The 72089-nt window shown below is 41.6% G+C and overlaps 1 long non-coding RNA gene and 1 pseudogene across 1 annotated transcript; both read left to right on the top strand.

The window, feature by feature from the left end:
* Positions 1 to 15140: 15140 nt before the first annotated feature.
* On the top strand, positions 15141 to 15813 carry LOC129034639 (H/ACA ribonucleoprotein complex subunit 1-like; annotated as a pseudogene).
* Positions 15814 to 38138: 22325 nt separating this feature from the next.
* Positions 38139 to 69109, top strand: LOC129035568 (uncharacterized). Its single transcript, XR_008502232.1, has 3 exons — positions 38139 to 38218; positions 66447 to 66535; positions 68197 to 69109. It is a non-coding gene; the product is annotated as an uncharacterized LOC129035568 (long non-coding RNA).
* Positions 69110 to 72089: the final 2980 nt, after the last annotated feature.

Below are 72089 nucleotides of genomic sequence, written 5' to 3'. Positions count from 1 at the left end.
ATTCCTCAGGGATCTAGAACTAGAAATACCATTTGACCCAGCAATCCCATTACTGGGTATATACCCAAAGGATTATAAATCATGCTGCTATAAAGACAGATGCACATGTATGCTTATTGCGGCACTATTCACAATAGCAAAGACTTGGAACCAACCCAAATGTCCAACAATGATAGACTGGATTAAGAAAATGTGGCACATATACACCATGGAATACTATGCAGCCATAAAAAAGGATGAGTTCATGTCCTTTGTAGAGACATGGATGAAGCTGGAAACCATCATTCTCAGCAAACTATCGCAAAGACAAAAAACCAAACACTGCATGTTCTCACTCATAGGTGGGAATTGAACAATGAGAACCCATGGACACAGGAAGGGGAACATCACACACTGGGGCCTGTTGTGGGGTGTGGGGAGCAGGGAGGGATAGCATTAGGAGATATACCTAATGTTAAATGATGAGTTAATGGGTGTAGCACACCAACATGGCACATGTATACATATGTAACTAACCTGCACGTTGTGCACATGTACCCTAAAATTAAAGTATAATTTAAAAAAAATAAACAAAATAAAAAAAAGATTGCTTTCTTTGCCTTTTGCTTTTGGAAGTTTGATTATGATGTGTCCTGGTAGGGACTGCTTTGGATTTATTTAACTTGGGGTTCACTCAGATTTTCTTGAATCTGAAGACTTATGTCTTTCACCAGATTTGGGATGCTTTCAGCTGTTATTTCTCCAAAAGCTTTTTTCAGCTTCTCATGATGTCTTTTCTCCTTGTATGACTCCAGTGAAATGAATGCTAGAACTTTTGTTATTTCAAGGGTTCCTGAGACTCTATTTTTTTCAGCCCATGTCTCTCTGTTCAGATTGAGTAATTTCTATTTACCGTTCTTATCTTCATCATCTCCATTCTTCCATTGAGCTAATTCAACAAGTTTTTTTTTTTTTTACTTGGGTGGTTGTATTTTACTTGAATTTAACAGAAAAAAATGACTAAAGTAAAAGTGAAGTCAATGCTAATCTTTTTTTTTGAGACAGAGTCTCGCTGTGTCACCCAGATCAGAATGTAGTGGTGCAATCCCAGCTCACTGCAGTTTCTGCCTCTGGGTTCAAGCGATTCTCGTGCCTCAGCCTCCTGAGTAGCTGAGATTAGAGGTGTGAGCCATCACGCCCCGCTAATTTTTGTGTTTTTAGTAGAGACAGGGTTTTGCCATGTTGCCCAGGCTGGTCTGGAACTTCTGGGCTCAAGCAATCCACCTGCCTTGGCCTCCCAAAGTGCTGGGATGACAGGTGTGAGCCACCACGCCCAGCCTAAATATAATTTGCCTATAAAATTTTTGAAAGGGTTTTTTATAGTACAGACCTAACATTTTAATTAATTTTTATTCTTATATTTTTCATTTTGATAGGATAACATTTTTTTCAGATCTGAAATGTCCTTGGAGGTCCTTATGGCTTTGTGGCCCTAGACACTGCCTGTAGTGTACTGCCCAGTGGCTCCAGACCTCTTTTCTTTGGTGGGAGTGGGTCTGGCACCTGGATGGGCCTTGCCAACATTTTCTTTCTCTTTTTGTTGACCATCATCTTCTTCTGAAGTTTACAGCCTGAGCTGTTTCTGTGTCTGGCTACTCCAGGTGACTTGTGCTTTTTCTGTTGTCTTTAGGTGTTAAGAGAGGTAGAGCTTGTTATTTGATTTCATTTTGTCATCTTTAACCCAAAATCTTACAATTTTTATAAAAGTAAAAGCCATCATTGTTGGTCCTTTGTCAGTGACAGCTATCTAAACAAAGACATTAGCAGCTTTTTAGATATTTAAGGAAGTGTCTGTCATTCTTTGGTTGTCATTTCTTCAGGAAACATGTTTTCCTAAATTACTCCAAATTAAATTAAATTAATCCTACAGTTGGTCTAATTTAATTTCAGTTACTTTTTTTTTTTCTGAGACAGGGTCTCATTCTGTCACCCAGGCTGAAGTGTAGGGGTGCAATCATAGCTTACTGCAGCCTCAAACTCCTGGGCTCAAGAGATGCTCCCACCTCAGCCTCCCAAGTAGCTGGGACTACAGGTGTGCGCCACCATGCCTGGCTAATTTAAAATTTTTTTTGGAGAAGTGGGGCCTCACTATGTTGCCCAAGCTGGTCTCAAATACTTGAGCTCAAGTGATCCTCTTACCTTGGCCTCCCAAAGTGCTGGGATTATGAGCCACCACGCCTGGCCCAATTAGTTGCTTTTTAAATAGCTCAAAAGGTTTTTCATCCTTTTAACCAAAGTTGCGCAAATCTGAAGCATTATTCCTTTTGGTCATTGAGTAGATGAATGGATGAATATATTTCAATTTGCTTATTACTAAAATATGTTAGTAATAACACATTTTATTCAGATCACTGCATGTTGGCTCCTTCTCATTTTCCATTTTCATGGTAAACACACCTAAAGCTCAGCTCACTGTATTTACTTTCTTTTCATGATACTGGTTGCTAAGTTTTTTTTCTGTTTGCTTCACCATATTTTGAACAATTTTCTATTAAATTAGGCTACTTTAAAAGTTTGCCTTTTCAATTGTCTTATTTAGACAAACTATAAAGTTATTTGTTCTGCCTGATATTTTTGATGTTTGATGATGTTAATAATGTATTATTTTCAAAGCCAATTTGTGGTTTCTACACTGATATTGGAAAAAGAATAAAGTGATGAAGTTAACAGGTGCTTTTAAAAACGTGAATGACAGGAAAATTTTTTTTGTTTTGTTTTGTCTTTGAAGTCTGTCACAGGCTAGATTTGAAGGTTTATGAAGGATGGGGTAAAGTTATCTGGGGAAAGTTGCATCCTGTGACCTCAGGCTGACTTCAAGTAAGAGAGAGTGAATTTGATAAAGGCATTGTCTTTCTTGGAGTATTTGCATCTTGGCAGAGGAAATTGGAGAGGCAGCATAGAAGAATTGTTTAAGATGCTGGATCTCTGTCACCTCTATTTACATTTTGTTGAGCCATTGTCATTGGGGGAACATATGAAAAAGAAAAGATCATTATAATGCTACAATAATGCACATCGCATAGAATTGCAGTGATTTGTTGGTTGTTCATTCCAGGCCAAGAACTGTGAGTTTCTCCAGCCAAAGGTCTTGTATTTATTGATCTTTCTGTCCCACAGCCCTGAAACAGTGGTTGGCCCATGGACAGTTTAATAAATGTTTGCTGAATAATATGTAGCATATCTAAAACCTTTTCCATGGCCTTGTATCTGGAGATTAAAATTTTCCGGCACTTGTACATAAAAGATGTTTATGCATAACTGTAGGGAAGACATTGTAATTTCTGAAGAGGAGGGACCAAACCTACAAGGTTATTGTAGCATTGATTATAACAAATGGTAGCAATGGTAGCAATCTATTTTCAGATCTGTAGATGCCTATTTACCTGATGCACTGGCACCAATGCCCCTATTTTGGTGTACCATCTTCCCTTCACCATTGTGGGACAACACAGATAATAAAATCAGCTCCAAAAGCTTACACATGGTGGATCCCTTCACACCAGTTCACAGTACAAAGCAACCCCTTGCTTGTAGAAAACATTATGATTATCATTATTATTTTGAGATGGAATTTTGCTCTTGTAGCCCAGGCTGGAGTGCAATGGCGTGATCTTGGCTCACTGCAACCTCCGCCTCCCGAGTTCAAATGATTCTCCTGCCTCAGCCTCTTGAGTAGCTGGGATTACAGGTGCGCACCACCATGCCCGGCTAACTTTTCGTATTTTTAGAAGAGACAGGATTTCACCATGTTGGCTAGGCTGGTCTCGAACTCCTGACCTCAGGTGAGCCACTCGCCTCAGCCTCCCAGAGTGCTGGGATTACAGGCATGAGCCACCATACCCGGCCTAGCAAACATTATTAAATAGCAAACAGTAGCAGTATACTTGGGGGTTTTAGGATTGATTATTTTCACATCTCTAGAAAAGCTCAATGCATTACCCTAGGCTATAGTCCCAGGGGAGAGTCTCATCTGTTAATGAGGGGCTGGTCTACGGTTTCTTCCAGCTCTTAGATTCATGGTTTCCCAGATTGATCCGCTCTCTGCCACCCACCCATCCTCGGTTTTGTTTGTTTGTTTGTTTTTTACAGAGACAAGGTCTCACTATGTTGCCCAGGCTGATCTTGAACTTCTGGCCTCAAGCGATCCTCCTGCCTCGGCCTCCCAAAGTGCTGGAGTTACAAATGTGAGCCACTGTGCTCAGCCCGTCCTTGGCTGTTAAAGTGTGGAGGTAAATAGTAGATGCCAAGTTTCCTCCAGGTCAGAAGTGGCAGATGCCCCAGGGCAGAATCATGACCCTAACTAGGTCTCCCACTGCATGAAGACCTTATTTTCTGAAGCTTAAACCTGGACAGAGGTCTGCCCAGTAGCACTGTGTTCATGAATATCAGGTCAAAAATTTAAAACTGGGACTATCCAGAAGAACCTTGTAGCTGCAGGTGCAGTCTGCAGTCCAACGGTCAGCTATGAAAACAGGCTACTTGTGCTTTCTCTTTTTCATGGAGTCTTTGATGGAAAAATTGATGACACTTTCTTGCTTCTGGTGTGCTTCCCTTCCTTGTTCATTTTCCATAAGGAGCTTCCTCCATCCCACCTCCCAACAGGCCACAGTCAATTGAGGACATTTTAACTGTGAAAATGAGGCTCCATAAAAGGAATTTAGAGGCCAGGCGCAGTGGCTTACGCCTATAATCCCAGCACTTTGGGAGGCCAAGGCGGGCAGATCACCTGAGGTCAGGAATTAGAGACCAGCCTGACCAACATGGTGAAACCCCATCTCTACTAAAAATACAAAATTAGCTGGGTGTGGTGGTGGGCACTGGTAATCCCAGCCACTTGGGAGGCTGAGGCAGGAGAATCACTTGAACCCGGGAGGTGGAGGTTGCAGTGAGCTGAGATGGCGCCACTGCACTCCAGCCTAGACAACAAGAGCAAAACTCCATCTCAAAAAAAAAAGGAATTGAGAAATTAAAATAGAGGAGAGAACAAAGGGGCCAGTCCCTTAAAAAATCCCCCAAACCTCTTTAACAGGAGTTTAGGTTATCATATAAATATGTGGAGGATACTTTTTGCCTTCGTTGATGAAGGACTCCAGCGAGATTGTGCTGATGATATTGTTATACTTGGAATGGACTGGTCCTTCCATTTCCTGGATTTGTTCCTTTATTCTTTTGAGTGCAGGCATAACTCATGTTATTACACTTTGCAGATATCGTGCTTTCCACAAATTGAAGGTTTGGCAACCGTGCATGGAGCGTCTATCTGTGCCACGTTTCTATCATCACGTGCTCACTTTGTGACTCTGTCACATTTTGGCAATTCTTACAATACTTCAAACTTTTCCATTACTATTATCTCTGTTTTGATTATCTGTGATAGGTCATCTTTGATGTAACTGTTGTAACTATTTTGGGGTGCCATGAACCAGGCCCCTATATGGTGGCAAAGTTAATTGATAAACATTGTGTGTGTTCCGACTGCTCCCCTGCCCAGCCACTTCTCCATCTGTCTCTCTCCTTGGCCCTCCCTATTTCTTGAGACTCAACAATATTAAAATCATGTCAATGAATAGTCCTACAATGGCCTTTTAGTGTTCAAATTAAAGGAAGAGATGCATGTGTTTCATTTTCAGTCAAAAGCAAGAGATGATTAGGCTTAATGAGGAAGGCCATGTTGAAAACTGAGACAGGCTGAAAGCTATACTTCTTGTGCCAAAGTTAGCCAAGTTGTAAATGCAGAGAAAAAGTTCTCGAAGGAAATCAAAGTGTTACTCCAGTGAAAATACATGATAAGAAAACAAAGCCCTAATTACTATGGATAGTGCCTAGGGGAGTACTCCATGTCCTCTGGACGCATGATAGATGTTATCTGATGAATTGGAAAGGAGCAAACCAGAAGTGGCTTTATTTTCCCCCATGGACTCCTTTGGACTAATTTTTAAGCCTTGGTTGGAAATCACTGAGTAGGTTCATAATGTGCAGGACAGAAATAAGTTTACAGCGGTTGACCTTCATTTAGTTTTGGAAGTTTACCTTTGCCTTAGTTTTGGAAGTAACTTCTAGTTTGTAGTTCTCATTTGTGATGAACACATTACAGACTAGATTAAAAAATTGCCTTCAAGATTGTTCTTACTTTTAAGACTTGCCCCTACTTCTGTATACTGAAAATTGACCCTGGAGAGAATATTGTAAGATCAAGAGTTAGCTGGAAAATGATCAGATTAATAAATGTATGTTGGTAGTTGAATTTAGCAAAGAAATAGAGATAATCATGATTATACCTTTATTTTTACAGGAAGAGATGATGTAACTAGAGTATGTGTCTACAGGAGTAATAATGGTTTCCAAAGAGTATTTATTTATTTACTTTTTTTTTTTTTTTTTTGAGATAGAGTTTTGCTCTGTTGCCCAGGCTGGAGTGCAGTGGTGTGATCTCAGCTCATTGCAATCTCTGCCTCCCGGGTTCAAGCAATTCTCCTGCCTCAGCCTCCTGAGTAGCTGGGATTTCAGGCATGTGCCACCATGCCCAAGCTAATTCTTATAGTTTTTTGTTTGTTTGTTTGTTTGTTTGTTTTAGATGGAGTCTAGCTCTGTCGCCCAGGCTGGAGTGCAGTGGTGCAATCTCGGCTCACTGCAAGCTCCGCCTCCAGGGTTCACGCCATTCACCTGCCTCAGCCTCACGAGTAGCTGGGACTACAGGCACCCGCCACCACGCCCGGCTAATTGTTTTGTATTTTTTAGTAGAGACAAGGTTTCACCATATTGGCCAGGCTGATCTCGAACTCCTGACCTTGTGATCTGCCCGCCTTGGCCTCTCAAAGTGCTGGGATTACAGGTGTGAGGCACTGCACCTGGCCTATAGAGTTTTTTGTCTTGTTTTGTTTTGTTTTTGAGACAGAGTTTCACTCTTGCTGCCCAGGCCGGAGTGCAATGGCGGGATCTCGGCTCACCACAACCTCCATCTCCTGGGTTCAAGTGATGCTCCTGCCTCAGCCTCCCAAGTAGCTGGGATTACAGGCATGCACGACCATGCCTGGCTAATTTTGCATTTTTAGTAGAGATGAGATTTTTTCATGTTGGTCAGGCTGGTCTCAAATTCCTGACCTCAGGTGATCCTCCTGCCTCAGCCTCCCAAAGTGCTGGGATTACAGATGTGAGCCACCGTGCCCAGCTGGGATTTTTTTTTTTTTTTAATGTGCAGAAGATCAAAGCTACTTGGAAGGAGTGCCTATAATTTGCCAGTAAGCCACAAATTAAGATTGCATCTTATATACCAGCAGAGTAGCTTTAGCTTAGGGGGAGGGTGGGAAGGTTGGGGGGCTTTGAAGATTTAGGGGGACCTTGATAGAGAACTTTATAAGCTTCTTTCTCTTTAATAAAGACTTGTCTTACATCTTGCTGTCATGAAAGGCAGCTGTTTCTAGAATTTCAACCATTTAAGTACACCCACAAAACAAGAATATGGAGATCTTCTTTTCCCTCCAATCTTCTTTTCCCCTCGACTTTAATTTGCCCAATTACACCTCAGTGTTGTAACAGTGCTGTGATACCTGGCACAGTGCTTTAATCTCATGATACCCTCTGTACTGACCTGAAGGAGACATAAGAGTCCTTTCTCTTTTTGAGTTTGAATCATAGCCTTGATGTGGTCTCTCGTTTTATGTCCTTGTTCCTAATGTAAAAGTGCTTAACTGCTTCTTGCTTGTATTGGGTAGCACTGGGATAAGATTTTAACTGGGTATTCTTGAATTACTTTTACAATAAAACAAGTCTATAATATTAAAAAAAAAAAAAAAGAAAGAAAACAAAGCCTTATTGCTGGTATGGAGAAAGTTTAAGTGGTCTGGATAGAAGACCAAGCCAACCACAACATTCCCTTAAGCCAAAGCCTAATCCATAGCAAGGCCCTAATTCTCTTCAATTTTATGAAGGCCGAGAGAGATAAGGAAGCTACAGAAGAAAAGTCTAAAGTTAGCACAGGCTGGTTCATGAGGTTTAAGGAAGGAAGCCATCTCTATGATATAATAGCGCAAGATGAAGCTGCAAATTCTGATGTAGAAGCTTCAGCAAGTTATCCAGAAGATCTGGCTAAGATCATTGATGAAAGTGGCTATGCTGAACAGTGGATTGTCAGTGTAGGTGAAACGGCCTTCTATTGGAAGAAGATGCCATCTAGGACTTTGGATAGAGAGGATAAGTCCATGCCTGGCTTCAAAGCTTCAAAGGAGCCAGCCACAGTGGCTCATGCCTGTAATCCCAGCACTCTGGAAGGCTGAGAGGCTGAGGTGGGAGAATTGCTTGAGCTTAGGAGTTTGAGACCAGCCTGGGCAACGTGGTGAAACCCTGTCTCTACCAAAAAAAAAAAAAAGAAAGAAAGAAAAAAATTAGCCAGGTATGGTGGTGTGTGCCTCTAGTCTCAGCTACTCAGGAGGCTGAGGTGGGAGGATTGCTTGAGCCCAGGAGGTCAAGACTGCAGTGGGCCAAGATCATGCCACTGCAATCCAGCCTGGGCAACAGAGTAAGACCCTATCTTAAAAAAAAAAAAAAAATTCAAAGGACAGGCTGACACTCTTGTTAGAAGCCAATGCTCATTTGCCATTCCATAAATCCTAGGGCACCTTTTAAGAATTATGCTAAATCTACTCTGCCTGTGCTCTATAAATGGAACAACAACACTTGGATGACATCACAGCTGTTTACCACATGGATTACCGAGTATTTTAATCTTACTGTTGAGACCTACTGCTCAGAAAAAAAGATTCCTTTCAAATACTTTAGCTTATTGACATTGTACCTGGTCACTGAAGAGCTCTAATGGAGATGGACAGGGAAATGAATGCTGTTTTCATGCCTGCTAACACAACATCTATTCTGTAGCCCATGGATTGAGGTGTCATTTTGACTTTCAAGTCTTACTATTTGAGAAATATATTTTATAAGGCTGTTGCTCCCATAGATCATGATTCTTTTGATGGATCTGGGCAAAGTAAATTAGAAAACTTCTAGAAAGGATTCACTATTGTAGATGCCATTAAGAACATTCATGGTTCACGAGGGGAGGTAAAAATTGCAGCATTAATAAGAGTTTGGAAGAAGTTGATTCCAGCCCTCACAAATGACTTTGAGGGGTTCAAGACCTTAGCAGAGGAAGTAACCACAGTTGTGGTGGAGATAGCAAGAGAACTAGAATTACCAGTGGAGCCTGAAGATGTGAGGGAATTGCTGCAATCTTTTTTTTCTTTTTTTGAGACAGAGTTTCATTCTTGTTGCCCAGGTTGGAGTGCAATGGTGTGATCTCGGCACACCACAACCTCTGCCTCCTGGGTTCAAGTGATTCTCCTGTCTCAGCCTCCTAAGTAGCTGGGATTACAGGCATGCACCACCACGCCTGGCTAATTTTGTATTTTTAGTAGAGACAGGGTTTCTCCATGTTGATCAGGCTGGTCTCAAACTCCCGACCTCAGATGATCCGCCTGCCTCGGCCTCCCAAAGTGCTGGGATTATAGGCGTGAGCCACAGCGCCTGGCCAAATTGCTGCACTCTTAATGGATGAGGACTTGCTTATTGTGAATGAGCAAAGATAAAGTGGTTTCTTGAGATGGACTCTACTCCTGGTGAAGATGCTGTGAACATTGTTGAAAGAACAACAAAGGACTTAGAATATTCCATAAACTTAGTTGATAGAGCAGTGGCAGGGTTTGAGAGGATTGATTCCAATTTTGATATAAATTCTACTGTGGGTAAGATGCTATCAAACAGCATAGCATGCTACAGTGAAATCTTTCGTGAAAGGAAGAGTCAATCAATACGGCAAACTTCATTGTCATCTTATTTTAATAAATTGCCACATTCACTCCAGCCTTCAGCAACCATCACCCCGATCAGTCAGTAGCCATCAACACTGAGGCAAGACCGTCCACCAGCAAAACGATTATGACTTGCTGAAGGCCCAGATGATGGTTAGCATTTTTTTGGCAATCAAGTATTTTCAAAGTGAGGTATGTACATTATATTTTAGACTATTGCACTCTTAATTGACTACAATGGTGTAAACATAACTTTTTTTTTTTTTTTTTTGAGACGGAGTCTCACTCTTGTCACCCAGGTTGGAGTGCGGTGGCGTGATCTTGGCTCACTGCAACCTCTGCCTCCCAGGTTCAAACAATTCTGCCTCAGCCTTCGGAGTAGCTGGGACTACAGGTGCACACCACCATTTTTGTATTTTTAGTAGAGATGGAGTTTCACCATGGTGGCCAGGCTGGTCTCGAACTTCTGACCTCAAGTGATCCACCTGCCTCGGCCTCCCAAAGTGCTGGGATTACAGGCGTGAGCCACTGCGCCCAGCAACGTAACTTTTATATGAACCAGAAAGCAAAAAATGTCATGTGACTTGCTCTATTGTGATGACCTAGAATCAAACCTGTAATATCTCCAAGGTATGCCTTTACCCCTAAAAGCAGAGCTGGAGTACGGACTTGGGTGTGGGTGGTTTATTTGGGAAGTGATCCCAAGAAGCAAGAGTGAGAAGTGGGGGAGAGTGAGGCAGGCGAGAAGGAAAAGCCAAAATAATGGCATGCTATTGAGGCTGCTGCCATGGACTGTTTTCTGCAGGATCTTCTGAGAGGCTCAGGAAAGTTATCCGGAACTGTCCACCTGAAACGGGAGCCTCGAGCATTTGCCCACTTATCCACACTGGTTGAGGTCTTCCCCTGAGGCTGTTAACCTGCAAGTAAGTGTTCCTGGGCTGTATTTGTGCTCAGGCAAAATCCTACAATAATGGATTTGCCCTGGGGCAGAAAGTGTAGCTTGAGTTTGCTCGCAGCACAAGGGAAGCCTGTGCTTCCAAGGAGCTCCCCACAGTGGCTGAGACTGAATGAAAGGTGCACTGAGAAGACATGAGGCAGGCGCCACTGCACTAAGCAAACGGAGCCATCGATCTCAGCAAGAGGACCCCTGCCCTGAATCCTGCGCTTGAGAAGGTGCCTCTCTGGCCCTCCACGGACTGTACCCTGGTCCTCCCAGAGCTCTCACACTCATTTCTAGGCCACACTCCGGGCGCTCAGGTCCCTGGCCAAATGTGCCTGAGCCTGCACCGCCTCTTCCCTGGGTCCATTTCAAAGGGTAAACTGTGCTTGTCCAAATGGTGCCCAAGGCTCTGCTGTCTGAAGGGGTGAGACTTGTGCATGGAGCTTGCATGGGGCCTAGGGAGTCCACACAGGGGTACGCCAGGCTTCTCAAGTGAGGACAGGGCTATTACTACAATGAAAGGGAAAAGTGTGGCCTGGGGCTGAGGATCAGCTCTCCCTCTGCTACCACATTCCTGTGCAGAGCACCAAGGAGTCTGAGAATTCTACACTCGACTTTGACCTTGTGGGTTATTATGGAGGTATATTTATCAAACTAGGAGAATAGAACATATTTAGCTCTTTGTTGGCTTGATTTATAACTCGTAATTATTAGACATAATGCAAATGTGGGCTGGAATTCATGTTCTGATTTTTGTGGACTTGAGCTAAGGAAAAGGGACCCAGGGAAATGGGCTTTATATGCTTGCATGGCTGCATAGAATCCCCGACTTCATTAGCTTCTGTGACGACTCAAGGTTGTTACTAAAATCAACTTTGTATTATCTCTAAAAACCAAGGGATATTATTTAGGTCAGCAATGAGAAGGCATTAAACTCAAAATATCTATGAGCCAAAGGATATGAATGACAAAAAGCGGGAGGATTATTACCTCAAGGGGTGGAGGGTTGGACCTCAGGAAATAACCTGTGAGATCCTTCCTGCTGGCTCAGTGCTGGCTGAACGTGGGGCCGGAGAGTGCCAGGAACAACGCATATCTGGGACAGGAGGGAATTCGGGGAGGAAGGCAAAGAGAAACAGGCCCTTTTTTGTTTTTATTGATACATGACAATTGTGCATATTTGTAGGGTACACGTGATATTTTGATACATGCATAAAATGTGTAGTGGTCAAACCAGGATAATTTGCATATCCATTACCTCAAACATTTATCATTTATTTGTGTTGGGAACATTCCAAATCTTTCTTCTAGCCATTTTGAAATATATAAGAAGTTATTGTTAACGATCGTCACCCTACTGTGCTGTTGAACACCAAAACTTCTTCTGTTCCTTCCATCTAACTGTATTTTTGTGCCCATTAACCAACTTCTGGGAAGGGTAACGGGGTAGGGGAATGAAAAGGGCCCTTTTTAAGGCAAAGATAATCTTACCAGAAGGGAAAAAATTTTAGAAGGAAAAAAAAAGGTAGACCATGGGCTTAGAGCGGGGACTACAGAAATTGAATGGCAAAGAGAAAAAAACAACTTAGCAATGTGAAACTACATCTCGATGTCATTCCTTTCACAGGTCCAATGTCTGATATTCTTTTGAGAAGCTGGATATGAAGTAGGACTCTTTGAGTCACATATTTTTATGATTATGATTATTATTATTGAATGGTAGCTGACAATTATTGAGGACAATTATTGAGCTTTGACAAGCCTCTCTTCAAAGGCCTTTACATATGTTTTCTCCACTTCTCATTGTTAGATATTCTTATTACTCCCGTTTTGTAGGTGAGGAATGCACAGGCAGCAAGCCTATGTGGAGGCAGAGAGCAGCTAAGTAACCTGACCACGGCCCAACAGCAAACAAATGATGGGGCCACATGCAAATCCAGGCAGAACCCTTCTATTATATGAAGCTCAATGTTTTCTTGTTTTCATCTTGTCCTGCATACACCTATTTGCAAATGGGTTTTGAAGCTACTTTAAAACTTTTTGTGGCCAGGCGCTGTGGCTGACGCCTGTAATCCCAGCATTTTAGGAGGCCGAGGTGGGCGGACCGCCTGAGCTCAGGAGTTTGAGACCATCCTGGCCAACATGGTGAAACCCTGTCTCTACTAAAAACACAGAAAATTAGCCAGGCGTGGTGGCGTGCACCTGTAATCGCAGCTACTCAGGAGGCTGAGGCAGGAGAATTGCTTGAACCTGGGAGAGGAAGGTTGCGGTGAGCCAAGATTGCGTCACTGCACTCCAGCCTGGATGACAGAGTGAGACCCTGTCTCAAAATAAATAAATAAATAAACAAAGAAACTTTTTGTTTACTTTTAAGATTTCAGAGCTTAGGTGTTGAATAAGGGGTGAGAGAATTCAGCAAGCATTCGGTGAGGACCCACAGCACTGGGGGACACCTAAGGACAACACAAGGAACAGGCAGGAGTTTATGTATATCTAAGTCACTGGGCAGATTATAACATAAGGCGGAAAGTGGCAAGTGTTTTAAGAGAAGAGGTACAAAGTGCTGTGGGCACTCTAAAATGGGGAAGACTATATCCTGGGGTTGTGGAAGGATCAGAGGAGTTTCAGGGAAAAAGTTGCATTGCACTATGGGTCTTGAAAGATGGATATGGTTTTAAATGTTGGAGACTGGATTTTGAGCTCCTGACCACGTCTGTAGATTGTATTCATACGTATTTTTATGTCTACTGATTTATTCTTAGCGCATTTTTTTTTTTTTTTTTTGAGATGGAGTCTCGTTCTGTTGCCTAGGCTGGAGTGCAGTGGTGCGATCTTGGTTCACTGCAACCTCCACCTCCTGGGTTCAAGCAATTCTCCTGCCTCAGCCCCCGAGTAGCTGGGATTACAGGCACCTGCCACCATGCCTGGCTAATTTTTTGTATTTTTAATACAGATGGGGTTTCACCGTGTTAGCCAGGATGGTCTCGATCTCCTGACCTCGTGATCCACCTGCCTTGGCCTCCTAAAGTGCTTGGATTACAGGCCTGAGCTACTGTGTCCGGCCCATGCATTTTTTAAGTTAAAGTATTTATTGAGCATCTACTGTATATCATGTGCTGAGATAGGCACCGGGGTGCAGGGAACATATGGCACAGTCTCTGCCCTCAATAACTTTCACTCTCATACATATGTATTAGAAAATCAATACATATGTGGATATAAGATAGTATGATAGACATTGTAACGAATAATTATATGCTGTAAACCTATTTCATAGGATTTTAGACTTAAAGTACTTTCATCCTATTTCCAAAAAAAACCTACTGCATAACCTTAAAGGGATTCTCAGTTTGAAATCATCATATAAACTGCAGTAGCATCTGCTGGTGAAATACCACTTTGTATCTATTGGAATAGTCCAAACAATAGGGAGAGAAGTGCATTATTAGAGCTGTAAAAGGTGTTGTCCAGAAATCTCTGAAAACAAGAGGAAGTTCTATGGTAGGTGAATAAGATGACATCTAAACTGTTCTCTTAAAGCTATTGAAGTTCCACAAATACCTCACAGCACAAAGTTCAAGTGTATGCCAACAACTCCTCATGCCACAAGATGTGACACTCTACCAACCTCTTTTTGCAAAAGTTTCCAATTCTGTCTCTTGTAAGACTACTTTTTATACCCACATATTCCCAATTTTGTAGTGCAAGCAAAGACAAGATGGGAAGGGGGCTTCCATTTGTTCATGCCAGCTGCTCTGTGGACCAGGCCCTGCCCATGCATCCGTATTGGTTCTCTTTTATCCTCACGTCAGCCGTAACATGTAAGTGTTAACATCCATTGTACAGACGAGGAAACTGAAACTCTTAGAGAATATGCAATCTACCCAGAGTCATGCAGCTTGTATATGTAAGAGTTGGAATGAAAATTCAATCTGTGTGAGTCCCCAGTCCCCTTCCACCATGTGATTTCCATTTCATTTTGCAATCATCCTGGCTGGGATATGTCTGCCCTAAAAGATAGTAGTAGGAATACTTGTCTCTATACCTTAACCTAATATCCATGGGTTTGCTTTTTGTATTTGGAGGGGTCATAAAATTACAAAATTTGATTTTATTTGAATAGTGAGTATTATGCTACTCAGTCTAGAGATTTGTGACATTCCAGTCTAAACTGGATGATAGCAATGAAGCTTCTTGGAGGTGACCAGTATGATTAATAAAGTAGAAATAAGTTGAATTGCTATGGAGTTGCTACTTCTGAATTTAAAGCTAGTTGAGATTAAGTATATGTTCAGAAAGATCTCTAGGGGTATGTGTTCAAGACCAGGGCCAGAGGTGCACAGGGCGCTGGGAAGAGAATGTCTTTTCCGTGCAGAGGTCGTGGAGGCTTTGATTGAGGTGGTGGTGGAGGTGGCGGTTTCAACCGCGGCAGCAGCAGCAACCGCTTCTGAGGTGGAGGCAGTGGAAATGTGAGAGGTGGCGACAGGGGAGGATTTGGACGAGGGGGTGGCGACCGGAGGATTTGGACGAGGGGGCGGCCACGGAGGCTTTAACAAAGGCCAAAGCCAAGGACCTCCAGAACGTGTAGTCTTAATAGGAGAGTTCCTGCATCCCTGTGAAGATGACATAGTTTGTGAACATACTACAGATGAAAATAAGGTGCCTTATTTCAATGCTCCTGTTTACTTAGAAAACAAAGAACAAATTGGGAAAGTGGATGAAATATTTGGACAACTTAGAGATTTTTATTTTTCCGTTAAAATGTCAGAAAACGGGAAGGCTTCATCCTTTAAAAAACTCTAGAAGTTTTATATAGACCCATATAAGCTGCTGCCACTGCAGAGGTTTTTACCTCGACCTCCAGGTGAGAAAGGACCTCCAAGATGTGGTGGCAGGGGAGGCAGAGGAAGAAGAAGGGGAGGTGGCAGAGGTGGTGGCAGAAGTGGTGGTTTTAGAGGTGGAAGAGGAGGTGGAGGTGGGGGCTTCAGAGGAGGAAGAGGAGGTGGTGGTTTCAGAGGGAGAGGACGTTAACTGAAACAGTTGGCAGACATCACCAGTTGCCTTCTGCATTAACCTGCATGATCTGTTTCTACTATGGATTGGAAACTTGTTTCTCAAGCAAGTCTTGAAGATCTTGGTCATTTTATGACAATGGATCTAAAATGTCAGCATCATGCAAAGTGCCATGGAATAGTGAATTTTGCTCTAAAAGAGCATGAACAAGTCTTTCTAATGTTTTGTACAGTGCCTGGCACTCTGTGGGTGCTTAATAAATGGACAGCAGTTTTCATTAGAAGCATATTTGAATTTTTATTTATTTATTTATATTTTATATATTTTTTTTATTTTTTGAGACGGAGTCTCGCTCTGTCACCCAGGCTGGAGTGCAGTGGCACGATCTCAGCTCACTGCAACCTCTGCCTCCCGGGTTCAAGCAATTCTCCTGCCTCAGCCTCCTGAGTAGCTGGGATTACAGGCACCCGCCACCGTGCCCAGCTAATTTTTATATTTTTAGTAGAGACAGGGTTTCACCATGTTGGTCAGGCTGGTCTCAAACCCCTGACCCCGTGATCCACCCGACTCAGCCTCCCAAATTGGTGGGATTACAGGCGTGAGCCACCGCACCGGGCCTGAATTTTTAAAATAAAGTGTTTTATTCCCTTAAAAAAAGATCTCTATAATCTTCACTTGAACAATACAAACATTTTTTATTTTTTACATATTTATTTATGGAACATAGTTGTAATTTTAAAACAGAATTTTTGCAAATTGTATTAAAATATATTAAAAACATACTACATTATGATCCAATGGAGTTTTTCACAGTAACTCAGTGTTAGTTTAAAATGTGAAATTCAATCAATATAATTCACCATATAATACAGTATGTATGTCAGTATAATGTATATTGAAAGTGGAAAGAAGTAAATTTATCTTTGTTTTTTAATAAGATGAAATTAAAATTTTAATAAATTTTGGCCGGGCGCAGTGGCTCACGCCTGTAATCCCAGCACTTTGGGAGGCTGAGGCAGGCAGATCATGAGGTCAGGAGTTCAAGACCAGCCTGGCCAATATGGCATACCCCGTCTCTACTAAAAATACAAAAATTAGCTGGGTGTGGTGGCAGGCACCTGTAATCCCAGCTACTCGGGAGGGTGAGGCAGGAGAATCGCTTGAACCAGGGAGGCAGAGGTTGCAGTGAGCCGAGATCATGCCATTGCACTCCAGCCTGGGCAACAAGAGCAAGACTCCGTCTCAAAAAGAAAAAAAATTAATTAATTTCAGTGTTTATTTTAGATTCGGGAGGGTACTTATGCAGATTTATTACACTGGTGTATTATGTGATGCTGAGAGTTGGGTTGGGGTACGAATTATCCCATCGCCCAGGCAGTGGGCATAACACCAGATAGTTTTTTAACCCCTGTCCCCCTCTCACTCCCTTCCCCTCTAGTAGTCCCCGGTGTCTATTGTTGCTGACTTTATGTCCATGAGTACCCACGCATAAGTGAGAACATGCAGTATTTGGTTTTCTCTCCCTGTGTTAGTTCACTTAGGATGGTGTCCTCTAGCTGCACCCATGTTGCTACAATGGACATGATTCTTTCTTTTTATGGTTGCATAGTATTCCACGGTGTATATGTGCCATGTTTTATTTTCCCAGTCCGCTGTTGATGGGCATTTAGGTTGATTTCATGTCTTTGCTGTTGTGAATAGTGCTGCGATGAACATACCAGTGCATGTGTCTTTTTGGCAGAATAGTTTATTTTTCTTTGGATATATATGCAGTAATGGGATTGCTGAGTCAAATGGTAGTTCTGTTTTGAGTTCTTTGGAAAGTCTGAAAACAGCTTTCCACAGTGGCTGAACTAATTTACCATTCCTACCAGCAGTGCATAAGCATTCCCCTTTCTCCTCGGCCTCACCAGCCTCTGTTATTTTTAGACTTTTTTTTTTTTTTTTTTTTCCTGAGACAGAGTCTTGCTCTGTCGCCAAGGCTGGAGTGCAGTGGCACGATCTTGGCTTACTGCAACCTCCGCCTCCTGGGTTCAAGCTATTCTCCTGCATCAGCTTCCCAAGTAGCTGGGACTACAGGTGCGTGCCAGCACGCCTGGCTAATATTTTGTATTTTTAGTAGAGACATGGTTTCACTGAGTTAGCCAGGATGGTCTCAATCTCCTGACCTCATGATCCGCCTGCCTCCACCTCCCAAAGTGCTGGGATTACAGGCATGAGCCACTGCACCTGGCCTATTTTTTGACTTTTTAATAATAGTCATTGTGGCTGGTGTGAGATGGTATCTCATTGTAGTTTGGATTTGCATATCTCTGATGGCTAGTGATATTAAGCATTTCCATGTTTGTTGACTTCTTGTATATCTTCTTTTGAGAAGTGTCTCTGCATGTCTTTCCCCTCCTTTTTAATGGGGTTGTTTTTTGCTTGTTGAATTTAGTTCCCTATAGATTTGGATATTAGACCTTCATCAGATACATAGTTTATGAATATTTTCTCCCATTCTGTAGGTTGTCTCTTTACTCTGTTGATAGTTTCTCTTGCTGTGCAGAAGCTCTTTAGTTAGGTCCTGGCCAGGCATGGTGGCTCATGCCTGTAATCCCAGCACTTTGGAAGGCAGAGGTGAGGGGAATGTTTGAGCCCAGGAGTCTGGGACCTGCCTAGGCAACATGGTGAAGCCTCATCTCTAAAAAGAAAAAAAAAATTAGCAAGGTGTGGTGGTGTGCACCTGTAGGGGGGCAAATCACTTGAGCCCAGGAGGCAGAGGTTGCAATGAGCTGAGATTGTGCCACTGCACTTCAGCCTGGGAGACAGCATGAGACTCCACCCTGCCCTAAAATGTTTTAATTAGGTCCCACTTACCAATTTTTGTTTTTGTGGCAATCACTTTTGAGGACTTAGTCATAAATTCTTCCGCAAGGCTGATGTCCAGAGTGGTATTTCCTAGGTTTTCTTGAATTCTTATAGTTTGAGGTTTACATTTAAATAATTAATCCATTTTGAGTTAATTTTTTAATATAGTGAAAGATAGGGGTCCTATTTCATTCTTCTGCATATGACTGGCCAGTTATTCCAGCACCATTTATTGAATAGGGAGTCCTTTCCTCAATGCTTATTTTTGTTGACTTTGTCAAAGATCAGATGGCTGTAGGTGTGTGGATTTATTTCTGGGCTCTTTATGCTGTTCCACTGGTCTCTGTTTGCACCAGAACCATGCTGTTTTGGGTACTGTAGGCTTATAGTATAGTTTGAAGTCGAGTAATGTAATGCTTCCAGCTTTGTTCTTTTTGCTTAGGATTGCTTTGGCTAGCTGGGCTCTTTTTTGGTTCCATATGAATTTTAAAATAGCTTCTGCTAACTCTGTGAAAAATGACATTGGTAGTTTGATAGGAATAGCATTGAATTTGTAAATTGCTTTGGGCAGTATGGCCATTTTAACGATATTGATCCTTCCAATCCATGAGCATGGCATGCTTTTTTATTTGGCAAACATTTTTTACATCAAACGATGTGTGATATAGATGTTTACATATGAGCAAATAAAACCCGCCCTAAAATGCTAAGGTCGTTTTCTCTGATATCTCTTGAGAAAAAAAAAGAAAAAGATATTGAATAGCAACTGTAGGTATTAGGCAACCAGTATCATGTTTCAGGGAAACCAGCTGACTTAAACAAGTAGATAAGATTTTCGAAGATGAATCAATCATAAACCTGCCTACAGCATAGATTAGCAATTAGTGTATTCAGACTCATCTACTTTTTTTTTTTCTTTTTTTGAGACAGGGTCTCATTCTGTTGCCCAGGCTGGAGTGTAGTGACATGATCAGGGGTCACTGCAACCCTGACCTCCCAGGCTCAAGTGATCTTCCTGCCTTAGCCTTCTGAGACCACAGTGCCCGACGGTCTAAAATGAGCCTGCAGTATCACTGTGTCTTAACTCAAGTAAATTTCAGAAAGGGGTCAAACCCTTGTTTAAAGATAAATGTAAGCTGGGTGTGGAGGCACATGTCTGTAGTCCCAGCTACTCAGGAAGCTGAGGTGGGAGGATCCCTTGAGCTCAGGAGTTTAAGACCAGCCTGGCCACCACCACACCTGGCTAATTAAAAAAATGGTTTTTTTGTAGAGACAGAGTCTTCTTACGTTGCCCAGGCCAGTGCATCTCCATTTTGACACAAAGACTGAGGACTATGTAAAAGGAATAGTGTTTTTAACTGAATCTGATCTGGAAGTCAGAATATTCAAGTTCCATGAACAGTTTGTTTATTCTCCACATTCTTCCCCAAAATACCTAATATTATACTGTTCAATTTGTTTTTAACAGTGTGACTTTGGGGAAAAAATTATACATCTTAGGTTTTCTATCTGTATCCCAATAAAAATCATAGTACTGTACTTATTTTTTTCCTTCCTAAAAATATTGTAAATGCAGCAAAAATTCCTGGTAGACTCACTTGCATGCAATGTGATTTATTATTTTTGTTGTTGTTTGTTTGCTTTTTGTCGTAACCATACAGCCAATCTCCATGCTCTTCTCCCTTCTCATGCTTTATTTTTGCCTTCTCCAGAGGGCTTGACTCTGATTAAAGAAAAACAGACCCCAGTTGAATTTTTATAGAATAGAGGAGCTGTGGGAAAGAAACAGGTGGGAGAGATATGGGGTTAAAAGCAGGGTCAGGAGAAGACAGGTCAGAGGTTTCAATTTTGACCCTCTATAAAGGCTCATGTGGCTAATTTATGGAAATTTGGCCGAAAACTCTCAACTAGAAACTTGCATGGTTTACTAGGCTGGTACAACCTCCCTCAGTTCCCACCATGCTGGCTACAAGGAAGTTTTGCTAGAAGGAAAAAACAAAAATCAAATTACACAATTATAAATCACAGATGATCTACAACAGATTGATTTTAGTGAACGTCATGGCTTCCAGGTGTCGTCACTTAAATACCATGATGAATGCTCTTCATACCAACGGTCCCACTCTCCCTGCCATTCAGTGTCTCCATCACCACCACTTCTGCCTAGGTGGCCTCAGTCCAGTTCCCGGCTCATCACAGAGCCTGGCGCCCTCCACTGGTGAAGCCACCCCTCTCCTGGTCTGGGCTTTGGAGTGGAAGACTTGTGTACCTGTCAGGAGCACTCAACCCATGAGCAGCAGATCTGAGCAGAAGGCAGATGGCCCTTCTGAACCACGTTGGAGACTTAACTTGCAATAAGCTCATGTCAGGCAGTGCATCCTGTCCTCAGTGGAAATATTTCTCATCTCTCCAGGAGACTGCCCAAGTAATAAAGCCCTGAGAGGCAATGATCAAATTATCTAGAGACCCTCAGAGGGGAACAGAAATCACTGATGATTTTCCTGCCATCTCCTATCCCAGGTGAAACTGTGTGATTGTGAAGCAGCAAAAAGTCTAGGCACCTTGGGAGCAGGCTTCACTTCTCCAAGGTCAGCACAAGGAGGGGGTAGTCTGGTCAGCAGAAATGACCAGGAGATATACAGTGAAGGGACCGGACACGAGGGGAGACATGTCTTTGATGACTGTCTACCCAGCATCTGTGTCTTCATATAGGGAGGGCACAGGGCTGGGAAGAAATTCAGTGATTCAGCCCCAGGAGGAGGCCTTGCTCTGTCCTAGGCCCCCAAGAGGGCAAGATTTGCCCTGTTGAATCTCCAGAGGAGTTGGTAGGAAGGTATGAATGCCTGTCTTGGACTTGCACCCAGAGCAACCTCCCCTGATCAGCAGAGGGTAAACTAACTTGAATTACACTTGAATTTCGTAGGAGATCAGGTCACAAAGGGCAAGTAGTGGTCCAGACACCAAAGTGTCTGATGGTCTAAAATGAGCCTGCAATATCACTAGGGTTCATGTCTTAACATAAATAAATTTCAGAAAGGGGTCAAACCCTTTTTTAAAGATAAACGTAAGCTGGGTGTGGGGGCACATGTCTGTAGTCCCAGCTACTCAGGAGGCTGAGATGGGACGATCCCTCGAGCTCAGGAGTTCAAGACCAGCCTGGGCAACATAGGAAGATCCCATCTCAATTTTTTTTTTAAAGGATAAACTTAAGCATATTAGAATTTTAAAGAGTTTATTTGAACAGACAGAGATTCATGGATCAGGCAACTCCAAACTGAAAGTGGTTGGAGGATGCACTGGAGGTGTTTGTAGGGAAGGCTTTTATAGGGTGAATGTAGGAGTAGAGAAACTATTTGGTGAAAATTTGGGCAGTTGCATTATTTGAACCATCCTGGTGGAAGGCCTCTCATTACACAGGTAATATTCAGCCAGACACTTGTGACGGGCTAAGCTTGTTTCATTTTGTCTGTGTAGGAACCCAGGCCATAGGAGCTATCTCAGCCTAATGGTCTTCCATTAAGTTATTTTACACCTTCTCTCTGTGTCAGGGTAAGCAGAGGTCTTCCCCGTGAGGGTTCTTACCCTGTTTCCCTCAACAAAGTGAAACTGTCCCTTTTGCCTCTGTAGGCAACCTTCTGAACAAGGGCTTTCCTAATTTTCCTATCTCAACTTATTTTATCGTATCCTCTTCTCTGTATCTTGTTTACATGCTTCTGGAACACTTGTGTGTCTTGCACTTATCCCCTGCATTATTTAGGCAATCCTAAAAGAAGACTTCCAGGATGGATTGGTAGAGAACTGCTGGCATATTGAACCTTCTCTCTTTGTATCTGGAACTTTCATAATTACCTTCGTTCTCCATGCCAATTTTGCAGTTATCTTTGTTCTCCACTTCAAAATACATGTACCTCTGACAGAAGCTGGGCACATAAAAGGGACCTTGTCCAGTGGTACATATGAGGCAGGAAACATGCTATATTTAAAATTATAAGCTAAAAGCTTTCTGACACCAAAAGCATGGGCAACAAAAGAAAAAGATAAGTAAATTGGACTTCGTCAAAATTTAAAACTTTTGTGCAATCAAAGGACAACCTGCAGAATGGAAGGAAATATTTCAAATAGTATATTTGATAAGGGATCAATGTCCAGAATATATAAAGAATTCCTACAACTCAACAATAAATAAACAACCCAATTAAAAAATATTCAAAGGACTTACATAGACATTTTCCCAAAGAAGATATACAAATGGCCATCAAGCACATAAAAGATGCTCAACATCACTGATTACTAAGGAAATCAAAACCACAATAAGATACCACTTCATACCCATTGACATGGCAATTATCAAAAAACCAGGAAATATACATTTTGGTGAGGATGTAGCCAAACCGGAACTCCTGTGCATTGGTATAGTCATAGTGGAAAAGAGTACAGTGGCTCCTAAAAAAATTGGAACATAGAATTACCCTATGAGTCATCAAGTCCACTTCTGGGTTTAAACCCATAAGAACTGAAAGCAGGGACTTCAACAGATATTTGCAAATTCATTTGCATAGCAGCATTATTCGTGATAGCCAAAGGTGGAAGCATTCATTGACAGAGGAATGGATAAACAAAATGTGGTACAGACATACAGTGGAATATGACTTAGCCTTAAACAGAGACATTCTGACGCATGCTACGACATGGATGAGCCTTGACATAAGGCTAAGTGAAAGAAGCTGGATACAAAAAACACTGCATGATTCCACTTATATGAGGTATCTAGAATGTCATTTTCATAGAAACCAACAGTAGAATGATGGTTCCCAGGTACTGGGAGGATAGAGTAATGAAGAGCTATTGTTTAATGGGTACAGAGTTTCAGTCTGGGAAGCTGAAAAGGAAAAAGCTCTAGAGATGATGGATGGTGGTGATGGTTGTACAATCAGGTGATTGTATTTAGTGATGCTGAACTATGCACTTAGAAATGGTTAAAATGGCAAATTTTATGTTATGTATATTTTGCCACAATAAAAATTAAAAGCTTTTTTAAAATTAAAAGCTTTAGAAGAATTAATTAAAAGTAATTAAAGCTATTTTAAAATTAAAGCTAAAATGAATTCTCTCTCTAGCCCAATAACTATATGCCAAAAGTGCTATTTCTGCTCTGATTATTCTACCTACTGTGAGTATCCATGTGTGACTTTTTGGCTAGTTCATAAAATAAACTTGAATGAGCATTAATTTTTTCTAATACTCTTCCTCTATCCACAAGCTACATTCTACACCCTGCAACTTGCAGACCACACATGATACAGATGAATCATTTTTCTGTTCCCTCTCCTAATTCCCTCTAGTATTGGTGTTTCATATACTACCTCCTGCTGCTCTAGGTCCAATCTCTGTGCAGTTTGATGTCTTGGTATTGGTAACTCTTGACCTGGGTAAGCAAAAAACACAGTGAAATTGATGTTTTGTCTTTGAAGATTACCCTGGGATAGGAGAATCTTTGGGTGGTCCATCCATCTTCATTCATTCCTGTTAAAAATGTTAACAAGTGTTTTCTGGCTTAGGAATTTAAAGAAGGAGGATTTTATTAATTTATCAGCTGAATCGGCATTACAGCGGCTTATGAAGCATTTGCCATTGTTTGGGGTTACAGTGAGGATAACATGAAACACTTAATGAAAAACTTTCACAAAACCTGGTCTCTTTCCAACAGCTTAGCTATGTGACAAGAGCTTTTGTAACATGACAACTCTAAAAATAAAACCGTTTTCAAGTTAAAGCTGTCCCTCCAGTTGCTGTTTCAAACTTTATCCCAAGAACTGAGGTAAAGGCAACTACAGGCTTCTCAACAATAAGGCTAAGTACTTGTTTTATGTTTTCTGGTGATGAATTTATTTCTTGTCTTTGAGTTTACACTGACAGCTATAAAAGTGATTGTCAATAATATTAGTATAATTTAATTTCTAATAGAATGAGTTTTCTATGTATGTGTTAGAGCTACGATATTCTTTTTTTTTTTTTTTTTTTGAGATGAAGTCTCACCCTGTCACCTCAGCTCAATGCAACCCCCACCTCCTGGGCTCAAATCGTTCTCCTGGCTCAGCCTCCCAAGTAGCTGGGATTACAGGCGCCTGCCACCACACCCATTTAATTTGTGTAGTTTTAGTAGAAACAGAGTTTCACCATGTTGGCCAGGCTGGTCTCGAACTCCTGACCTCGTGATTTGCCTGCCTCAGCCTCCCAAAGTGTTGGAATTACAGGCGTGAGCCACCGTGCCCGGCTGTAATTCTCCTGCCTCAGCCTCCTGAGTAGCTGGAATTACAGGTATGTGCCACCACACCCAGCTAATTTTTGTATTTTTAGTGGAAACGGGGTTTCACCGTGTTGGCCAGGATGGTCTCTACCTCTTGACGTGGTGATCTGCCTGCCTCAGCCTCCCAAAGTGCTGGGATTACAGGCGTGAGCCACTGCGCCTGGCTGATATTCTTAATAATATCAGAATTTGTTTTGTGCTCTATGATGATGATACTAATGAACTGTATTCTCAGCAATGTTTTGCAATGCCTCACACTATTAATACACTTATTTGTGTTTTTGGCTGGGTGCGGTGGCTCACATCTGTAATCTCAGCACTTTTGGAGTGTGAGACAGGTGGATCACTCAAGCTCAGGAGTTCGAGACCAGCCTGAGCAACATGGCGAAAGCCCATCTCTACTAAAAATACAAAAATTAGCCAAGTGCGGTGGTGCATGCCTGTAGTCCCAGCTACTTGGGAGGCTGAGATGGGAGGATCGTTTGAGCCTGGAGGTGAAGGCTGCAGTGAACCGAGATTGCGCCACTGCACTCCAGCCTGGGCGACAGAGCTGGACCCTGTCTCAGAAAAAAAAAAAAAAAAAAAAAAAAAAAAAAAAAAATCAACTCTGTGCCATGCACTGGGAAGACAAAAAGATAAACAAAATCACTCCTGCATTTAAGAGGCTCACCTCTCTCGGAGGGAAAAAATAGAAACAATGAGAGGTAATGACTATGTACAATGGGAGTGAGACAGCAATCTCCAACCGGCCCGTGCACCGGGGTGGACCCTCGGCAAGTTCATGCCCTTCGCACTGGGGAGGAGCCCGGCCCCACCTCTTTCTGGGTGGAATCTAGGATTCAAATTGGCAGACAGGAAGGGCACAAGCAGGGACTCTGGCTTCGCAGAGGATCCCTTTTCCTCCCTTTTTTCCTTTTCACCCAATAAAACTCTGCTTTACTCACCCTTCAAACCGTCTGCAAGCCTACATTTTCGTGGCCGTGGGCCGGACAAGGACCCCGTCGTTAGCTGAACTAAGGGAAAGTCCTGCAACAGGAGCAGGGAAGGAGGTCTGCTGAGGGTCCGGAGATCTTGCAGCTGAACTAAGGGAAAGTCCTGCAACAGGAGCATGGAGGGAGGTCTCTGCTGAGGGTCCGGAGATCTTGCACAAGAGGCAGGGCTTCAGGTCAGACTTGCAGGATGAGTAGGTGATGGGCAGGGGCGTGGGAGTGGGGAGGGGAGCATTCTAGGAAGTGGAAACAGCCTGGATCCAGGGAAGAGAGTCAGAAGGCAAATGCCAGCAAAAGGCACATCATTCCCTGAGGCTGGAGGGAGAAGAGCAGCACACAAGAGGCGGAGAGTACAAATGGGAGACGAAACGTGTGCTGGATTCTGGTCATAAAGGAGCTGCTGTTCCCTTCGAAGGAGGGGACACTACCTTGAAAAGCTACTGAGGGATTTCAAGCAGAGAAGAGCTGCAACCTGATGTGTCAGTCTGAAGAGTACTCTTTGTCATTTATGAGTAAGGAAACGTTGGAACTTTAAGAAACACAGAGCGACGTCTGCATACTTCCTTTTGTATGGCAACTTCCTGTATTAAGGGTGAGAAACGCCCTTAATACAGATTCTCATGATTATGTGTATTGTGAGGTGGTATTGGGGTTCCCAAAGGAGATGGTTATTCCTGGTTGTTGGTTGTTTTTTAAATTTTTGTTTCTTTTTGTTTTGGGGCCGGGCGCGGTGGCTCACACCTGTAATCCCAGCACTTCAGTAGGCCGAGGCGGGCGGATCACGAGGTCAGGAGATCGAGACCATCCTGGCTAACACGGTGAAACCCCGTCTCTACTAAAAATACAAAAAACTAGCCGGGCGTGGTGGTGGGCGCCTGTAGTCCCAGCCACTTGGGAGGCTGAGGCAGGAGAATGGCGTGAACCTGGGAGGCGGAGCTTGCAGTGAGCCGAGATCACGCCACTGCACTCCAGCCTGGGCGACAGAGCCAGACTCCGTCTCAAAAAAAAAAAAATTTGTTTGGTTTTTCTGGTTTTTGTTTGTTGCTGGTTTTTAAGAGGTGGGTCTCACTATGTTGCCCAGGCTGGTCTGGAACTCCTGGGCTCAAGCCATCCTCTCTACTCAGACTCCCGCGTAGCTGGGACCACAGGCGCACACCATTGCTCCTGGCTTTGATGCTGCTTTTTATTAAGGGGATTTTCAAGTGTGTACAAAATCAGACAAAACTGAATAATGTGCGCTTATGTCCCCCTCACCACTCCCAACAACCAGCATCCTCTGGCCTTTACACTGGAAACTGTAAAGATAAAGTCTCCTCAGCATTGTTTAGAATTATGACAGATGAAATCTCTCAGGCAGTTCCCTGGTAATCAGATAAAATAAACTCTGCATTTCCTTAGTAATCAGATGACCACCCCTGGCTACCAACAGCCCCACCGGAGTACTACTTCCTGGAGTACTATACTTGCCCTGGGCTAGGCAAAGCTGGGCTTCCAGAGCCTGTCAAAACAGTGGGTGCGACAGACTTCCTCAGAAATGCTCTGTGTTCTGTCTTGATCTTTCACATTTGTTGCTTCCTGTCAACACTGAACGTTTGCTTTGGTGAATTCAGGCCTCAAACTCCTTGGGAGGAAGCAGAGTTCATGCCAGACAGAAAGGAGGCGGGAGTTCCCCCAGTTCAAGGTGCACACAGCTGGGACCTGGGGTACACAGCACCTCCCTCGCTCCTTCTCTGCCGTCTCCACAGTCGGACCTGGCCAAGAGGCCTCTGCCACTGGACTCTGCACTCTGCACTAAGCCTCCTGATTCAAAACTCCACGCTAGGAAGTGGCCACCATAGCTTGATTACAGTCTATTGAGTGTTCATCATATGCCAGGTATTGTATCAACGCTGTCAATCCTCATAATTGCCCTTTGAGTTAAGTCTTCTTAACACCTTTACACAGATGACAAAACTGAGGCTTTAAAGTTTAAGCAGTTTGTCCCAAGCTACATAGACTGTAAGTGGCAGAGCTGGAATTTGAACCCAGGTCTGACTGACTTCAAAGCCCAATACCTGTCTGGTGGATGGAAACAAGAGGAGAGGTTCATTGGCCGAGCATAGTGACTCACTCCTGTAATTCCAGCACTTTGGGAGGCCAAGGCGGGCAGATCATGAGGCCAGGAGATCGAGACCATCCTGGCTAACGCGGTGAAACCCCGTCTCTACTAAACATACAAAAATTAGCTGGGCGTGGTGGCACACACCTGTAGTCCCAGCTACTCAGGAGGCTGAGGCAGGAGAATTGCTTGAACCTGGGAGGTGGAGGTTGCAGTGAGCTGAGATCGTGCCATTGCACTCCAGCCTGGGCAACAGAGCAAGACTCTGTCTCAAAAAAAAAAAAAAAGAAAAAAAAAAAACAGATGAGAGGTTCAGCAGAAAGACCATAGTGTCCTGACACTACTATTTGTGTGCAGTTTCATTGTGTGTTTGTCTGTCTTGATCCAGGCTATTTCAATGCTAAGTGGCTTTAAAACTCCCAGCTGAAACTGTGTACATACACATGGGAATTTGTCACAACAGAGCAACTCGAACTGTATTTCTGCATGTTGTCATTGATATTTGAATAGTCATCCGGCACGTTTGCATTCATGATCTCATTTGTGTCTCTGAAACTGAATTAGGTTAATATATTCCTGGAACTCAACATGGAGACTTTAAAAGGTAAAATGCATACAAAATAGGACAATGTCCATTGATGATAATTCTACACCAAAGATTTTGAGTCAAACCTATGTCAGATTCTTCTCTGGACAAACTCAGAACTCTCCATGCCTTAGATTAGCAGCCTTCCGTTCCGCCCTGTGCTGGAACACCCTGGCTCGTGAGAACAGGAGCACCCACAATCCCAGCCCTGCATTCAGGGGAGTCATGTTACTTGGCCATGATGGATGGGTTGAGCGTCCCCTATCTGAGATGCTTGGGACCAGAAGTGTTTTGGATTTTGGACTTTGGAACATTTGCATATGCATAATGAGAGATCTTGGGATGGTACCCATGTCTAAACACAAATTCCTTTATGTTTCATGTACACCTTCTAAACAGAGACTCAAGCGCCATTTTATGCAATATTTTTAGTAATTTCATGCATGAAACCAAGTTTTTAAAAAATAATTTTTACTTTTATAGATTTGGGAGCTACAACTGTAGTTACCTTCCATGGCTATATAGCATAGTGGTGAAGTGTGGGCTTTTAGAGAAACCCTCACTAGAAGAGTGCATGTTGTCCCTAATAGGTGATTCTTTGTCTCTCACCCCGCCACCCTCCTACCTTTTTGAGTCTCCGATGTCTATCATCCCACTCTCTATGTCCATGTGTACATGTTATTTAGCTCGCACTTAGAAGTGAGAACATGTGATACTTGATTTCTGTTTCTGTTATATTTCACTTAAGATAGCGGCCTCCAGTTCTATCCATGCTGCTGCAAGAGACATGATTTCATTCTTTTTTATGGCTGACTAGTATTCCATGGAGTATACACCACATTTTCTTCACTCAATCCTCCACTGATGAACACTTAGGTTGATTCTCTATGTTTGCTATTGTGCATTGATTGCATTTTGACTGCAACCCATCCCATGAGGGTGGGTGTGAAATTTTCCACTTGTATCATGTTGGCACTCAAAAAGTTTCAGATTCTGGAACATTCTGGATTTTGGATGTTTGGATTAGAGATACTCAACCTCTATTTACACCATGTATATTAGTTTCCTAGGCTACCATGGCAAAGTACCACAAAGTGTGTGGCTTTAAACAATAGAAATGTATTCTCTTCTAGTTCTGGAGGCCAGAAATCTGGAACCAGGGTCAGCAAGGCTATGTTTCCTCTGAGATCCTGGGTAGAAGTCTTCTATACCTCTTCCTAGCTTCTGATGGGGGCGTCAATCCCTGCCACTCTTTGGTTTGCAGACACGTTGCTCTAATCTCTACCTCCAGAGTCATGTGGCATTCTTGGTGGGTGTGTCTGTCTGTGTCTCTTCTCCTCCTCTTATAAGGACACTAGTTGTATTAAGAGCCCATCCCACTCCAGTATGACCTCATTTTAACTAATTATATCTGCAATTACCCTATTTCCAAATAAGCCCACATTCTGAGCTTCTGGGAGTTAAGATTTCAACATATCTTTTTGAGGACACAATTCAAATTATAACACTATGGAAATCAGCAAAAACTACAAATCAAGGCTTTAAGAAAAAGAATTAAAATGTAGAATTTTTTAGAATTGGTTTCCAACACATCAGTGTGTTTGTCTGTCATAGGACATCAGGACAGGGCCACTCACCTCAAATATCACTTTTCCATGGGGATTTTTCATCAGAAATTTCCACATACTCCAAATGGACTATATGCTCTCTGTCAGAGTAAGATTTAAAGGTGACAACATGCTAGTTAGGATTTACCAGCCATTTCTTAGCCTTTTAAACATTTCTTATATGTATTTCCACTATAGAAAACTTAAAAAATATGGAAGAGTAGAAAGAGAAGTTAAAAAAAAATCATTCATAGTTTCAACATCCAAGGAGAGAGCTATTAATAATCCTTGAAAAATTTTCTTCAAAAATATTTTTGGAACTTTTTCTCACTTTTTCTTTTGCCATTTATATTTTTTCTTTTGTGTTTAACCTGTTTGAGAACTTCGGCTTTTTTTCCTAATGCTTTTTATTATATATATATTTTAAATGTATGAGTAATACATGAACACACTTTCAGTTAAAACGTAAGATAAGCAAAATCCATCTCGACCACCGCCTCAATCCCAGTCTTTCCCTCTGGAGGTAGACACTGTTACTAGTTTCAAGTGGATCCTTCCAGACCCTTTTCAATGCATTTTATGCATTAATATTTTTGTTCATACATAAACCATATCATATGATGTATTTCTATGCCATAGTTTACTCCTCCCCCACCCACTAAATTGTATGTCCTTGACAGCCTTTCATATTAGATTTAACTTGTTCTCTTTAACTGCTGCAACATATTTCATGCTATAAATAAGTCATAATTTATGTCATTGTTCTCCTGTTGCTGATTTTTAGATTGGTTTTGATCTTTCATGATTGCAATTATGAAGCAATGAATGTCCTTTTACATGACTCTTTGTGCCCATGTGCAAGCGTTTCTCTGGGATAAATAACGAAGCAGAATTTTTAACTTGAAGAGTATTTATAATTTTAATATCATGCCAAATCCCCTTTAAAGTAATACCAATAAACCTTTCCACTGTATCCATTTCTCTACATCCTAACCAATACAAACATTATATTCTTTTAAAAGTTTGTTCATCTGATAGGAAAAACATGGCATTTTTCTGTTGCTGTTTTGGTTTGCGTTTTTAAGAGATTGCTAGTGAGGTTTATTGGCTGCTTAATATCTATCTCAGTTTGGTCAATTTCAGTGGGTCTTCATGCATATAGAACCCATCAGCCCCTCTTAATGGCCTAATCTGCAGTAGGTTTAAAGCTCAGGCTCTTGAAATAAAACATCATATATTTAATAATTGGTACATTATGGAAATAAAGCTAGTGTTTCATCTGAATTCAGATGGTCTCTCAGTTTATTAATGAATCCATTTCTATCACTGATGCTCTTTTAAGGAGGTGTGATAGTGTCTCAGGATTTGAAAAAGTAGGATTGGATTTTTAAAAAATTTGTTAACTTATAATTTACCATGGAAAAAAATTCTGCAAAATCAACTACAGAATCAAAAACTAGGCAAATCATCCAATAGAGTAATCAGCTTCACTGCCTAATCCAGGGGGAACTTCAATCTTAATTTCTAAATTCCTGAAGATTATTTTCAGTTATGTCAAAGAATACAGCAGAAGTTCTCTTAACTGATGTGATTTACATTAGTAGGTAGTTGTATAATTACAAAAATTAGTAAAAATGGAGAGTTGAGAAATAGAAACAAACGTTAAACATTGTAACTGAAAATGAAAATACACTTATTTATCAATCTTTTATAGGTAGAGCCAAGGTATTTTTCTCTTTGTATAGATCTGCTGACCTCATTTCTATGTAGTCTTTTTTTTTTTTTTTTTTTTTGAGACGGAGTTTCTCTCTTGTTGCCCAGGCTAGAGTGCAGTGGTGTGATCTTGGCTCACCCCAACCTCTGCCTCCCAGGTTCAAGTGATTCTCCTGCCTCAGCTTCCCGAGTAGCTGGAATTACAGGCATGTGCCACGACGCCCAGCTAATTTTTTTGTGTGTGTGTCCGGCTAATTTTTTTTTTGGTATTTTTACTAGAGATGGGGTTTCACCATGTTGGCCAGGCTGATCTCGAACTCCTGGCCTCAGGTGATCCACCCACTTCGGCTTCTCAAAGTGCTGGATTACAGGCGTGAGCCACCACACCTGGCCCTGTGAAGTCTTTCTTGCATAAATCACCCCCATATGTATCATCTCCAATTTTCTAGTGTCTGTTTATTTAAAGTGGATCGAAAACTTTAATGTATTTGAAAAGTAGTCTTTGTATAGTCTAATTAAACAGCATTTCTCAGCCACTTAGCTTTCTTGCCTTTCCTCAAAGCACTCAATGATTATCATTGAAACAGCAAGTCTCTTGTTTTGGACTCATTGTTCCTTGTCTTGCAAGCAGCTTAATTAAATTACATGTTAACAGTAAGTACAAATGGTGCCAGTGGGTTTGAAGACAACAACTAACTCTTGAAAACTAACATCTCAACTGATGGAAGAAAAAGGAAGTGGGCATATTGGAGAAAAGCCTCCGTGCCCAATGGCACTAATCAGATAGATTATTGAGGTTATGGGTAGAATCGGTCAACTGGGAGAGTCCATTAAATGGAAATCTTTTTAGCAGAGTTCACTCTGTTATAAAACACACTAAAGTAAATGTCTCAGTGCAAAATTAGTTTTGAAACACTCGAACTGAGAAAAGATAAAATTTGACTAGGCACAGAAAAACGGATTGGGTAATGTGGTCAAAGTGCTTTGATTTCTTGGGTAAAAAAGATACCATGAGGTAAGACATTGAATAGTTTAGCAAGAGAAAGGAAAACTAGACTTAAGTTAGTAGAACCGAGCCTTAGTATGTTATTGGGAGATTATTTAGTTACACTGGAAATAATAAAACTATTTAACCTCTTTGTGCCTCGGTTTCCTCTTGTTAAATTTGAAAAATCATTTCTAATTTACTAAATAGCTTCATTATGATAATCAGAATATATATTAGTGGATGATGTGCTCCCAAAGGCAGAGACCACGCCCTGTTCATTTTTTGTGATCCATGGCATTTGTGTGGAGATGACCCCTTTAAAAATAAAATGTGAACAAGATAATACCTGTCTTCTAAGTATCCACTGGCTGGGAAAGTCAACCCATGCATAGGAGGGTTCTCAGGGCCCCCTGCAGTGTTGCCTCACCCACGAGGTGTGAGCTGCAGTGGTTGGGAGTTGCATTTTTTGGCACTCAGCACACGACCCCTTTCCGTAGTACACATTTCACAAGTGTTTGCTGAACTTTCAAAGGCAAAGGCACCATAGCAGCAGTAATTTTTTCTTTTCTTTTTTTTTTTTTTTTTTGAGACAGGGTCTTGCTCTCTCATCCAGGCTGGAGTGCAGTGGCATGATGTCCACTCACTGTAACCTCCACCTCCCAGGTTCAAGCAGTTCTTGGGCTTCGGCCTTCTAAGAAGCTGGGATTACAGGCCTGTGCCACCATCCTTGGCTGATTTTTGTATTTTTAATAGAGATGGAGTTTCGTCATGTTGGCCAGGCTGATCTCGAACTCCTGGCCTCAAGCAGCCTACCTCAGCCTCCCAAAGTGCTGGGATTACAGACATGAGCCACCATGCCTGGCTATAGTAGTAATATTTATATTAGACCTAAACTTTGCTGTTGATATAGTCAAAACAGAATTGTTTTTATTTGAAGTTTCTTTTTCACTAGATATAGATATAGATATATGTTTTTTTTGAGATGGAGTCTCACTCTATCTCCCAGGCTGGAGTGTGCAGTGGCACAATCTTGGCTCACTGCAACCTCCGCCTCCTGGGTTCAAGTGATTCTCCTGCCTCAGCCTCCCAAGTAGCTGGGACTACAGGTGCATGCCACTACACCCAGCTAATTTTTGTAATTTTAGTAGAGACGGAGTTTCACCATATTAGCCAGGCTGGTCTTGAACTCCAGACCTCGTGATTCGCCCGCCTCGGCTTCCCAAAGTGCTAGGATTAGAGGCGTGAGTCACCACACCCGGCGTTTCACTAGATATTTTATTTGTGATGGAAGCTATCTCAGCAGTTCAGATGGCTGGCTGACAGCTGGCTCAGGATTGAGGTGCCATTCCACTAAAAGCAAGGGCTGTAACTTTCACCCAGCTAGAGGGATTAATAGTTTTTAATCATTTGTACTTGGCCTTCCCCTTCTTTAGTACAGATAATTGAGAATTTACTGTTACTATTTTATTTCTTTGTTATCTTTTATGTAGTATTTGTGTAGTATTATTTGTTATTTATTATGTAGTATTATCCTAATCAATATAATACTCCAATAAATCCAAATAACCAAATAATAGTATAAATATAGTATCAATAATATAAATACTACTAACAGTCAAATCTTAAGTAATTGAAGAAATAAAAATCACAAAAAGATGCTGTGTGCTGGACTCCATATTTGGTTGTTTATACCTAACTTTTAGAAAATTCCAGCTTTCCCTTCTCTGAATTTCCTGGGTTTTATCTAAGTTCTCTGATTAATAACCTCATCTTTTGGCTCCAACTATGTATTCCTTGATTGTAGATTTAAATTCCCAAGTGGTTGTCTCATTAGAATCCACTTCTCCCCTCCCCTAAAAGGAGCTGATAATTAGGTGAAAGCACAGTCCCAATAACTAATTTAACTATGTTCTATTTAAGTAGTAGGCTTTCTCTCTTGTGAGATCCTGCTATTTAATGTAAAGAAAAAAGGGCTTCTTGTCAAAATTTATCAAGACTTTATATATACCATATAATCTTCAACCTCCTAGTTCTGCTCTGATATGTATTATTTCTTTCCTTCTTCTAATTTTGGGTTTGATTTATTCTTGCTGTTCTAGCTCCTTGAGGTGCATCATTAAGTTGTATATTTGACATTTGACATATTTTTCTATTTTTTTGATGTAGGCATTTATTGCTATAAACCTCCCTCTTAGCATTGCTTTTGCTGTATCCCACAGGTTTTTGTATGTTGTTTATATTTTCATTTCTTTCAAGAAATTTTTAAATTTTTTTCTTAATGGTTGTTCCGAAGCAGGCTGTTTGAGCTCCGTGTATTTGTACAGTTTCTGAAGTTTCTCTTTTTATTGATTTTTAGTTTGACTCCATTGTAGTCTGATAAGATACTTGATAGTATTTTGATTTAAAAAATTTGTTGAGCTGGGCATGGTGACTCACACCTGTAATCCCATCAATTTGGGAAGCTGAGGCAGGCAGATTCCTTGAGCCCAGAAGTTGGAGACCAGCCTGGGCAACATGGTGAAACCCCATCTCTACAAAAAATACAAAAAATTAGCTAGGCATGGTGGTGTGTGCCTGTAGTCCCAGCTATTCGGGAGACTGAGATGGGAGGATCACCTTAACCCCGGGGAGGTTGAGGCTGCAGTGAGCCATGAGTGCCACTGCACTCCAGTTCTGATCGACAGAGTGAGACCCTGTCTCAAAAAACAAAAACACACAGACATATACATAAATACTCTGCAGAATCTATGTATGTATGTATGCATTTCCCTGCAGAGGACAAAGGGCTACATAAGGGACACTATTTGTAAAGTTTTTGTTTTTTTTGTTTGTGTGTTTTTTTGGGATGGAGATTTTTCGAGACTGGCTATCTGGCCAATTTCAAAATTCCACAAGAATGAAGATTGGGTGGCAGGCATTTGACTTGCACAGTTATGCATTTTATTTGGTTACCCAGGTCTTCCCCACAACCCATTTCATTAGTCATTAGTCAAATTCAATTTTTTTTTTTTTAGACAGAGTCTCGCTGTGTCACCCAGGCTGATGTGCAGTGGCACAATTTCAGCTCACTGCCACCTCTGCCTCTTGGGTTCAAGCAATACTTCTGCCTCATTCTCCCGAGTAGCTGGGACTACAGGTGCGTGCCACCATGCCCAGCTAATTTTTGTATTTTTAGTAGAGATGGGGTTCACCATGTTGGCCCGGCTGGTCTTGAACTCTTGACCTTGTGATCCGCCCGGCTCGGCCTCCCAAAGTACTGGGATTACAGGTATGAGCCATCGTGCACGGCCATAATTTTTTTGGTTTTCTTTTCTTTTCTAGAAAGAAACAGGGAGGAAGGAAGGAAGGAAGAGAGGAAGGATCTGAAGTAAATATGATAAAACTTTGTAGTAGATACCAAGGTGTTTAAAAATTGCTCTATGTGTTTTTCTTTTTTTTTTTTTCATTTTAATGTTGTCTTCCAAGTTTTTTTTTTTTTTAATACTTTAAGTTTTAGGGTACATGTGCACAATGTGCAGGTTAGTTACATATGTATACATGTGCCACGCTGGTGTGCCGCACCCATTAACTCATCATTTAGCATTAGGTATATCTCCTAATGCTATCCCTCCCCCCTCCCCCAACCCCACAACAGTCCCCAGAGTGTGATGTTCCCCTTCCTGTCTCCATGTGTTCTCATTGTTCAATTCCCATCTGTGAGTGAGAACATGCAGTGTTTGGTCTTTTGTCCTTGTGATAGTTTACTGAGAATGATGATTTCCAATTTCATCCATGTCCCTACAAAGGACATGAACTCATCATTTTTTATGGCTGCATAGTATTCCATGGTGTATATGTGCCACATTTTCTTAATCCAGTCTATCATTGTTGGACATTTGGGTTGGCTCCAAGTCTTTGCTATTGTGAATAGTGCCACAATAAACATACGTGTGCATGTGTCTTTATAGCAGCATGATTTATAGTCCTTTGGGTATATACCCAGTTAATGGGATGGCTGGGTCAAATGGTACTTCTAGTTCTACATCACTGAAGAATCGCCACACTGACTTCCACAATGGTTGAACTAGTTTACAGTCCCACCAACAGTGTAAAAGTGTTCCTATTTCTCCACATCCTCTCCAGCGCCTGTTATTTCCTGACTTTTTAATGATTGCCATTCTAACTGGTGTGAGATGGTATCTCATTGTGGTTTTGATTCAAACCAAAAAATTATTTCATCCTTGTAAACAATGAGGAAAATACAAGTAAGTTTTATAAAATGCAACACTCTCATCCAAAGAAGATTAATTTTAACATTTTGATGTATATGAGTCCAGACTGTGCCATACTTTCATTTGCCTACAAGTCCTAATATGTAATATGCGTTGGTGCTTTTTGTTGTTGTTTTTTGGGGGGGATAGTTTTTGAAGAAGCCAAAAATTTAAAAAAAATATTCTATTTATAAGGTAGATGACTCTGAGGTTTGTTCTTTCTCTGAGTCTGCGTCAGCTCGCCTTCCTTGATTCTACGACGTTTTGTCACAGTTCCACAGTCCTGTTTGTAGATCGTGTGGGTTATTCTTCACCCCACTCTGTCCACTTGGGGGCTATCTCAGTCCATTTCAGATCTGAGACTGGACGGAGGCCGACACCCGTTTCCAAGCCAAGTCTTCCTGTGCGGCCGACATTCATCAGATCACCCTCCCTCTGTGAAACGAGGTCTCCTAACGGCACCCCCTGACTTTCTGACACCCTCATACATTTGGCCCTCGGTATCCACAGTATTCCCCACCGGTGGATTCAATCAACCAGAAATCGAAAATATCCTTTAATAAATTGCATCTGTACTGAACACGTACAGATTTTTTTTCTTACCATTATTCCCTAAACAACACAGTATAACAATTATTTACATTGCATTAGGTATTAGAAATAATCCAGAGAAGATTTAAAGTACACGGAGGATGTGCGTAGGCGATATGCAAATATTACGCCATTTTATATCAGGGACTTGAGCATTCCGGATTTGGTATCAGCACAGGTCCTGGAACCAATTCCCCAAGGATGTGGAAGGAGGACTGTGTCATTCAGGAAAAAGTACAATCCTCTGCGGTGCTGCCCCCAGCTCTCCATCTTCACCACTGAGCCTGCGCCTCCGAGAACGGACTACAACTCCCAGGATGCACCGCGCCCGCCACCGCCCTGGCAGCCCGACTTCCTGCTGGGCGTTTCCTGTGGCTTGGGGCTCCGCCCAGTATGGGGAAAGTTTAAGGTGGAAGGGCCCTAGTTTGTCGGCTGCTTGGGAAGGTATTGGGAACAGCTTATGTTTTTCTTTCACAAAAAAGCAGCAGGCACCACAGAGAGAGACGGCTGTCTAGTTTTTTGATATGCACAGACCTTGCTTCTCTGAACCGGGAGAGAGGTGTTTGCCCCTCACTGCGGGGGCCCAGCACAGGTGGTTCCTGCTGGCTCTTGTCCTCGGTCACATCGTCCTTGGAGTTGTAGGAATCCCTCCCAGACTGTGGGATAGGCCGACAATCTTGAATATTATTGTGGTGGTGAATGTTTTCTCTTTAAGGGATTTTAGTGGGAAATTTAGAGGAACGTAGAGGAGGCTGTTGGGTATTTTACCCTGCATGCTTCCTTTAGAGATTGTTCTGAGCTGTGTACTTTGTAATCCTTGGGCCCGGGATTCTCACCATGTTCTTTTCAACTGGTTTTTGTTAATGTGTTTGTTCTAAAGACAGTATCCTGGGGGAATGAGACATCTCCTTAAGGCGCCGCTTGACTGACAGACACCCTTAACGTATGTAATTCATGGAAAACTACAGTCCCCACCTCACCCCCCTAAAAAAGCAAAACATCTGAGTTAGGGGTGTGTCAGATTGAAATACAACAGGTTGAAGAGTGAATGGTGGCTGGAAGGTGAGCAGTTAGAAGTGATTGCAAATTCCTTTCCAGTATATTGTCAAGAAGGATAGGATGGTGGCCTGACACCCAGCTCTGCTATTTATTCTGTTATCTCTTACAGGTTAGTTTCCCTCTGAGTCTTAGTTTCTTGTCTGTAAAATAAGGGTGATATTACTGGTCCTTCCTGCTTGACAGTTTTTGTGAAGGCAGTTGAAAATAAAGTATGTCAACATAGTTCCTAAACCCCACAGTCTCCCAAAAGTGAGTTTGTAATCACTAGAGTGTCCAGTGTAATACAAGGCCAGGACCGCTAGAAATGCGGTTCAAAGCAGACCGCATCTACAAAATACCTTCACAGTAACACCTAGATTAGTGTTTGATTAAATAATTGAATTAAATAATAATAATTAATAATAGCCTAGCCAAGTTGACACATAAAACTAACCCTCATACCCCAGAAAGTCTTTGCTCAAATATTATGTTTTCCTAACATTTAAAATTACAGTCCTACACACGTGTACATCTTCCCTAATATTCTCTCTCCCCCTTCCCCTAGCCTGTTTTCCTTTAGCATTTATTATCTTTGAGGCATCCCTGTATTTCTTATCTCTGTGTTTATTGTCTTTTTGCCTTCTCTGGAATGTTAGCTCCACGTGGGCGGGGAATTTTTGTCAATGTTGTGAACTGATGAATCCTCAGCACCCAGCACAGTATCTAGCACACAGTGGGCTCCTAAGAAACCTTTGCAAATCACCGAATGAAGCATTAATGTGAGCACTCAGTAAATATTTTTTCAAATGAATTTAGAGCTGGAGTTCTTCATGAGATATTCCTGAACAGCCTCAGTAGGAGAGAAGTAGGAAAAGGGTAGAAGGACGGCAGATTATAGGAAAAAAGAGAAAATTTTCAGAGTTTGACATCTAAGAAGTCGAAGAATTAGTGAAGGAGCACAGATTTGGGTGTAAGTTCCCTTTACCCCTTAGCTGTGTAACTTTGGACAGGTTGTCTAATCTCCTTGAACCTCAGTTTCTTTGTCTGTAAACTGGGAATAGTAATACTTATCATGTAGGGTTGTGCCAGTGGTGACAAGTTGATGCATTTAATGGGCTTAGCATAGGGCCTGGCCCATAGTGAGTGTTTATTAAGAGGTGGCTGTTGCCATCATCATCATCATCATCATCATCATTATTCAATATCAAAGTGGGGAAATTTATAAGAAATCATTGAAGTGTACTAGAAGTAAAATTTTGAGATTTAAGTCTAGCCTGTGAAGTTGGGATGTTAAAATCTGAAACAATGTTAATACACAAGTTTGGTTTGTACAGAGAGTCAGGGCATAGTCACTTTTGTGCCAGGTCCTTTTATTTTGTTTCAAAACAGAATGAAAATCTTTTCAGCATATATAGCCCATAAAACAGAGTAATTGACATCAAATCCTTCAGTTTGCCCCAAGCTGCCACTTAAAGTGCAGGGTTAGTTGGTTCCAGGTCAGAGGTGCCATTCATTTGTTTTCAACTGATACATGAGACAAAAAGTGCAGTCTTCGCTGCTGATGTTCTGCTCACCAGGATTCTTTTGTTATCTCCTGAGGTTGTTGCTTTGGACAATAAGAGAGATGTTAGGTTCCAGCAAAGCTCCATAAAGACACTGACTCAACTCCACCATAAGTATAACCTGTCACCATAAGTAAAACGGAAAGGATACACCTTATCACCATACTATATATATATACTATATACTATAGTATATACCTTATCACCATAAGCATAGCTGAAAGGTTTCCTGAAAGATCCAAAGGAATATACACTCACAGAACCCTCGATATGTCATGTTGCTTGCATATCAATACCATTTCTGGTGTTCTAACAGAACTTTCAGGATTGGTCCCCTGTGATAAATGGTAATTTTCCTGATATGTGGATTGCATGTTTATCTGAAAAATGCTAATTCTGGAAAAGTGTGAACCTGGTCATTCTCCATGGCATTATGCCCAGTTTTAACTTCTTGCGAGGAGACATTTGTAGTTAGGAAGAAAAGTAGATTTAATGTAGAGGAAAGATGAAGGCCGGATGTTTGAGGTTTTTCTTCTGGTCTTTCTGTTTCCTGTAGTATCTGAATATAGCTAATTACAATATTTCACGTTTATTTAAGAAGTGGGCAGATTGTGAAAAAATAGCTGCAGTGTTCTGAGTTATGATCTTGTTTCTTGGTTTCTGTTTTGCTCTGTTGTTATGAGAAATAAATGGGAGGGAGAGCCATAGTTTAAGAATGATAGATTCTTCCAGCGGTTCTTTTTTGACTCAAGGCCATTTCCTCACAGAGGGCTGTGGAATGTGTAGTAACATTCTTTAGAGTGTCATTCAATTCAGGATGGATGGACTTTAGCGGAGAACAGCAGTCACCTCGACCTTACTTCAAGATTACAAGATATTTTCTTACCTAAATGTTAGAGATGGAATCATGAAAATACCACTGTTCTGTGCTCTGTTTCCCGAATGGAAAAAATACTGATTTAAATTGAATTAGTCCTTGTTCTTCTGTGTATTTATTAGACATGCTTATAATAAAGAATTAAAACAATACTTTCAAATTTATTATTTATTTATTTTTATTTTTTTGAGGCAGAGTCTCACTTTGTCACCCAGGCTGGAGTGCAGTGGTGCAATCATGGCTCACTTCAGCCTTGACCTCTGGGCTTAAGTAATCCTCCTGTTTCAGCCTCCCAAGTAGCTGGGACCCATAGGTGTGTGCCACCATGCCTAGCTAATTTTTTATTTTTATCTTTTGTAGAGGTGGAGTCTTGCTGTGTTGTCCAGGCTAGTCTTGAACTCCTGGCCTCAGGTGATCCTCCCACCTTGGCCTCCCAAAGTGCTGGGAGTACAGACATGGGCCACTGTGCTCAGCCCAAATTTATTATTTTCAAATTAAAGATGTACGTAATTGATGTCCTGTCCAAAGCATTAAAATATCTTAATAAATCCTTTCCTAACGGGAACAGCCCAGAATAAAATTGGGTATGACTCTGCCCCTCACTCTTTGTTTTGAAGGTAGCACGTCCAAGTCTACATTCTTTCTGATAATGAATGCATCTGGCAGAGATGGAAGCCTTGTCTTCTGTTATGAACATTGTTTCACAGCCTCAGATCAGTCACTGCACAACCCCAGGGGGGCTACACATCAAATTGTGATTTTTTCAAGGAGGAGGCCACGAGTATGTATTCTCATCAGGTTCTTAATAGGAGAGGGGGATAATTCAGGTTCTATTTAAACATTGCTCTTTTTGTTCCTGAGGTATGTCAGCTGAGGTCACTTTGTAAGGAAAATTGAGATTGTGTTCCCAAGATTCCGGCCACTTCCCACGGACACTGGCTCAGTTCTTGTTCTCACCCAATTCAGTATCTCAGCTTCCAGAGGACAGAACCTTATCTAACCACATCCTTAACAGGTATCTTTTTCTCCAACTCTAGCCTCCTCCCACATTGCTTAGTTTCCCCATTTTTTCCCAACTCATCTGGAGCTCTGATTTTTTTTTCTTTTTTTGAGACGGAGCCTCTCTCATCGCCCAGGCTGGAGTGCAGTGGTGCGATCTTGGCTCACTGCAAGCTCCACTTCCTGGGTTCACGCCATTCTCCTGCCTCAGCCTCCCGAGTAGCTGGGACTACAGGCGCCCGCCACCACACCCGGCTAATTTTTTGTCTTTTTAGTAGAGACGGGGTTTCACTGCGTTAGCCAGGATGGTCTCGATCTCCTGACCTCGTGATCCGCCCACCTCGGCTTCCCAAAGTGCTGGGATTACAGGCGTAAGCCACCGCGCCTGGACTTTTTTTTTTCTTTTTTTTTTGGCGTGATCTCGGCTCACTACAAACTCCGCCTCCTGGGTACCAGGGATTCTTCTGCCTCAGCCCCCCAAGTAGCTGGGACTACAGGCGTGCGACACCACGCTTGGCTAATTTTTGTATTTTTAGTAGAGATGGGGTTTCGCCATGTTGCCCAGGCTGGTCTCAAACTCCTGAGCTCAGGTAATCTGCCTGCTTCGACCTCCCAGAGTGCTGGGATTACAGGCATGAGCCATGGCGCTCATAGATACAGGTATAGATTGAAGTTCTTTTTTTTCTTTCAGCAAATGGATATCTAATTGTTTCCGTATCATTGGCTGAAAAGACTATTGTTTTTCCACAGAATTTCCTTTACCTTTGTCAAAAATTAATCATCCACGTTTGTGGAAATAATTCTGTTCTCTCTATTCTGTTTCATTAGCCTGTTTGTCTATCTGTATGCCAAGATAACCCTGTCCTGATTACTGTACCTTTATAATAAACCTTCAAATCAGGTAGTGTTAGCCTTTCACCTTCATTCTCCATTTTAAAAGTTGTTTGGGCTGTTCCAAGTCCTTTCATTTCCCTGTGAATTTTAGAATTAGCTTTTCAATGTACATTAAAAACTTTGCTAAGATTGTAATTGGGATTCTGTTAAATCTGTAGATCAATAGATTTAACTGAGATATCAACAATATTGAGTCATATACGTGCATGCCCATGAATAAGGTGTATTTCTCCATTCATTTAGCTCTTTAATTTTTCTGGTAAAAATTTCTTCAATAGGACATCAAAAGCACTAGGCATAAAAAGAATATTGATAAATTGGACTCACCCAAATAAAAAATTCTGCTTTTAATTTTTATAGTTAAAATTTTATTACTATTTTTGATGGACAAATCTTAATTTTATACATGTATAGGGTACAATGTGATGCCTTGATATATGTATACAATATGACATGATTAAATCAAGCTAATTAAACATGTCCATCACCTCGCTTACTGTCATTTTTTAGGGCGAGACATTTGAAATTTACCATGTTATTCTGAAACACATTGTTATGACTCTGGTTACTTTGCTGTGCAATAGATCTCAAAGTCTATTCCCCTTGCCTGTCTGAAACTTGTGCCCTTTGATCAACAGCTCCTCATTCTCTGCATCCTCACCACCCTACCACCTCAACCTCTGGTAACCATCATTCTATTCTCTGTGTTTATGAATTCAACTTGTTGGATCCACATATAAGTAAGATTATTCAATATTTGTCTTTCTGTGCTTGTTAATTTCACTTAGCATAATGTCCTTAAGATTAATCTATTTTGCCATAAACAGTATTTTGGAACTAATTAATATTCTATTGTGTATATATATATCTCTCTCAAAGAGACGCTCCCAAGAGAATAAAGAAACTGGGAGATAATATTTGAAAATCATATCTGTTAAAGGATTGGTATGTACGGTATTAAAAAAAACTCTCAAAAGTCAACAATAAGAAAGCAAACAACTCAATTAAAAAATGAGCAAAAGATTTGAACAGACACTTGTTCAAAGAAAGCTTGCGGATGGCAAATAAGCACATGAAAAGATGCTCAACTTCATTAGTCAGTAGAGAAATGCAAAATTTTTTATGTGTATAAATTTACAGGCACAAGTGCAATTTTGTCATATGCATTGATTACATAGCAGTGAAGTAAAGGCTTTTACAATATCCATCCCCAAATAATGTGTATTGTACCCATTAAGTAATTTCTCGGGGAAATGCAAATTGAAACCACAACGAGAAACCACACCTACTGGAATGACAAAAATAAAAAAATCTGACTATATGCCAAGTGTTGTTTGGATGTGGAGGATCTGGAACTCTTATACACTGCTGGTGGGAATATAAAATTGTGCAAATACTCTGCAAAACAGTTTTGCAGTTTCTTAAAAATTTAAATGTACACCTGTCATCTGGTCTGGCTATTCCATTCTCATATTTAGCCTGGACAAATGAAAGCATATGTCTCTACAAAGACGTGTATCTGAATGTTCGTAGAAGCTTTATTTGTAATAGACCCAAGCTGGAAATAACCCAAATGTCTATCAGCAGGTGAATGGATAAACAAACTGTGGTATATTTAAATAGTACTCAGCAATAACAGGGAGGGAACTATTGGGGCATGTTGCAACATGGATGAATCTCAAAATTATGATGCTGTGTGAGACAAGCAAGGCAAATAAAAACGTACATATTGTATGATTTCACTTATAGAAATTCTACAAAATGCAAATGCATGTATAACAACAGAAAGGTGGTCTGGAAGGAGGGGCAAGAGGGAGGGATTTCAAAGGAGCCCTAGAAAGCTTCCAAGGGTGATAGATGTGTTCATTATTTTGAATGTGATGATGGTTTTACAAGCATATTCATGTGCCAATACTTATTAAATTGTACATACGAAATACTGTTATCCCTCAGTACCCATGGGGGATTGATTTCAGGACCCTCAAAGATACCAAATTCTATTTGCATATAACCTACACACATCCTCCCATAGACTTTAAATCATCTCACGATTACCGTATTAGTCCGTTTTCATGCTACTGATAAAGACATACCCGAGACTGGGTAATTTATAAAGAAAAAGAACGGACTCACAGTTCCACGTGGCTGTGGAGGCCTCACAATCATGGTGGAAGGCGAAAGGCACGTCTTACATGGTGGCAGGAAAGAGAGAATCAGAATCAAGCGAAAGAGAAAACCCCTTATAAAATCATCAGATCTCATGAGACTTACTCACTACCACGAGAACAGTATGGGGGAAGCTGCCTCCATGATTGAATTATCTCCCACCAGGTCCTGCCCACAACATGTGGGAATTATGGGAGCTACAATTCAAGATGAGATTTGGGTGGGTGGGGACACAGCCAAACCATATCAATTACTTATAGTACCAAATACAGTGTAAATGCTAGATTACTATACTGTATTGTTTTGGGAATAACGACAAGGGAAAAAAATCTGCACATGATCAGTATAGATGCAACCATCCATTTTTTTTTCAAATACTTTTGATCTGAATTGGTTGAATCCATGGATACAGAACCCATGGATATGGAGGGCCAATTGTATATACAGTTTATTGTTTGTCAATTACAGCTCAATAGTCTTTCTAAATTAAAAAATGTAGCAAGAATAATATACATATTCCTATCACCCAGCTTCAGTACTTTTCAGCATCCTGCTATTCTCTTTCAAGGAGTTTTTCTGTAAAGGGGAAAGGAGAGATGGTCTGTATCTAGAAAGAGATGTGGAATCACATACGAATTTTTGTTTTTTATTAAGGTGGGAGACACGACAGCACATCTATATGCTGGGGAGGGGTGAGCACAAATTGATGCAAGAGTAAGAGGAACTTCCTGAGAGTCTTTGTGTGGGCAGGACCAGCAGGGATGGTGTCCTGTGTGCAAAGGCAGGAAGGGCGTTGGGGGAGAGGACAGCTCATCCAGACCAGCAGGGAAGACAAAGACATGAACAGGGTTTTCTTAGTATCCCACACAGACTCTTTGTTAATATATCAATGACTACAACCACAGAATAGTTAATAGGCCTTTGTATTCATTCATAAGATGAGTCACACAAATCCAGCAGTACCTGAGTTTCTTGGATGAAGTTTTCAACAAGGACACCTTGAGGATCTTGTAGGTATAGATTTCTCTGTATCTCCAGCTAAGGAGTGATGCACCCCCAACCCAACTCTCTTTTGAAGCAATGCTCACTTGGTCTGAATTGGAGTGATCAATTGTTAGAGATGATAGAAAGTCCTCCGCCTGTGTATTCAGTAGAAAATTATACTGTCATTCTATTTTTTTTTCAGTGTTAATGGTATTCTCATAAAAGCTTCCATTCCGTGTCCCTTTGTCGGTACCACCACCATCACTCTAATCACCATTACCTATGCAACAAAAATAGCAGTAACTACCATTTAGTAAGTGGTGCTCTCCGAGGCCAGGAAGTGAGGAGGTCAAGGCTGAGTGAGCCAGGATTCACCACAGCACTCCAGCTGGGTGACCCTGTCTCAAAAAAAAAAAAAAAAAGAGGGCTGGGCTCCACCATCTCACTTCTCTTCACAACAGCCCCATGGGGTCATGTATGACTGTATCAGCCCCTGTTAACAGTTGTGGAAAGTTAGGCTTACAGAATTAGGCTACTGCCTATTGTCACATCTCAGAAGCATCAGAGCCAGAATTGAAATCCAAGTCCAGGTGACTCCAAAGTCCTTGCCCTTAACAGTAATTTTCTGTCATACCACCTCCCTTTATGAGTGAGAATTTTTCCTCACAAGAATAGATATATGCATGTTTTCCCTCCAATTCTCGTTTATTGTAAAGACCACATTTTGACAATAATAAAGGAACTCAGAAGAATGAAAATAATTCATAGTTCCAACATCCTGTTGCAACTGTTTTCATTTTTCTCCATTTCCTTTTGACCTGTATCCATACATACATAATTTACATAGTTGTAAATGCAATTTTATTTTCTGCTTTTATGCTTAATGTTATACCAAACATTTTTCTTTTTGCTATTTAGTCTTTGATAGATGCACAATATTCCATTTTGTTAATGTGCCACAGTTTAAACAATCACCCACGATGGACAACATTTGTTTCCAGTTTCTTAGTTTTTAAACTATGCTGCAACAAACCGTTTTGTTTTCCTCCCATCTTTTGTCATTTTTTTCTTAGAATAAATTCCCAAGAGTGAGATTACGGAACAAGAATTTGAACATGTCTATGGATTTAATACTTTAAAAGGAAGTGAAATTAGGAGAGTTTGTATCTTAGATCACAGTGGATAAATTTCACAGCTGGCAAGAACAGATTAAGTACATGAATTATTGTTTAGGTGGACCAAAATTAAAGACAAATGGGGAGTGACTGCTAATGGGGACAGGGTTTCTTTTTGAGGTGATGAAATGTTCTGGAATAAGATAGCAGTCATGGTTGCACGACTTTGCCAATGTGCTAAGAACACTGAGTTGTATGTATACTTTAAAAGGATGGATTTTGTGGTATGTGAATTATATCTCAATAAAGCTGTTATTAAAAATTAAAGAAAAAATTTCAGACACTCCTAGTAACAGTTTTAACCGTTGCTATAGGAGAATTCTAGATTTGTTTTTATATGTGGAGGCAGCGTATCAATAGTGTTTAAGAGCATAAAACCATCGGAGTTTGAATTGGAGGGTCATGACTTATCTGCTGTGTGGCCCTTGGCGAATGCTATAGGTTGGGTCCTCCCGAAGCCAGTGCTGAGACAGAGTTTGGGGTGCAGGGTGTTTGTTAAGGATCAACACAGGACAGGCCAATGGCGGAAGCAGGACTGGGCAGAGAAAGGGGTGGAAATGAGATGCAAGCCTGATGCAGCTGGGCCAGCCCTGCAGGAGCTCCAGACAGTCAGTGCTCCTGCACTGGGCTGAAATGGCCAGAACTTTATACACTGGCCTGGCTCCGAAGCGTGCTGTGGTGCAGCCCAGGAAGGGCGTTAATGAGGGGCTCTGTATCTAGGGCTGACCTGAACAGCTGGCAGCAGAAGGCCCACTGCATTTGTCCCCTCCCCACAGCCAGGCAACAAGACCAGGTCTGACCAGGGGTCTGGGTGGCACTTCTTTGTGTCTACCGCAGCAAGTTGCTTTCACTGCTTTTGCCTCTGTTTCCTCACCTGCAAAATTGAGATGATAACAGTATCTACCACTTAAGATTGCTAGAAAATTAAATGCAATAACACACATGAAGTACTTAGAGCAGTGCCTGTCATATAATAAATGTTCAAAACATACTAGCTAATGTTATTATACTTTAATTAATTAATTTATTTATTTATTTATTTATTTTGAGATGGAGTCTTGCTCTGTCACCCAGGCTGGAGTGCAGTGGCATGATCTTGGCTCACTGCAACCTCCTCCTCCTGGGTTCAAGCGATTCTCCTGCCTCAACTGCCTGAGTAGCTGGGACTACAGGCGCCTGCCACTGTGCCTGGCTAATTTTTGTATCTTTAGTAGAGATGGGGTTTCACCATATTGGCCAGGCTGTCTCGAACTCCTGACCTTGTGATCCGCCTGCCTCAGCCTCTCAAAGTGCTGGGATTACAGGCATGAGCCACCGCACCCAGCCTGCTATTGTTATTTTATTATTACTCTACTGAATAATATAGTCAGCTTTGCCCAGTCTATGCTAAAGAATTACCATGCAGCATATATACTGAGAAGTCTGTGAAGACTTAAAAAAAAGAGACTTTATTTTTTGAAGCAGTTTTAAGTTCACAGCAAAATTGAGCCCTTGCTCCCGTACATGCACAGCCTCCTTCACTCTTCTGAAGACTTTTAAGAAAAGGAATGACAGCTCTCTGAGATGGCTCATGTGTATGTTGAGGCCAGAATTGCCAGGACCTACAAGGAGCGAGGTGAATGATGTTGTGAAAGCTTCCCTGCCTCCAATTCTCCATGATCTGCCTATTCCTGACAGATATTTCTGTCCCATTCGATTATTCTTGGTTATTAACAGCTTTACATGGTGAGGATGGGTTTATTGAACCCTTCCTACTGTTACAATTAACTGAGAGCAGAACCTCATGTTGAGGAAGTGAGTTTTGATAAATAGATTAGGGTTCTAGAGTGGGAGGAGCTGCCTAGCGCAGGGATTCAGAGCAGTGGGCCTGGATGTCGCAAAGAACAGAGCATGTGCATTTATGGTGAAGGCAGCATGGACCCATGCATGCCCTGTCTGCAGAGCTGTGTGGGAGGATCCAAAGAGGAAGGGGATGCTCAGAAAGGGTGTTGGCAGGTAGTAAGGGGCCTTTACTTAGTCACAGCTTTGCCTAGGGATGACCGAATACAGTTCTAGAGAAGGAAAGATAGCCTAGATTTTTACTTTTAAATTTTTGGGTCAATTTCAATGTCATCCACATTGGATAGCAGAAAATTTTTCTGTTGAAGCAGCTGTTTTTTAAAAAATTATACCACAAAATGGACTTTTCATGGGGGTGTGCTTTCTATGAATTTTAATACATGTATAAGTTCATCCCTATAAACCATCCCCACAAACAGGATACAGAACAATTCCACTACCAAAAAAAATTCCCTGTTCCCTATCCTTGTGGACACACTAAGCTTCCATAACCATGGATCTCTTCTCCATCACTACAGCTCAAGACAGCTCTGCTTTTAATAATCTTGCCTTTTATCTTGATGGAGTTTGCAAAAAAAATGTGGGCTTTGTCTCCAAACAACAGAATATACATTATTCTCATTGCCACATGGCACTTACTCTAAAATTGATCATATAATTGGAAGTAAAACACTCCTCAGCAAATGCAAAAGAACTGAAATCATAACAAACAGTCTCTTAGACCATAACACCATCAGATTAGAACTCAAGATTAAGAAATTCACTCAAAGCTACACAACTACATGGAAACTGAACAACCTGCTCCTGAATGACTCTTGGGTAAATGATGAAATTAAGACAGATATCAAGAAGTTCTTTGAAACTAGTGAGAACAAAGATAGAACATACCAGAATCTCTGAGATGCAGCTAAAGCAGTGTTAAGAGGGAAATTTATAGTACTAAATGCCTACATTAAAAAGCTAGAAAGATCTCAAGTTAACAACCCAACATTACAACTAAAAGGACTAGAGAAACAAGAGCAAACCAACCCCAAAGCTAGCAGAAGACAAGAAATAACCAAGATCAGAGCTGAACTGAAGGAGATAGAGACACAAAAATCCCTTCAAAAATTAACAAATCCAGGATCTGCTTTTTTGAAAAAATTAATAAAATAGGCCACTAACTAGACTAATAAAGAAGAAAAGAGATAAGATTCAAATACACATAATCAGAAATGATAAGGGGGATATCACCACTTATTCCACAGAAATACAATTATCAGAGAATACCATAAACACTTTTATGCATGTAAGCTAGACAATCTAGAAGAAATGGATAAATTCCTGGACACATACACCCGCTCAAGACTCAACCAGAAAGAAATTGAATTCCTGAATAGACGAATAACAAGTTCTGAAATTGAGGCAGTAATAAATAGCCTACCAACCAAAAAAAGCCTAGGACCAGACAGATTCACACTGAGAATTCTCCCAGAGGTACAAAGAAGAGCTGGCACCATTTCTACTGAAACTATTCCAAAAAATTAAAAAGGAAGGATTCCTCCTTGACTCATTCTATGAGACCAGCATCATCCTGATACCAAAACCTGGCAGAGATATAACACAAAAAGAATACTTCAGGCCAATATCCTTGATGAACATCGATGCAAAAATCCTCAATAAAATACTGGCAAACCGAATCCAGCAGCATGTAAAAAGGCTTATCCACCACAATCAAGTAGGCTTCATCCCTGGAATGCAAGGTTGATTCAACATATGCAAATCAATAACTGTGATTCATCACATAAACAGAACTAAAGGCAAAAACCACATGATTATCTCAATAGATGCAGAAAAGGCCTTTGATAAAATTCAACATCTCCTCATGTTAAAAATTCTGAATAAACTAGGTATTGAAGGAACATACCTCAAAATAATAAGAGCCATATATGACAAAACCACAGCCAATGTCATGCTGAATGGGCAAAAACTGGATGCATTCCCCTTGAAAGGTGACATAAGGATGCCCTTTCTCACCACTCCTATTCAACATAGTATTGGAAGTTCTGGATAAGGCATTCAGGCAAGAGAAAGAAATAAAACATATTCAAATAGGAAGAGAGGAAGTCAAACTATCTCTGTTTGCAGATGACAAGATTGTGTATTTAGAAAACCCCTTTGTCTCAGCCCAAAACCTTCTTAAGCTATAAGCAACTTCAGCAAACTCTCAGGATACAAAATCTATGTGCAAAAATCACTAGCATTCCTATATGCCAACAACAGGAAAGCAGAGAGGCAAATCATGGATGAACTCCCATTCACAATTGCCACAAAAAGAATAAAATACCTAGGAATACAGCTAACAAGGGAAGTGAAGGACCTCTTCAAGAAGAGCTATAAACCACTGCTCAAAGAAATCAGGGAGGACACAAACAAATGGAAAAAATTCCATGCTCATGGATAAGAAGAATCAGTATCGTGAAAATGGCCATACTGTCCAAAGCAATTTATAGATTCATTGCTATCTGCATTAAACTACCATTGACATTCTTCACAGAATTAGAAAAAAACTATTTTAAAATTCACATGGAACCAAAAAAGAGCCGGAATAGCCAAGACAATCCTAAGCAAAAAGAACAAAGCTGGAGGCATCATGCTACCTGACTCCAAACTATGCTAAAGATTACAGTAACCAAAACGGAATGGTTTTGGCATAAGAATAGATACATAGACCAATGGAACAGAATTGAGAACCCAGAAATAAAACTGCACACCTACAATCATCTGATCTTCAGCAAACATGACCAAAACAAGCAATGGGGAAAGGAATCCCTATTTAATAAATGGTGCTGGGAGAACTGGCTAGCCATATGCAGAAAATTGAAACTGGACCCCTTCCTTACACCATTTACAAAAATCCACTCAAGATGGATTAAAGACTTAAATGTAAAATCCCAAAACTATAAAAACCCTGGAAAAAAATCTAGGTAATACCGTTGAGCACACAGGCGCAAGCAAAGATTTCATGATGAAGACGCCAAAAGCAATTGTAACAAAAGCAAAACTTGACAAATGGGATCTAATTAAACTAAAGAGTTTCTGTGGAGCAAACGAAACTATCATCAGAGTCAGCAGATAACCTATGGAATGAGAGAACATTTTTGAAATCTATCCATCTGACAAAGGTCTAACATCCAACATATACAAGGTACTTAAACAAATTTACAAGAAAAAAACAAACAACTCAATTAAAAAGTGAGCAAAAGGACATGAACAGACATTTCTCAAAAGAAGACATACATGCAGCCAACAAACGTATGAAAAAAAGCCCAACATCACTGATTGTTAGAGAATGTAAATCAAAACCAAAAAATCAAATCAAAATTCTCACTGGTGTGAGATACCATCTCACACCAGTCAGAATGGCTCTCATTAAAAAGTAAAAAACAAAAACAAAAACAAAACCCACAACAGATGCTGGTAAGTTTGTGGAGGAAAAAGAATGCTTTTTACACTGTTAGTGGGAGTGTAAAATAGTTCAACCATTGTGGAAGACAGTGTGGTGATTCCTCAAAGACCTAAAGGCAGAAATACCCAGCAATTGACCCAGCAATCTCATTACTGAGTATATACTCAAATAAATATAAATCATTCTGTTATAAAGATACATGCATGTGTATGTTCATTGTAGCACTATTCACAATAGCAAAGACATGGAATCAACCTAAATTCCCATCAATGATAGACTGGATAAAGAAAATGTGGTACATATACACCATGGAATACTATGCAGCCATAAAGAGGAATGAGATCATGTCCTTTGCAGGGACATGGATGGAGCTGGAAGCCATTATCCTCAGCAAACTAACACAGGAACAGAAAACCAAATATTGCATATTCTCACTTATAAGTGGGAGCTGAATGATGAGAACACATGGACACATGGGGTAGGGGGAACAACACACACTGGGGCTAATCAGGAAGAATAACTAATGGATGCTTCGCATAATACCTAGGTGATGGGATGATCTGTACAGGTAATCACCGTGGCACATGTTTACCTATGTAACAAACCTGCACATCCTGCACATGTACCCCTGCTCTTAAAAGTTGGAAGAAACAAAAATATGAGCTTTGGAGTTGGAAAGAAATACTCCCTCCTTCCCTGCTATGTATATGTATGTGATTCTGGGAGATTAACTTAATGAGATGTGGACAGAAAAGGTAACATATGCATAGGGTCTCCTCTTCTGAGGGTAAGTCTGTCTTTGCCATCTTGCTAACTGGGACTTGCTCAGCAGATCATGGTAAAGCTAAGGAGGTGGGAGGAGGTTAGACTAGTATGCTTTACAGTGGAAGGAGCAGAATGTTACTTGGAGAAAGAAAGTGAAAAAATTTTTCAGGTGAAATGAGAGAGACAAAATGAAAAAGAGCCATCATAGGCTGAGTAACTTTCCTAAGGTCATACAGATATGTCCTGGCAGAGCCAGGATTCTAATCCAGATGGTCTTGTTCCTGCTCTCATGTTCTTGACTACTTTATTTTACCATACAATGATAACACATGGAAACAATGAATGCATGTTGTCTTTAAATTTTACGTTGCACTGGATTAGATTATCCCGACACTTTACTTTCTTTACAAAAAATATCAATTTAAACATTTTACTTAAATTTCTAAAATTTAAATAATGCAAACAGGCATTTCTCATTACAAAATGTCCTTTTGAAGATTGAAGGTTTATAGCTCCCTCTCTATTCTCTGCATCTTGAACAAACACAACTCTGCCAAGTTAAGCCACAATACTTCTCTTGAGAAGGTCCAAATGAAGCATCTGTTTACTTTTATAAGCATATGCAAAGCATTGTGGAAAAACCATTTTACTACTCTGAATGATTTTGGTATCATATTGTTTTTTATTTCTAGAGTTTGCCTTTTTTTTCTTACTTTTACTCAACTTTGTTTTATAATCATGGTTCCAAAATAAAATGTACAAAACAAGGTGTATTCAGAAGAATCTAGTTTCTATCACTCACCTCTACCTGGTTCTTCAGTTGCTCCTGTAGGGTAATAATTTTGTTTATAATTGTGTAGTTTAGTCTTCCATTTAGAAACATATATAAGATATATTTCTACCTTGCTTTAGTCACACTATATTCTGGAGATTATACCATAGAAATGTATGAAGATACTCTTTATTTAAAGGGTATTTTTGAGGAGAAAAACGTGGTATGCAGAAATTCATATAAAGTAAGTTTTCTGACCACATTGAATTAAACAAGAAAGTAGTAACAGAAATATATCTGGAAAGAATTCTAAATATTTGAATATTAATCAACACACTTCTAAATAACCCATGAGTAAAGGAGACATCACAAAGAATTTTAGAAAACACTATGATTTAAAGGAAATTGACAACACATGTCAAATTTGTGGGACACAGCTAAAACAGCGTTTCCAGAGAAATTTATGGTAGTAAAAGCTTATGTTGGAAAGGAAGAAAGTTTTCAAATTATTAACCTAAGTTTCACCTTAAGAAACCTGAAAAACAAAGCAAATTAAAACTAAAGCTTGCAGAAGGAAAGAGGTAATAAAACTGAAGGCAGAAATCAATGGCAGCAAAAATAGAGAAAATGAATAAAACAATAAAACAAAAATCTAAATCTTTGAAAAGATCAACAAAATCAATAAACTTCTATCCAGACTGATGAACAACAAAAAAGACACAAATGACCAATATTAGGAGTGAGAGAGGGATGTCACCACAGATTCTTACAGATACTAAAACGATAATAGGGAATATTGTAGTAAATTTTTTTTGCCAATAATTTTGAAACTTTAGATAAAATTGACAAATTTCTTGAAAGACAGAAACTGCTAAAGCTCACTCAAGAAGAAACAGATAGCCTGAACAGTCTTCTATTAAATAAATTGAATTCATAGTTAAAAACTTTTCCATGAAGAAACTCCTGACCCAGGACATTTCAATGGTGAATTTTACCAAACAGCTAAGAAAAAATACGATCAATCCTTCACAAATTTTTCTGAAATATGGGACAACATAACCCTGATACCCAAACAAGACAAAAACACTATAGGGGAAAAAACCAACAGATTAATGTTCCTCATGAACACAGATGCAAAGATCCCTAACAAAATGTTAAAAAATAAAATCCAGGCCGGGTGCTGTGGCTCACGCCTGTAATCCCAATGCTTTGGGAGGCCGAGGCGGGCGGACCACGAGGTCAGGAGTTGTAGACCAGCCTGGCCAACATGGTGAAACCCCGTCTCTACTGAAGATACAAAAAACTAGCTGGGCTTGGTGGCGTGCACCTGTAATCCCAGCTACTCAGGAGGCTGAGGCATGAGAATCACTTGAACCCGGGAGGTGGAGGTTGCAGTGAGCTGAGATTGTGCCATTGCACTCCAGCCTGGGCGACAGGGCGAGATTCCATCTCAAAACAAACAAACAAACAAAAACAACATGTAAAAGGACCAAGTGGGGTTTATCTGAGGAATGCAAGTTTCGTTAGATGTTTGAATTTAGATATTTGAAAAATTCATCATACTAACAGAATATAAAATATTAGCTCTATGCATCAATAGATGGAGAAAAGACATTTTACAAAATTTTACGTTGAATCATGATAAAACAAAAAAATCGTTCTCAGGAAATAAGGAATAGATCTACTTATTTTGATAAGGGACATCTGTGAATAACCTACAGGTAACTTTATACTTATTGGTGAAAGAATGAATGTTTCACCCCTAAGAATGAAGGCAAGGCAATTATGTCAGTTCTCATCACTTCTACTCAATATTGTACTAGGTGTTCTGCCCAGTGTACTAAGGCAGGAAAATTATGCAAAATGCATATAGATTCAAAAGGAAGAAATAATACTCTTTTTAGTCATGGATTGCATGATCATTTGCATATAAAATCCCAATAATCTACCCATAAAGCTAGTAGAATAAGTGAGATTATAAAGTTACAGGTTACATTGTCAACAGAAACAATTGAATATTAAAAATAATTTACAATATCATAAAAATGAAATAGGGATAAATTTAACAAAAAAGCAAGACTTATAGATAGAAAACTACAAAACATAACTGAAATTAAAGAAGACTTAAATCGTGTTCATGGATTAGAAAACTCAATTTTTAAGTGTCCATCTCTCCAAATTAATATATTCAATGTAATCGCAATCAAAATGCCAGCAAGTTTTTGTCAAAATTAACAAGCTGATCTTATCATTTATGTCAAATGCAAAGGACCTTATACAGCCAAAATGTTTTTGAAGTTATACCAACCCGATTCAAGACTTATTATAAAGCTACAGTATTCTAGATAATATCTTATTGACATAAAGATAAGATATATAGATCAATTGAACAGAATAAGGAGACCTGAAATAGACCCACACATATATGGTCAATTGATTTTGATAAAGGTACCAACATAATTTCATGGGGAAAAGATAGTCTTTTCAATAAATGGTGTTGTTACCGAAAGACCAGCGGTTCTGTCTGGGTCCTACTGCTCACCAAACAGAAAGCCAATCACTGAGATGAGCAATATTGCCAAGGAAGAAGGCTTTAATTGGGTGCAGCCAAGGAAATAGGAGCTCAGTCTCAAATTCATCTCCCTGACCAACTAAAACTAGGGGTTTATATAGCAGGAAAGAAATATAACAATGTATAAGGAAACAGGAACTACGGAGGAGCAAGGAAGCAATCATGATGAATGAAGCATCTGGCATTTCATTGTCTGGATGTGGAATTTGGTGAGTTTCAGTTCTTTGATACCTTTTATGATAGGCCTGAGGTTCAAGCTTTAAGGTAAGAAGGGTCAATTTCTATGTTTATCCAAAAAACTATCTGTGGGACTATTGGGTCGGTATCAGTGTTAGACATCCATAGGCAAGGGATTAAGCCTTGGCCTTCACCTTGCACCATATGCAGCTTAACTCAAAATAGATCATAGACCTAAAATAAATATAACAACCCAAACTATAAAACATCTAAAAGAAGGGCCGGGCGCGGTGGCTCACGCCTGTAATCCCAGCACTTTGGGAGGCCGAGGCGGGCGGATCACGAGGTCAGGAGATCGAGACCATCCTGGCTAACACGGTGAAACCCCATCTCTACTAAAAATACAAAAAATTAGCCGGGCGTGGTGGTGGGTGCCTGTAGTCCCAGCTACTCGGGAGGCTGAGGCAGGAGAATGGCATGAACCCGGGAGGTGGAGCTTGCAGTGAGCCGAGATAGCACCACTGCACTCCAGCCTGGGTGACAGAGCAAGACTCTGTCTCAAAAAAAAAAAAAAAAAAAAAAAAAAAAAATCCAGAAGAAAATTCAGGAGAACATTTTTGTGAAAAACTTGTGCTTTTCAAAAGACACTTAAGAAAATGAAGCCTAGCAATAGATTTGGAGAAAATATTTGCAAAATGCATATCTGATAAAGGACTTTTATTTAGAATATAGAACTCTCCAAACTCAACACAAATAAAATCAACTACCCAATTAAAAATGAGCAAAAGATTTGAACAGATACTTAAGACAAATGGAGGCCAGGCGTGGTGGCTCATACCTGTAATCCCAGCACTTTGGGAGGCTGAGGTGGGCAAATCACGAGGTCAGGAAATTGAGACCATCCTGGCTAACATGGTGAAACCCCGTCTCTACTAAAAATACAAAAAAATTAGCCAGGCATGGTGGCACGCGCCTGTAGTCCTAGCTGCTCGGGAGGCTGAGGCAGGAGAATGGCTTGAACCCAGGAGGTGGAGCTTGCAGTGAGCTGAGATCATGCCACTGCACTCCAGCCTGGGTGAAAGAGCGAGACTCCGTCTCAAAAAAAAAAAGATAAATGGATAGCAAATAAGCACGTGAAATAGATGCTCCACATGATTAGTCATTAGGGAAATGCAAATAGGAATCATAAGGAGACACTACTATATATATGTTAGCCTGGCTAAAATTAAAAAGACTGTCAATACTGGTAAGGATGTAGAGCAACTAGAACTCTCTTTCATTGCTGGTTGGTATGCAAAATTATATAGCCACTTGGAAAACAGTTTGACAGATTCTTATAAAGTTAAGCATACACATACATTTTCTATACAACCTAAGTCCCATTCCTATGTATTTATTTACCCGAAAGAAAGAGAAACATATTTACATGAAGACTTGTATGTGAATGTTTCTAGTAGCTTTATTCATAGTAGCCCCAAACTGGAAATAGCTCAGATGTCCTTCATGTGATGGATGGATAAACAAATGGTGATGCATGCCTGCAAAGGAATACTACTCAGCAATAAAAAGGACTCAACTATTGACGCTCACAACAATATGGACAAAATCAAAAGCTCCCTCCTAAGGGAAAGTAACCAGACACCAAAGGTTCTGTATTGTATGGTTCATTTACATTTCATTATCTGAAAGGAAAAACTAGGGAAAGAAAATAAGATGAGTGATTACCACAGTCAGGAACCAGGGAAGGATTGACTGTAAAGGATCATGAAGCACTTTTTGGGGTGATAGAAAAGTTCTATATCTTGATCATCATGGTAGTTACACAACCATATACATTTCTCAAAACTTGTCAAACTATACTTAAAAGGAGTGAATTTTACTTTTGTATATTATACCCATATAAACTTGACTTTAAAAAACATAACAAATGGGCCGGGCGAGGTGGTTCATGCCTGTAATCCCAGCATTTTGGGAAGCCGAGGTGGGCGGATCACGACGTCAGGAGATGGAGACCATCCTGGCCAATATAGTGAAACCCCATCTCTACTAAAATACAAAAAAGTAGCTGGGCATAGTGGCACGTGCCTGTAGTCCCAGCTACTCGGGAGGCTGAGGCAGGGGAATCCCTTGAACCTGGGAGGCAGAGGTTGCAGTGAGCCGAGATTGTGCTGCTGCACTCCAGCCTGGTGACAGAGTGAGACTCTGGCTCAAAACAAAAACAGAAACAAAAACAAAACATTATAAATGTAGAAAAGCCACTAAAAAAAGTGAAGGCAGCGGGCAGAGGAACCAGTAAGGAGACTGAAGAAAGAATGAGGTTTACATTAGGGCAGTGATTGCCGAATTAGAGACACAGAGCTTCAAAATCCTCCTCTTTAAATTCAGAAGGACTTGAGCTTGATTTTTATTTATTTTTTATTTTTTATTATTTATTTATTTACTTTGAGATGGAGTTTCCCTCTTGTTGCCCAGGCTGGAGTGTAGTGGTGCAATCTCGGCTCACTGCAACCTCTGCCTCCCTGGTTCAAGTGATTCTCCTGCCTCAACCTCCGTAGTAGCTGGGATTATAGGCATGCACCACCATGCCTGGCTAATTTTTGTATTTTTAGTAGAGATGGGGTTTCACTATGTTGGTCAGGCTGGTCTTGAACTCCTGACCTCATGTGATCTACCCATCTCAGCCTCCCAAAGTGCTGAGATTACAGGCATGAGCCACCGTGCCCAGCCAAGCTTGATTTTTAGCTTTGCCATATACTGATTGTGTGATCTTAGGGAAGTTATTTAACCCCTGCAGCCATGTTTATTTATCCGTAAAATGCACATGCTAACAATAGTACCCATCTGTGGTGTGCCTACTACAGTGTCTACAGAAGAGGCTATTATATTGTTTGAGTTGTGTCTACAGGGTAAAAGTGATAGGATGTGGTGATTGATTGGATCTTGAGTGTAAGGGAGTAGAAAGGGGCAAGGGTGATTCACAGGTCCTGATTTGGGTGATTGAGTGCCACCAACTGACATACAAATTTGGAGGGAAGACAATGAGTTCATGTGTAAACATGCTGAGATGAAAGAGCTGCTCTGAGGGACATCTCGGTGAACCTTCCACAGAGAGTTGCATAGAGATGTCCAGAGCTGAGTTTAAAGTGAAAGGCCCATTTTGATTTAACTTTTAAAGCAAACACATTTTAAAAATCACAATATAGAAAATTAGTTGTATTTTTAATTCAGGCTCATGTTGAATATGTCTCTTGGGGGTTCCCAATGATAGTCCAATGGTCAATTTTATTGGGCTGATATCCATGCCAATTATTAGTGACTGGAATGTGGTAGGCACTGAACAAATATTTGCTGAATAACTCTGTTGAATATTTCCTATTTTCAAAGTTTTGGAAACTTCTGGATTCCCTGGACTCTGGCTGGGAATTCAAGACAATATCTTATTGACAATATCTTTGGTGGGCTTAAGATGCAAACTCTGTGAAATGGCTGCATGACTGGAGACCACTTTAAATTCATGGTGTCTGATGGGAGGATGGGAGGAGTTGGTGCTACTTGCTTCTTGCTTCAGTGACTTTGCACCAGGCTGCTGGTTCCTCTTGTCCATTCTTCAGAAAGTTTCTCCGAAATCCAGCTGCAATCCTCCTTCTGCAGTCATTGCATTTTTATATCACACGAGTAGTTGGAACCATGCAGGAAAGCTCTAAACCTTCTCTGAAAATTGGTTTCTTGAGTTCCTTTTGTGACTTTGCAACAGGGCCTGGAAGTGTCACAGGGAGAATAAGCTTGAGCTTCTCTGCTTCATGGCAGGAAGCCATTTCAGCTCATTGTTACCAGCTCAATCCGGCCTGGGCACCAAAGTATTATGTTCCTAATCGTGCAGAAGCCTGTGCATTCAATTAAAATGTTGTGTGGCTTTCTGAAAACCACCAGTTAGGATGACTGCATTCCCTTAACTCAACTGGGCCTGATGGCACATGTCCTAAAACTTGCTGTTGTCTCTTATTGGCAGTTATTTCTCATCACCCAGCATCCAAGAAAACAATTCTCACTCTGGCCATTATTTCTTCTGTGGACCCTTAATTCTCACTGTGTGTTTTCACAGCATCCTGTGCATGGAGCATGTTGGGTTTGAATGTCATGGTTATTGAGCAAATTTGAAAATAAGTGGGTTTGTAGGAGTCAGAGCGAGAGGAGTAGCTGGTCTAGTGACAGGAGTGGGAAGTTAACGGACTGCAGGAGGGATGAGTCATAGCTGCTCTGAGCTTCAGAAACAGCTCAGCCTGGCCAGCTGCGGGCACTTGCTTCGCCATTTCAGCAAGTGAATCTGTCCGTCCTCCTTCTAGTGGGGTGGTACAGGAATGAGTTGGGAAGTCCTGAATAGGAAATTCCACATTTAGAAAATGTACCTTAAAATCTCAGTTCCACTCAGGGACAATCTTTGAGGACTAGTCATTAGGCTGAGCTCACAGGGGGGACCTGGGGGAGGAGCTGCCAGGGTGGTGTAAGCATATGCATACACAGAATCTCACCCTTTTTTGGGAGAGTTGCACAGAAGGATCTGCTGATATTGCATATTCAAAACTAGGACATTCCTGTTGCTTCGTCATTTTCTCAATTCAAACAAGCAAAAGTTCACATGTACACATTTGCACCGCCCCCTTAAATGTGTTAGGAGGAAAGAGTTCATAATAAAAAGAAGCTAAAAAAAGAGGCATAAGCAATGTGGTTGGGTTTCATCCATACCACCCTAAGATGAGTGATGTCACTGGAAAGAAGCTCAGAGATGTCAGAGATGTAAAGAAGAGAAGAGAAGTAGTGTCAGATTGGAGCAACCACTCAGTATATCAAGGACATCTTTAGGCAGAAATTGTCCAGAGAGACTCCTGGATGTCACAGCTGCCTGAAGGACTCTCTGGTCTGTGATCTTGGTGAGGCTGTCTGGTTAGGTTCAAAGGAGGAGAGTGGATGGAGGAATGTTCTCTTCCCCTTCTCCGTGGCTCTTCCTCCTTCATCTTCTTAGTGTACCTTACAAGGATCTTAAATGATCACTCCCTTCCTGTTCGAAGGGCTTTATTGTAAAAGTCCCTTCAGCTCTTGGGCAAATGAAGCGAGATGAGGATTCCCTACAGATGCCTCCAAGTTACAGCTCTGAGTTAAGACATTTACTATTGGGGTCCTGGTGTCCAACTCTGGGAAACTGCAGGCTTCAGTCCCACCTTGTCTCTAAGCTGCTCCACACACCAAAAAGAGATGCCATCGAACACCTATGTGACAGTTGGCTTTGTCAGGCATACAGCGTGTTACCTGTAGAAATTCCACTATGACAAACCACAGAACCTCAGGTTTGGAACAAAGAGAGGAAGGGAATCAGATGCAGCACCTCTGTGCACCAAACTCTCTTGTATAACCTTGTGTCCTAGACCCCAAAGGTCACCCCTGTCAAGGACCTCTTGGTTCTGTGGAAGGTATTTTGCTGAAAGTTGTCACCTTGCCACCTGAGTCCCATCTGGGAAGGGAAAAATTAAATGGCTATATATGACAGCCAAATGGCATAAAGCAAGACCTTGACATTTTGCTTCTATGCCGTCTCTGACAGAAACAAAAGCAAGACAGAAGAGGTTGAATATGTAACAGAAGACAATGGCAATCATGACGTGACTACTTTTTCTATAGATTTCCATAGAATCTAGAATCACGACTCAAATATTCCTCTGGGACACAACTAAATACCGTGATTTGACATTTGGTGTTACAGATAATTGGTGCAAGTATTTGGGATGTGGCTAACTTGGTGTGGTCAACTCCAAATAACTTGAAAAGAAGAAAAAGTGATAGCTGGGCAATAAACCAGCGTTTGGCCAATAGCTGTTCCTGAAGTGCATGAATAGAAGATGTCACGGGATCTAAGGAAAGCCTGCCAGGACCTCTCATCCCATTAAGTGCCAAGTCTCATCCCAGTAAGTGCCAGGTCTGGTGCAGCTAACCTGCCAGGTGGACTTCCAGGTGAGCCTACCCCTTCTCCCTCCATCCATCTACAGGTGTGAGTTGTGCTACAACTTTGCAGCCATGTAGTTTTAGAATCGTAAAGAACAGCTTGAACTCAGGCTGATGGAGTTTTGTAAAGAAAATCTCCTTTAAAGCTAAAGTGTTATGCATTTTGTGGTATTCATTAACTAATTCCTTCAATAACATTTATTGCCTACTGATAACCTACACTACTTGCGAGTTAGGCATTCACTTCTTCTAGATGTTCAGCATTAGATAACAACACGAAAAATCCAAACTTCTCTCTCTCCTTTTGCCTAGAGGGAATGAGGGCTTTGCAGTCCTCCTGAATGCAGGTGTTTGCTTGTTCAGAAAGAGGACTGAAGGCTGCTCTGAAGAGAGCTTTGTCTTCTCAAGAACAGCTTTTTCAAAGAGCAGCTCTGCTAACTTGCTGCCCCTTTCTTCTCATATTCAAAGTGGACTCTGTAGGTATGGAGCTTAATTGGAGAAATATTTTAAATTCCTCTGATAGGTGGCCCTTCACCAATTCTTGGAAGCAGAAAATATTTTGCTTTTGGTCTAAAGCAGCTCCAGGGACAATGCACAACATTCAACCTCTTGCACAGAGTGGCCAAACAGCTGCAGGTTCTTACAGAAGCTAGAACACATTTTGTGTTTAAAATGAAATCCCTACACCTTACAGCAGCTGCAAAAGCATCCTTGCTTTGGAGAAAAGTGGTTGTCATGAGCTAGGGCCTTTGAAATGTTACACACCAGGACAAAGCCCTCCTGCTGGAAGGCAGGGGAAAATTTGCCTGCATCTCACAATCATTTCATGTGAGATCGCTAATTAAATTTACTTATTTGGGTTTCCAAATTTCCTTCTCCAGGGGCTTGCATGACATCCACATCCTCTTGATTTTGAGAAGGCCGGTCATGTGATGAGCCATAACTATTATTGAAGATGCTCATGAAATAAAGTACTAGATATTTAGAATTTCATCCTTGCTGAACTTTTCTTCATTAGCATCAAAATAGCTGAAAGGATACAAAGCCATAACAATTCCAGATAAGGCTTTAATTGTAGAGCACAGGAAAACCAAAGTAACTATATGCCCAAGGCACTTGAGGGCATATTTTTCTTGCCCAGCAAAAACAAAACCCTGATCCCTAAGAATTCTACACCTGACATTTCTCTTGATTTAATTAGATGGAAGAAAGGAACAAAGGCTGCATTCAAATGAGTGAAAGGGAATGCCTAATTATTTTTGTAGGAAATTATCTGCATGTTTTCCTGACATTTGTGTGGCTTGCCAAGCCTTTCACAGTGTTCTTACCCACATGATCTCATTTGAACCTTATGGTAATTCTGGGAAGAAAACAGGCGACAATAGTTGCTGTCGCCATTTTGCAGATGAGGAGACTGAGGCTCCAAGAGGTCACAAGTCTGAGAATTGACAGTAAGCTCTGCAGCAAAAGTAAGGATTTAATCATTGCTGCATCCCTAAAAGAACTGAAGCAGTTTGTCAGCACAGCTCGTACTTGTGTGAGAGTGCCATGGTATAAGCTTGAGGGGAAAGGGAGTAGAAAGATTTAAAAAGTAGAAAAAGGAACAGAAAATTGAATAAAAGGGTGAAACTGACCCTATAAACTTTATTTTTATTTTATTTTATTTATTTATTTTGAGACGGAGTCACGCTCTGTCACCCAGGCTGGAGTGCAGTGGCGCGATCTTGGCTCACTGCAACCTCTGCCTCCTGGGTTCAAGCGATTCTCCTGCCTCAGCCTCCCGAGTAGCTGGGGCTACAGGCACCTGCCACCACGCCCAGCTAGTTTTTTGTATTTTTAGTAGAGATGGGGTTTCACCATGTTAGCCAGGATGGTCTTGATCTCTTGACATCGTGATCCGCCCACCTCAGCCTCCCAAAGTGCTGGGATTACAAGCATGAGCCACCGCGCCTGGCCCGACTCTATAAACTTTATAAAATTAATCAGAAAATATGAAAGGGGGAGACATGAAAATAAACCCAGCTTGCATCACCTTCAGCATTGACCTTGAGGTGAGCCAGCTCAGACCTGCTTCCTCAGAGTTTGAGGAACAAGTATTGTTGTCCTAGGATCACGTAGACCCTGTTACAAGATTATACTTCCCCTTAACTGCTCTATAGAAAACAACTTGAGAATTATGAAACATTAAGTTTTCCCTTTGAGCTACTCCTTCAGTTCCCGCATATTGATGCAACTACTGACTCAGCTGGTCCAAAGGACCCCACAAGAGGCTGGTTCAACAAAGAATGCAGTTTTCACATCCTGATGATTTCATCCCCCTACGACCAATCAAGGACCCCAGTTATCCAGCCCCTTCCCCTTCATGATCCCCTTAAAAGCCCCAGCCAAGAACTCCTTGGGGAGATGGATTTGAGGGTCTCCTCCTGTCTCCTTGCTCGGCACCCTGAGATTCTTAAACTTTCTCTGCTGCAAACCCTGCTGTCTCTGTGTAATGGGTCTGTTACTGCACAGTGAGCACATGAACCTGTTGGTCCTATAAAAAGGGACTGAGAGTAACCAGAGGGATTATGTCAAAGTGTGGCTCAGTGCAGCCAATCAGCCCCATGTGCCTCAGAATGAAAGTATTAGATGAACAACTACATGTGCGAAGCTTCATGGTTTCTCAAGATATGATACATGAGCACCCTTTGTTTGGCACCCAAACAAGTCACTAGGCATTGCTTATGGCTGATAGGTGGGACTGACCATGTATATCAGTTCATGGGATGACACTAAGACAGTCACAACTCAGAGATAAGTTAACCTCCCAGACTGCAATGAAGAAGAATAAAAAGGTAATGAGTGAAGTCAGACTAATGAATAAACAGTAAACTACTGACTGAGGAGTGATGCCCCTGATGAATCAGTGTGTTGTATTGGGACATCTACAGGAACGTCTGTGAGACTGAACATAATAAGTGTATTAACCTGGAAGAACATGAATCTGTTGTGCTTGCTTTATCTAGGAAAGAATGACTATTAATAGCAGGAGATGGGTGGACATAAACCCTCTCCAGAACAAATGAGACAGCCAGCATTGGGGGTAGGGTGGGGAAGGGAAATGACAGTCACTGGTGGACACAGCTTGGAACAGAAGCTTCAGTAGGTGTCACCAGGCCTGTGGGTCTCTGTGCTCTGTTTTCTTATTCATCCAGTAGCCTCGAAGGGACCCGGATACCTGGAAGGGGCCGCCGAGGATGGAGTAAGTAGTCTTTGGTAAGACCTAATCTTTCCTGTAAAGTAATAAATTGGCTTCCTGCTTTACAGTTCGGTCTTTGGGGAGAGTTGTATAGCTATTCCTTTATAACAAACAATCACAACTTTAGTGGCATAAAATAACAACATTCATTCATTCTTATTATCTCCTACAGTCTGGGGATTACTGGGGCTAATAGGACTTCAGCTGGGGCTTCATCATGTGGTCTGGGCTTCCTGACAGCATGGCCACTGGTTTCCAAGAGTGAGTATCCCGAGAAAAAGCCAGTAGGAAATGGCATTGCCTTTTATAATCTAGTCTTAGAGTCACAGAGTGTCATTTTTCCTATCCTCTGTTGGTTAAAGCAGGCACAAAAGCCCACCCAGGTTCAAGGGGAAGGGGCATAGACTTCACCTCTTGATGGGAGATGAGAAGATCACATTATGAAAACAGCATATGGGCCGAGGGGTGCTCTTGCACCATCTTTGGATCATGTAGTCCACCAGCCTGTCCTCTGGCAAATAACTCACACCCTTCCCACATGCAAAATACACTCATCTCCCACCAAAGACCCCAAGTCTTACTCTTTTATGGCATCGGGACAGGTCAGGATGGAATAAAGCCAGGTTTCCCTCACTCACTCTGCCATGCAGGGACGCCTGTTCCTATTCCATTGATTGGAAAGAGAGAATTTCTCTTGAAATGTTTCCTGTCCCTGCCATTTAAGCAGTTCTGGGTTTGGCTGCCCTGAATCTATATCAAGAGACATGGAAGGAGAAGAAGAGGAAACTTACCACCTTATTCATCTTTCTTGGAGTTTGGCTCTCCCTCTCCAACACACCTGCTGTTTTTTCCTTGCAGAGTCCCTATTAAGTTGCTTTATGTATCCACTCTGGGGTTCTTAGAAGTAACCTGTTGGGGAGCTACCATGGCATCGGCTCACTCCATTTTAACTGGAACCAGATCCACAAACCATTTCTTAATTTTTGAGATGTTTGCCATTTGGAGAGGCTGGGAATGACAAACCATTTTGTTTTCTTTTTTTCAAATCCTGCAAGTCCTGCCACCTTTATATTTCACCATTGTTAGCTCATCTCCATTCTCTCTTATTTTCTATTTATTTTTAATTTGATTTATTTATTTTTTTGAGATGGAGTCTCTCTCTGTTGCCCAGGCTGGAGTGCAGCGGCACGATCTCGGCTCACTGCAAGCTCCGCCTCCTGGGTTCATGCCATTCTCCTGCCTCAGCCTCCCGAGTAACTGGGATTACAGGCGCCCGCCACCACACCCAGCTAATTTTTTTTTGTATTTTTAGTAGAGACGGGGTTTCACCGTGTTAGTCAGGATGGTCTCAATCTCCTGACCTCGTGATCTGCCTGCCTCGGCCTCCCAAAGTACTGGGATTACAGGTGTGAGCCACCGCACCTGGCCTATTTATTTTTATTTTTTATTTCAATTTCTTTTTTTTTTTTCCGAGACGGAGTCTTACTCTGTCGCCCAGGCTGGAGTGCAGTGGTATGATCTCGGCTGACTTCAACCTCTGACTCCCGGATTCAAGCAGTTCTCCTGCCTCGGCCTCCCAAGTAACTGGGATTACAGGCGTCCGCCACCAGGCCCTGATAATTTTTGTATTTTTAGTAGAAACGGGGTTTCTCCATGTTGGCCAGGTTGGTCTTGAACTCCTGACCTCGTGATCTGCTCGCCTCGGCCTCCCAAAGTGCTGGGATTACAAGTGTGAGCCACCGCGCCTGGCCCATTCTCTCTTATTTTGTTGTGGCAGCTAGAAGCTAGGTGGCCCGTGTACCTGTCAATTCCCTCCACTCAGTTATGCAGCTCATTGATGCATTTTCTATTTTCCAAGTTATCCTGGGTTTCAATATTGCTAAACTTCCCACCACTACACAAACCTGTCTTCCCTCTTCCAGGTTTCAACAATATTTTCATCATATTTATTGAAGCCCTCACTGACAGACTTCTCAAGGCCCCCTACCTTCTATTCACTGCCTGGCCCCAAAGCCAGTGCCACACGTTTTAGGTTTTTAACTGCAGCAGCACCTATAATGTTTCCAAAATCTGTATTGTTAAAGTTTGATCAGAGAAGCAAAACCACCTTGAGCAAAACAAGGAATGTATTAAAGAGATTAGGATACACATTGTTATGAGAGCTGCAGCCTGCTGCCCGTGTGTCCTGAAGTGGGCCTGAAGTCAGCAGGGCTGGCAAATGGATGTGTAGTGGGAGACAGTCGACATGAGCTGCACCTGCAGGGAGGAGATGGAACTCCTGTGGATGGACTGATACTGATGTCTTCCACATCAGCCTCTCAGGCCTCCAACACTCCACCTCTGATGATGAAGATGATCTGCAGAAGAGCTGGTGCGCTTCACCATGGAATTGCTCATAAACCCAAGATTCAGTGAAGCTGAAGAAGCAGTTCTGGTGGGAGCTGGAGGAACTGCAGGCACAGCCGCTGCCCTGTACCAATACATTGAGCCAGTGGGAGCCTGGCATTGTGTGTGAGTCACCACAGCGCCCGGCCCTACACAGACTCTGACTGTAAATACGACTGCTGTTTCACTTCCGCCTTCCAAATTTTGCTCATATTTTCTGAGAAACATAGTTCAGCTTAGGCACATTGACACAGTACAAAGCCACCGCAGTGGCTGGCCAGGGAGGGATTATGAATGCAGGCTGAGAATGCACAGGAAGTGTTTGTGTATTTATAGAGTAGGTACCATTCAAGGATTTATGTGAATCAGGTGCAAAGAACTCACACAAAGGTGGGGAAAGTTAGTGCTTAGAAATCAGTGATACTAGATAATCAATAAATAAAAATAAACACATAGAAAACCTTTAATAAAATAGTATTGGGCCGGGTGCAGTGGCTCACTCCTGTAATCCTAGCACTTTGGGAGGCTGAGGTGGGTGGATCACCTGAGGTCAGGAGTTCCAGACCAGCCTGGCCAACATGGTGAAACCCCATTTCTACTAAAAAAAACCCACAAAAATTAGCTGGGTGTGGTGGTACGTGCCTGTAATCCTAGCTCTTCGGGAAGCTGAGGCAGGAGAATCACTTGAACCCAGGAGGTGGAGGGTGCAGTGAGCCAAGATTGCGCCATTGCATCCCAACCTGGGTGACAGAACAAGATTATATCTCAAAAAAATAAAAATAAAAATAAATAAATAAAATAGTATTGAAATGGTGAATAATACTATTTCAGCACATCCTAAACAGATCAGGCAGATAGTAAGAGGTTTTCTGCATGAGTTTGCTAGGGCTGCCATAACAAAATATCATGGACGGGAGCTTTAACAACAGAAATTGATTTCTCACAGTTCTGGAGTCAGGGTGTTCAGGACCAAGATATTGGCAGGCTTGGTTTCTCTGAATCCTCTCTCCTTGGCTTGCAGGTGGCTGTTTTCTTTCCTTTTTTTTTTTTTTTCTTTGAGATGGAGTCTCACTCTGTCACCCAGGCTGGAGTGCAGTGGCGCAATCTCAGCTCACTGCAACCTCTGCCTCTGGGGTTCAAGTGATTCTCCTGCCTCAGCCTCCTGAGTAGCTGGGATTACAGGTGCCTGCCACCACGCCTAGCTAATTTTTGTATTTTTAGTAGAGATGGGGTTTCACCATGTTGATCAGGCTGATCTCGAACTCTGGACCTTGTGATCCACCTGCTTCGGCCTCCCAAAGTGCTGGGATTACAGGTGTGAGCCACCACACCTGGCAGCTTTCAGGTGGCTGCTTTCTTGCTGTGTGTTCACATGGTCATTCGTCTGTGTGTGCACACGTGTAGTGTCTCTGTCTGTACACGTGTAGTGTCTGTGTCTGTGTCCTAGTCTCCTCTTCTTATAAGGACACCAGTCAAACTGGATTAGAGCCCACTTTCCTGACCCCCTTGTACCTTAATTCCCATTTTAAAAGCCTTATCTTCAAATACCATCACATTTCTAAGGTACTGGGGGTTAGAGCTTCAATATATGAGTTTTAGGGAGACACAGTGGAGCTCATAATATTTTCTATAGAACAATCAAGTTCGAGACATGCCACATGCTATATTTTCTTCTTGGAAATTTGCAAAGTATATATGCATATGAATGACTATGCAAAGTCCTGGAAAACATCCAGTATTCATCTTTCACACTCTCACTGTTTGATCCATTATTTATCGATAACCTTCCACCGGCTTCCTTTATGCATTGGCTGAGCGCATTGAGCTGCCGCATGCAAATACGATCTGCCGGCTGCCGCTGGCAGTCAGGAAGGGAAGGTGGACGTGGAGAGAACAAGCAAAAGCTGGAGTCTCAAGGAGATGAAGCGGAACCCTGGGCTGTATCTCATTAGAGTGCATGTTGGCCTCTCATCACTTCCAGGCCTCCGGCTTTGAAGATGCTCAGGGAGTTGCTTTGGAGGGCTACGTGGAGAAAATGGGATTGGTAAGTGGGCAAGCAGGTTGGCTCTTGCCGGATGGAATTGCCTCTTCCATCTATCCCAAAGGGACTTCTGGATTGCCGGGGGCCTGGCATGTCCTGCCTCACCCATACTTGCTGGCCAGGGTGAGTGGCCTCTCACCTGGCCTAACCTTGCTGCCCTCTTTGTTTTGCTCTTTGCAGGTGAGGAAAAGAGCAGAGCTGCGGATGCCACTGCAGCGTGGCCAGGCTGGGTGAGGACCCACACAGAAAGGTGTGGGCAGGCGTGGTGGGTAGGGCGGGGGATAAGGCATGGGCCCTGGGCAGCCAGCCAGTGCCCCCGTCACGCCCTGACTCCAGGAGTCCAGCATCAGCCATGTGCCCATCCCACCTCGCAGGCCTCTCCCGGCTCCTGGCCCACTTTCTGCAGATGCTACACCTACCTTTCTGACCTCCTGCTCAGCCCAGCTCTCCTAGCTCAGAGTTTCGCCTTTCTTCTTGAATACAATCAGGATTCTCTCTGTTGGCCCTGGACCCCCATTCGGAACAATTCCCATGGTGTTGGCCTTCTCCCAATCCTCTGAATTAAACCCCAGACTCCCTGCATGTCTTCAGCCAAGTGAAGACTTCCGGTGGCCTTCTGCCACCTGGCCCTCGAGGAAGCAGATGCTTCTCCCTCTTCCTGTCGTGCTCTTACCATGAATCATCTCCAGGTCCTCCCGACAGGATCAGTCAGCTCCTCATCTCAGCTGTGCTGTAACCCTGGTATCTCTGCAGCCTGGTGAAGATGACTGTTTTAATGAAGCGTACATCTCTACAGTAACTGGCCTGGTGCATGCGAACAGGAAGTTCGCAGGGTACGGTGCAGATTGCTTTCCACGCATTATTTCTGCTCCTCACACCACCCTCCCCAACCCGAAAGATAGAGCATATTGTCCTAATTTTACCAAGCAGAAAACTGGCTCCCAGAGAGCAGCTCTGCTCAGCTAGGGCACGTCAGAGCACTGCCTGGGACCCACATCTCCTGACTCCAGGGCCAGGGCACCTCCAGGCCCTCACACGGGCATTAATAGAGATACATTTCATGTTCAAACCAGCCCTTGGGCCAAGCATCATCCTCAGTCTCTCAGAACTTACTGCATTTTCTTCTAAATCCCAATTCAAAAGTTCCTTTAGCAAGGTGGTTCACACCTATAATCCCAGTGGGAGGCTGAAGTGGGGGGACTACTTGAAGCCAGGAATTTGAGACCGGCCTGGGTAACAAAGTGAGACCCCATTTGTAAAAAATAAAAGAAATGAAAAGTTAGCTGGGCGTGAATGTGCACCCTTGTAGTCTCAGCTATTCCAAAGGCTGAGGCGGGAGAATTACTTAAGCCCAGGAGTTCGAGGCTGCAGTAAGTCATGATTGTACCA

Source organism: Pongo pygmaeus, chromosome 3 (genome assembly GCF_028885625.2).
Source record: "Pongo pygmaeus isolate AG05252 chromosome 3, NHGRI_mPonPyg2-v2.0_pri, whole genome shotgun sequence".
Lineage (NCBI taxonomy): Eukaryota > Metazoa > Chordata > Mammalia > Primates > Hominidae > Pongo > Pongo pygmaeus.
The sequence above is the reverse complement of the archived record's forward strand: the minus strand, read 5'-3'. Positions and strand labels throughout refer to the sequence as shown.